The sequence below is a fragment of the Phoenix dactylifera genome, chromosome 11, assembly GCF_051530095.1.
Source record: "Phoenix dactylifera cultivar Ajwa chromosome 11, Ajwa_hap1_PhDact_Kaust_v1.1, whole genome shotgun sequence".
Lineage (NCBI taxonomy): Eukaryota > Viridiplantae > Streptophyta > Magnoliopsida > Arecales > Arecaceae > Phoenix > Phoenix dactylifera.
Window position 1 is genome coordinate 24,843,367 of NC_143200.1, and position 60,656 is coordinate 24,904,022.

At 37.9% G+C, this 60,656-nt stretch overlaps 5 protein-coding genes across 11 annotated transcripts; 3 read left to right on the top strand and 2 right to left on the bottom strand.

Annotated features, from left to right (window-relative positions):
* Positions 1 to 4,593: 4,593 nt before the first annotated feature.
* Positions 4,594 to 9,499, top strand: LOC103707074 (putative protein-S-isoprenylcysteine O-methyltransferase). Its single transcript, XM_008791429.6, has 5 exons — positions 4,594 to 4,950; positions 6,775 to 7,018; positions 8,339 to 8,467; positions 8,689 to 8,793; positions 8,989 to 9,499. The coding sequence occupies exons 1-4, from the start codon at positions 4,773 to 4,775 to the stop codon at positions 8,777 to 8,779; spliced, it is 642 nt and encodes a 213-aa protein (XP_008789651.4). The 5' UTR covers positions 4,594 to 4,772; the 3' UTR covers positions 8,780 to 8,793; positions 8,989 to 9,499.
* Positions 9,500 to 11,208: 1,709 nt separating this feature from the next.
* Positions 11,209 to 23,361, top strand: LOC103707075 (putative glucose-6-phosphate 1-epimerase). Of its 4 annotated transcripts, none has more exons than XM_017842789.5 (9): positions 11,275 to 11,755; positions 16,455 to 16,529; positions 18,011 to 18,067; positions 18,162 to 18,322; positions 18,493 to 18,633; positions 20,504 to 20,615; positions 20,688 to 20,787; positions 20,967 to 21,209; positions 22,951 to 23,361. In XM_017842789.5, exons 1-8 carry the CDS (start codon positions 11,663 to 11,665, stop codon positions 21,176 to 21,178), a joined length of 951 nt encoding a protein of 316 aa, XP_017698278.2. In that variant the 5' UTR covers positions 11,275 to 11,662; the 3' UTR covers positions 21,179 to 21,209; positions 22,951 to 23,361. The 4 variants fall into 4 exon arrangements, with proteins under 4 accessions (XP_008789653.2, XP_017698278.2, XP_088563516.2 ...); XM_088707390.2 differs by having other exon boundaries at positions 20,513 to 20,615; XM_008791431.6 differs by lacking the exon at positions 22,951 to 23,361 and having other exon boundaries at positions 11,209 to 11,755; positions 20,513 to 20,615; positions 20,967 to 21,521.
* A 2,616-nt stretch (positions 23,362 to 25,977) lies between these two features.
* Positions 25,978 to 29,164, top strand: LOC103707073 (uncharacterized). Its single transcript, XM_026804643.4, has one exon. It carries the CDS (start codon positions 27,342 to 27,344, stop codon positions 28,560 to 28,562), a length of 1,221 nt encoding a protein of 406 aa, XP_026660444.4. The 5' UTR covers positions 25,978 to 27,341; the 3' UTR covers positions 28,563 to 29,164.
* Positions 29,165 to 39,615: 10,451 nt separating this feature from the next.
* LOC103707072 (uncharacterized) lies at positions 39,616 to 47,057 on the bottom strand. Of its 4 annotated transcripts, none has more exons than XM_088707392.2 (8): positions 46,559 to 46,739; positions 44,883 to 44,991; positions 43,667 to 43,939; positions 42,148 to 43,303; positions 41,818 to 41,868; positions 41,552 to 41,638; positions 40,859 to 40,993; positions 39,616 to 40,084 (listed from the first exon to the last, which is right to left on the bottom strand). In XM_088707392.2, exons 4-8 carry the CDS (start codon positions 43,285 to 43,287, stop codon positions 39,950 to 39,952), a joined length of 1,548 nt encoding a protein of 515 aa, XP_088563518.2. In that variant the 5' UTR covers positions 43,288 to 43,303; positions 43,667 to 43,939; positions 44,883 to 44,991; positions 46,559 to 46,739; the 3' UTR covers positions 39,616 to 39,949. The 4 variants fall into 4 exon arrangements, with proteins under 4 accessions (XP_088563518.2, XP_017698266.4, XP_038984004.3 ...); XM_017842777.5 differs by lacking the exon at positions 46,559 to 46,739 and adding an exon at positions 45,585 to 45,871; XM_039128076.3 differs by lacking the exon at positions 43,667 to 43,939 and having other exon boundaries at positions 46,559 to 47,057.
* A 4,126-nt stretch (positions 47,058 to 51,183) lies between these two features.
* On the bottom strand, positions 51,184 to 53,830 carry LOC148700725 (uncharacterized). The gene is made up of 2 exons (XM_088707394.2): positions 53,481 to 53,830; positions 51,184 to 51,680 (listed from the first exon to the last, which is right to left on the bottom strand). The coding sequence occupies exons 1-2, from the start codon at positions 53,563 to 53,565 to the stop codon at positions 51,472 to 51,474; spliced, it is 294 nt and encodes a 97-aa protein (XP_088563520.2). The 5' UTR covers positions 53,566 to 53,830; the 3' UTR covers positions 51,184 to 51,471.
* Between the last annotated feature and the right edge of the window lie 6,826 nt (positions 53,831 to 60,656).

Here is a 60,656-nt window from a genome sequence, read left to right on the forward strand (position 1 = left end):
AAGGACATTGCATAGTATTATACAACAGAACATAATAAAACATAACATAAATTAATACATAAATATACGATATAGTATAATATTATTGTAATATAAAATAATATTATGTTAATATAGCATAATAGTAATATAATTATTAGAGTAAATTAATATTTGGTAATATAACATAATATTAAATTATTTAACGTAACATATTAATGTATTATGATATAATGTAATATATATTATATTTATAGTATAATACAATAATAAAAGTATAAATTATTATAATTATTAGTATAAATTAATTTCTCATAATATAACATAATATTAAATTATTTAAAATAACATATTAATGTATTATAATGTAATGTAATATAATACAATATTTATAGTATAATACAATAATAAAGGTATAAAATATTATAATTATTATTATAAATTAATTTTTCATAATATAAAATAATACTAAATTATTTAAAATAACATATTAATGTATTATGATATAATATAATATGATATTATATTTATAGTATAATACAATAATAAAGGTATAAAATATTATAATTATTAGTATAAATTAATTTTCTATAATATAACATAATATTAAATTATTTAACATAACATATTAATGTATTATGATATAATATAATATGATATTATATTTATAGTATAATACAAAAATAAAGGTATAAAATATTATAATTATTAGTATAAATTAATTTTCCATAATATAGCATAATATTAAATTATTTAATATAACATATTAATGTATTATGATATAATATAATATGATATTGTATTTATAGTATAATACAAAAATAAAGGTATAAAATATTATAATTATTAGTATAAAATAATTTTCCATAATAATTTTTCATAATTTTCCATAAAATAATTTTCCGCGGTCCAAGGGCTCTTCTTCGTGGTCCACGCTCGAGGAGGACCTTAGCGTGGGCCGCAAGGTTGATGATAAAAAAAAAACAATAGATTGATTTTGAAAGGTATGGAAAAGGATTAAAATTTTTTTTTCTAAAATGTGGTTCAAGAGATGCATACAAAAATTGAAAAAAAAATACCTTTTTTTATGGAAGGGAGTCTAACGGCTAGGGTTCTTGGCTCCAGCAGATTTTTAGGTTTATAAAGGGACAAACTGTGTAATTATGTTATTTTAATATGAGCATTTTTGTCAAAAATACAGCTTTCCGAAAAAGCTGAAACAGCTTCCTCCCAAAAGCTTCAAATTGGAGCTTTATCCTAAAAGCTGTTTTCAGCTTCCCGCAAAAGCTGAAACAGCTTTTTGAAAAATTTACCAAACACAGTTTTTTATCTAAAAGTATTTTTGGAGGGTCAGAAAGTACTTTCTGGCCCTCTAAAAGCTCCCCCAAACATGGCTTAGGCCCTGTTTGGGGGAGCTGTTGGCAGTAGAGCTGTTGGAAGTAGAGCTGTCTGAAGTAGAGCTGTTATAAAAAGCTGTTTGCTGTTTGGTAACTACATTCGTAAAGTGCTGTGGTACTTTGTTTTGTGTTTGGTAAACAAACTGATAAAGTACTTTTATATGACAAAATTACCATAAAGGACATTGCATAGTATTATACAACACAACATAATAAAACATAACATAAATTAATACATAAATATACGATATAGTATAATATTATTGTAATATAAAATAATATTATGTTAATATAGCATAATAGTAATATAATTATTAGAGTAAATTAATATTTGATAATATAACATAATATTAAATTATTTAACATAACATATTAATGTATTATGATATAATGTAATATATATTATATTTATAATATAATACAATAATAAAAGTATAAAATATTATAATTATTAGTATAAATTAATTTCTCATAATATAACATAATATTAAATTATTTAAAATAACATATTAATGTATTATAATGTAATGTAATATAATACAATATTTATAGTATAATACAATAATAAAGGTATAAAATATTATAATTAATATTATAAATTAATTTTTCATAATATAACATAATATTAAATTATTTAAAATAACATATTAATGTATTATAATGTAATGTAATATAATACAATATTTATAGTATAATACAATAATAAAGGTATAAAATATTATAATTATTAGTATAAATTAATTTTTCATAATATAACATAATATTAAATTATTTAACATACCATATTAATGTATTATGATATAATATAATATGATATTATATTTATAGTATAATACAAAAATAAAGATATAAAATATTATAATTATTAGTATAAAATAATTTTTCATAATAATTTTTCATAATTTTTCATAAAATAATTTTCCGCGGTCCAGGGGCTCTTCTTCATGGTCCACGCTCGAGGAGGACCTCAACGTGGGCCACGAGGTTGATGATAAAAAAAAACAATAAATTGATTTTGGAAGATATAGAAAAGGATTAAATTTTTTTTTTCTAAAATGTGGTTCAAGAGATGCATACAAAAATTGAAAAGAAAAATACCTTTTCTTACGGAAGGGAGTCTGACGGCTTGGGTTCTTGGCTCCAGCAGATTTTTAGGTTTATACAGGGATAAACTATGTAATTATGTTATTTTAATATGGGCATTTTTGTCAAAAATATAGCTTTCCGAAAAAGCTGAAACAGCTTTCTCCCAAAAGCTCCAAATTGGAGCTTCCTCCCAAAAGCTGTTTTCAGCTTCCTGCAAAAGCTGAAACAGCTTTTTGAAAAATTTACCAAACATAGTTTTTCATCTAAAAGTACTTTTGGAGGGCCAAAAGCTTCCCCAAACAGGGCCTTAAGTACTTTTGGGGGAGCTTTTGGAGGGCCAAAAAGCACTTTCTGGCTCTCCAAAAGTACTTTTAGCTAAAAAATGGTGTTTGGTAAATTTTCTGAAAAGCTGTTTCAGCTTTTGCGGGAAGCTGAAAACAGCTTTTGGGGGAAAGCTCCAATTTGGAGCTTTCCGAAAATGCTGTTTTCAGCTTTTTTGGAAAGCTGTATTTTTGACCAAAATACCCCCATTTAAAAAAAAAAATTTCCTCCCAAAAACCTCTCTCTCACATTCTCACGGTCTCTTCCTCTCCCACCCAACCCCATTCCCTCTCCCCCGCCGCCGCACCCTCTCCCTCTGCCCCGCCGTCGCACCCCCTCCCTCTCCCCCGCCCCCATGGTGGGGAGGTGCCGAAGAAGAGGAAGACAGGTAGTCTTCCCCTTCCCGCGGCCGCCGCCGGCGATGATATTCCCGTCACGGAAAGGGACGGTGCCGAAGAAGAAGGAGGTCCCACGGCCCCCCTCCCGCGTCTGCGAGGCCCCGCCGTCGCACCCCCTCCCTCTCCCCCGCCCCCATGGTGGGGAGGTGCCGAAGAAGAGGAAGACAGGTGGTCTTCCCCTTCCCGCGGCCGCCGCCGGCGATGATGTCCCCGTCACGGAAAGGGACGGTGCCGAAGAAGAAGGAGGTCCCACGGCCCCCCTCCCGCGTCTGCGAGGCCCCGCCGTCGCACCCCCTCCCTCTCCCCCTTCCTGCGGCTGCCGGCGGTCACGACCCGCCCCCCTCTCGCGTCCGCCACGGCCCGGCCCGGCGCTGTCGGCCTCGCGGGAGAGCACTTCCCAGGGGGCCCGCCGTGGCCGCCGCCGGCCACGACCCGGCCCCCTCCCGCGGCCGCCGCCGGCCCCGGCCCGGCCCCCTCCCGCGGCCGCGGCGGCCTGGCCCCCTTTCGGCGCCGCCGGCCGCGCGGGAGGAGAAGAAAGGAGAACGGGGGAGAGGAAGGAAGGAGAAGAAGAGAAGAAAAAAAAAAAGAAAAGGAAAAAGAAAAGAAAAGAAAAGAAAATTTAAAAAATAAAATAAATAAATAAATAAATATTTATATAAATGAATGAATGAATAAATAAGATAATAAATAAATATATTTCAACATTATTAATTATTTACATTAATAATTATAATATTTTATACCTTTATTATTGTATTATACTATAAATATTATATTATATTACATTACATTATAATACATTAATATGTTATTTTAAATAATTTAATATTATATTATATTATGAGAAATTAATTTATACTAATAATTATAATATTTTATGTCTTTATTATTGTATTATACTATAAATATAATATATATTACATTATATCATAATACATTAATATGTTATGTTAAATAATTTAATATTATGTTATATTACTAAATATTAATTTACTCTAATAATTATATTACTATTATGCTATATTATAATAATATTATTTTATATTACAAAAATATTATACTATATCGTATATTTATGTATTAATATATGTTATGTTTTATTATATTCTGTTGTATAATACTATGCAATGTCCTTTATGGTAATTTTGTCATACAAAAGTACTTTCCCAGTTTGTTTACCAAACACAAAACAAAGTACCACAGCACTTTACGAATGTAGTTACCAAATAGCAAACAGCTTTTTATAACAGCTCTACTTCAGACAGCTCTATTTCCAACAGCTCTACTGCCAACAGCTCTTCCAAATAGGGCCTTAGTAGCCTCAGCTGCAATTACGTTGGAGTCCGAATCTAGTCCGAGGTGGAGCTCTTGGTGGAGGACGCTGCTTTTCGACTCTACAATGCTTTACTCTCCCTCTCTCGCTCTTTTTTTTTGTTTGGGTTGGTGCTCGCGCGCGTAAAAAGCACCCTCTTTTCTCGACCGCCCCGGTCCATGAGTTGGCGTAATTTTTCCATCAAAAAAATAGAAGAGTTGGCGTAATTTGTCCGGTCGAGCGAGAGCGCCCATAAACCCAAGAAACCCAAGCCCTAGCATGGCATCCGCTACCGCAGGAGAAGGGATTCGAGTTTTCCCGTGGGGTTGGAAGATGGTTCTGGGCTACGCCGCCATCCGGCAGCTCTCCCAGTTCTTTGCCGCCGTCGTCTTCTTCCACGCCTCCGAGTACGCCCTCGCCATCTTCTTCCACGGCCGCTCCAACGTTTCTCTTAGCTGTACGCCTCATCTCTCGCCCTCTCTTCATCTCGTTCCTCTCTGTCTCAGATTATAGAGCTACGTGGTTATATGCATAATGCTATGCAAGAATATCGGGTCATTCGATATTTTTTTTCATCCAAAGATTTGCGATGCCTAACATTATGTTTTTTTTCTTTTTTTCTTTTTCCTCTAAAAATTGCTAGCGAGAGTGAGAATGAAAGAGATTCTATGAAAGGGGAGTCTTTTCCACGTATTTTGCCTTTAACGACTGCATTGGAAAAAAAAGGTGGTTCCTTGTCATCAAATTTAAAAGGAATAAGTCAATAATTAATCAGATATAGTTATGCATGGGGGATCTTTTTGTTAATTTTATCTTCTACAGAAGTCTGGAAGATTTTTCAAGTTGATGCTTTTCTGTAGCCACTGCATCTTTTTTTATATGGTGTTATATGCATGGAGAGATTCCTCCTGATTTCAGCAAATGGTCGATTCATGATTCTAGTTGGTTGTTATGTTGAGTAAAATCCCAAGGCCTTAAGGCTGTGAATATCTTGTCAATCGGCCAACCTATGGTCTAATACCACTCAAGCCAGAGGAAGGAAATAGTTTGGACATTGGAATTTGTGGGTGCTGAATTACTTTTGGTTGGAGGGACTTATCATAACCAATTGTAGATGCAGGGTGGTGAGTATGCCAAGACTCGAAGTGCCTTTGAACCTCATATAGTCATTGGTTGGTTCAAACCAAGCACGAGTGCATATTTTATTGGAAGATTTTAGCACCCCTCACATCCAAGACCCCATGGCATGGCTTATAATTTCAGTATGGGCCAAAATAATGGCAGGGCGATGTTCATTGATGGTAAATCATGATTTTGCGAAGGATTTGTTTAGATACCCGAACAAATTATCCCTTGGCATTTTCTTCTCAAGCATGATAGGTGGTAGAATATGGGCAAGATGATAGAGATATTGAGTGATTGAAGGAGCACATGGCTTCCACTATTCCTATATTTCAGAGATACGGTAAATCACCTATTTGGCACGAATTAGTTGGCCTGATTTTAGGAATTGGGGCTGCTTAAAGCTTCCCATGATTCTTTTTGTTCTTTGACTAGATGCCCTCCTCTATTTGAATCCTTCCTGCATAGCTAGATTATGTGCAGGTAACCAAGTCCGGCAAAATACTGTGATTTTATATGAACATTTTTTTTAAAAAAATTACATGTTCCAAAATGGTGTGAGAAAATAAGTTATCATTTATGGTATATCTATCTTGCCTATTTTTTAAATGAATGCATTATTTTATCATTAGATTATCGAAGTTTAACTTGTCATCTTGGCTGCTGTTAATTCAAAGTACAAACGAAATTGACAATTAAAAAGTAAGAGAAATTCAAAAGCCTGGACATTTCAACTTTCATGTACGTGACAAAATACATGTTGATTTAAATCATTGGCAATTGCTTTTACCTAAAAGTGACCTAGTAGAACTTGGTAGAACATGTAGTAAATAAGTCAATATAAACTATAGGAGGAACAAAGAAAGGTCCTCTCTTTTTTTTCGATAAATGAGAAATGCATCTCATTGATTTTTGAAAAACAAAAGCCTTTTTTATTCAGTTCTATAGTTTCTTAAGGCACTGAAAGTTGAAGATAGAGAAATTTAGTATATATCTCTTATATTTGATCAACATGTTGCATTTAAAGGAGGAGATAGGGAAGTACCCTTCATGCCTGCTTATATATAATTTCTATATGTGCTATTTGAGATCAACATGAATTGTCATAAATTTCTTCCTGTTGGAACGTTGATTAGTAACCAAGGTGTTTATTATGCAGCGCTTCTGATTAGCAAACAGTATATCATTGCAATGAGTTGTGCTTTGCTGGAATACATGATGGAGATTATCCTCTTTCCAGAGTTGAAAGAATATATGTGGATCAGCAACTTTGGTCTTGTAATGGTAATAGTTGGGGAGTTCATACGTAAAGGTGCTGTGCTAATGGCTCGCCATGCCTTTACACACCACATCAGAACTTATCATGAAGACAACCATGAGTTGATTACTCATGGCATTTATCGGTAATTGATTATTGATGTTCCATACTATAATCGACAAGCTTGTTATAATCATAAAAGGCTTGTACTTGATATGATTAGATCATACTTTTAAATACCCTATCTGAATTGACTACATGTGTAATATAGAGGGTCTATTAAACCGTTAATCACTGTGTCCTATAACATTCTCAACATGTTTGTGACTATCCTTGTTGGAATAACTTTTATTGAAAATTTATTTCTCTGTTGTGATCATATCTTCATTCTGTAAAAAAAAAGGTTGTAGATGTAGTATTTTGATTAATTATTCTTGCTTGACTTTAGGCCACTTGATGGCACTAAATGTAGTTAATTTTCTAGATTGCTGTTGCTGGAATTGGAAACAAAAACATCATAGTAAATTTGATGGATAAACTATTTTATATTGAAAGAGGGATGTCAAGTTTTAATCTCAGTAGAAGCTTTAATTATGTCGGCATGAATCGAAAAGCTTCGAAATAGTTACCATTTTTTCTTGCAATTCTTCTTGTATGTCATGCTTCCAATCAAACTTCTTGATCAAGGAATTGCAAAGTGGCGCCCACAACTTCTTTCCCTTCCCAAAGTGTGGACATTGCAGGCTTTAAGAATAATCAGGAACAAAGAAGAACCTTAAACCTTTTTCCCCTGTTGGTGGAAGGCGTTTGTTTGAACTGTACTTGTTCACGTTTATCTTCTGCAGTCTGAAACTGCAAACGTTACAACCGTCCATATAGAAGGTTGTAGTTTAGGAGGGAAAAGTAATAGTTTATTAGAGCAACAAACTTAAATTAGCTTCAATGCATCATTTTCTTGCCATCATGATGTTATTTCCTTGTAGACAATCATGTAGAAAACAAAGGATTCGATTTGGATTCTGCCGTAGTTTTGTACATGTTTTCTTTTTTTTTCCAGAAACACATACTTCAATTGTTGTTTAGAGAATCTAGAGTCCACCTGTGTTCTCAAATGTTTGGATGTCAGGTCACCGTCTCTACGAGATACCTCTTGTGCTGGCTGGAAGTTGCTCCAAGTAGCGAAAAGGGGGGATTAGGAAGCCATCATTCTCCCAGTCCCAATTTTCAGCATACTAGAATCTGTTTATACAGTGATTTTCAGTATTCTGAATATATTGGAATTGCAGGATCTGTGAACTCTTATGATCCTTCCAATTCCTTCAAACCTTCCCACTCATGTAAAGAGATATGACAGGGATAAGCTGGTTGGCCATCCAGGCAGGCCCTAAGTATTTATTGATTGCAATTCAGAAGTTTGTATCACCAAATAAGATTGCTAACTTTTGCAACATTTTAAACTAAACAGTTTCATCCGCCACCCGGGGTATTGTGGCTTTTTCATCTGGGCAACTGGAACCGAAGTCATGCTTTGCAATCCCGCATGCGTAATTGCTTTTGCAGTTGTCACTTGGCAATTCTTCTCTACTCGGATACAGTATCCATTTGGACAAGTATAACGTTTGAAGTCTGATTACTTCATTTGTTGGTTCATTTTGATGGGTGATATGTGTCCCAAATATTTGCCAGTAAGGTTTGAGCTAAAGGTCAACCTTGATGGTGTTGGATATGCTTATCGGCACAAATAATTGAAATAAAGTTTGATTGCTAGTTAGGGTTGCTATTATAGAAAGTTGCCAATCCTTCAATCAGGAACAGATATGAGGAGTTCTTCTTGAGGCAGTTTTTTGGTTCCCGCTATGACGAATATGTTCAGCAAGTTCCATCTGGTCTCCCTTTTGTAAGATGAAGGCCTGCAAAACTGTGAGTAATTTTGAAAGCTTGCATGTATTTTGATAGACCTATTGATTCTGAAGCTGCTGCCTTCCTCTGGATACCTCTTTTCTGGACTATTTCATTGCTAGCCTTGCTTGCATGTTTTCCTGAGTGCAGCAAATGCATGATGAAACTTAGCAGCAATTCATGAATTGATTGTTGTGCTGCAAACTATGAATGCAGGTTGGCTTGCTTTCAAAACAGAAATATCTTTTGGCACCCCAATTATATTTGACCGGTGGTCGGGAGTGTAAGAACATCGGCAAGGCGAGCACAGATCAAATTCGGTAACGAAGATTTCCCAACATACATTAATTTTGGATAAAAAACAGTCACTCATTGGAGAATAGATGAAAAGAACTCCAGCATCCTGTTATTATTTCCTCAACCAGATCAGGAAGCTTCTACTGTGGAGGCAGAGCTAGAAAGGCATTCAGAGTTCATGCCAGTGTTGCCTACGCCTGGAGTTGGATTCTTAAAATTTGATACTTGTATCAGTGCTTATTATTTCTGTCTCTTCTGTTTTTTTTTTTGCTGCAAGCTAAAGCATGGTAGCATTGATGTTGTATTATGTTTTACAATTTTTACCACATAGAAGAAGAGTACACTCAACTGGTGGGAAAATATTCCATTAAGAAAAGTAGAAAACCTTTCTTTGATACCAAGGCTTATAATTGGAATAACCCTTCAAATAGCTTTGATTAGTGGATTATGGTTTGTAGCTTCTAGTAATGATTTATGGTTCTTGAACATCATGTTATTTTGTCTTTTTCTTTTTGGGAAGAACATCATATTATTGATTGCTCTTTATTGGCTTCATCAGGTCAGGTCATCTTAAACTACTACATCAACATCATCATTTACGGAATTTGAACCGGATGCCATCCTTTAAATTGTTCTTTTTTGTGGTGGGGGGATCCCCTTCCTTCCATGATTGTATGTTTAATAGAATGAAGCCAGATGATATATGAGATTAAGCTGGCTCTATATTGGCAACAAATCTTAGTACAGACAAACATTGTGTCTTGTCTTGATCCTAGATTTCTTCATGAATTCATGGAAAATATGGTGTCCAATGTGATGCTTTTTGGTATGCTTTCTCCTTGGAGTTGGTAGTATCCTCATCAAAGTCAGGCACGGCTCCATTTTGCTCATCTTAAACAGCGACGAGCCTTCCCTACTAATTGTGTCGGTCCCACCACTGAGGTAGTGTCCCTTAGGCCACGTCGGCAGTCCACATCAACTACATTGGTAGAGTACAAAGGTCACGGGGCACGGGGCACGGGGCATGGACAGGGTGGCCCACATCATGCACCATTAATTACACGACAAAAAATATCTGGAAAGAAAGTTCTTGCATGAGACGGCATAGCATGGCTGCTCTGGAGGGCTAAGCCATTTCTTATGTTATGGTTGATGGCAATAATCTAGTATCTTGCCAAATAATGGTGCAACACGTAAGCTGACAAATCCTAGAGATGAAACTAGGGTCAAGTCCTGGGGTTGCAAACTATGGTTGGGAAGATCAGTTGCTCATGTAAATTATGATCAAACGGAGGAACACGAAACTAGTTTTAAATTACGACATATCATCCTTTCTTTCATTTTCAGATGGGCCCAACCCAACCGACCAGACCTTCTCCGACCCAAACATCTCGTTGTACAGTTAAAAAGGCATGCGTCTAATCTCAAACTTTCGGCAGAGGGTCCACCGTTGATTAGGCCGAGTCCATGATCATACGGTGGACCCATCATTTCAACCGTCCTTGTCGATGGCCCGACTGCCCAAATCCGTCAAATACAAGAAGCTGGGAGCTGCTAGAACTGACCCTTCGATAGTGATCGAACGATCCTGATTATTCGTAGAAGCGCATGGTTACGATTTGCGGTGCAATCTTGAGAGATTCCGCAACAAATATCTGGATACCGGAGGCGGTTTCTTCTGCAACGCTCGAGCGGCGAATCCACGGATGCGGAAAAGAGACGCAATTATTTGTCCTGGAATGTGGTACACAGTGAGCTCCACGAGTAGGGCTGTCTCCACCGCTCATTTTGTTCTATCCCAATCCAACCGTACAAACTGCTGGCTCAACGGATGAGGGGCGTCCCCCCCTTCTCCCGCACCAGAAAACCCAGGTAAGCATAACATACAGCGATACCGTTGAAAAATGGACGGTTGAGATCTTCTCCTCCACTGATTTGATGCTTTGTCGTGAACGCCATATCATGAATTAGTTTTCCACTTGAGATTTGACTTGAAAATTGGACTCCTGATAACATGAAACGTATACGGCTCCTCGGTCACAAACTCTGTGGGGTCCACCAGGATGGTTTGCTTGGTAGTTCCGATAGATTAAAAAAAAAATTCAAATACACCGACCTATAGGACGCCAGGGCCCAGAAAGCACCCTCTGACGGAATGTGGGCCGGATAGGGTCTTTTGAAGGGTTGATCGTACCGAGACCAAGTGTGTAGAACGCTGCTAGCAGTAAGCCAGTAAGGAACACTCGGTCCTTTTAACACCCGAAACTAAACCCAAACTAGCGAGCGTTGTACCAAGAGAGGCCCCAAGAAATGGTTCATCCGTGGTGTTTCGTCTGAACGGTGCGCGAAATTGTAACCGATTTAAAGTGTGGTGGCGAGCGCCTCGAATACGCCTGTTGGCGGCCTGGTAGAACCATCGCTCGCTCTCTCGTTCCCGATAAATTGTCCAGCGGAGCTCCGATAGAGATTTTGTTCTCCTTTTCTCGTTCCCTGTTCGTCTTCCTCAGTGTCTCGGCGGCCGGGCGGAGAGAGAGAGAGAGAGAGGAGACTGCTGGGAGCTAGGGTTAGGGTTGCTGGTTATGGGATTTGAGCGATGGCGGCGGGGAAGCCATCGGTGAAGCTCTGCAAGGGCATCAACGGCCTCGACAAGGTCTTGCTGAGGGAGGCCAGGGGGAGTTCGGCCGAGGTCTGGTTTCTCCCACTCCCTTCTCTCGAATCTTTCTTCAGAATTCTTATTTCTTTGATTGAGCTTATCCCTTTCTTGGATTCGAGTTGGGAGACATGTCTTGGATAAAGAATTTGGATTCTAGAACGTTTCTTGGAGTTTTGTGGCGGTAGAACTCGATCTGTTCCGGTTTTGCTGGATCTGATGTCTTTTTAGCCGTTTTTGATAGGTCAATTCGTTAATTCTTCTGATTATTTGATAAATCCGTGGATTTCTGCGTTAGCCTATGTGTCTTCTTGCTGCCAGCCGTTGGTTATGGCATGTCAAAAAAACCCATCTGATTCCATTATCTTGATCTTGTGTACAAATAGTTGATGGAGAATACCATGCGGGCGGTTGATCTTTATGAGTTTGTAAAAAAGAAAATAATCTTGATGAAAGTGCCGCGTTGGGTTCTTTTATTCTTTAATATATGGTGAACCTGAAGGTACATATATATAATTTAATGAGTGAGTTAATCTGTCACTGGAATGCCTAGAAAGTGGAGAAGAGTTTGTCAGGCTGTCTTTCTTGAAATCCTTTTGTCTGAACTATTTTTAGACCTTTTGGTTCCTGTTTTCCTTATCTGGTTGCTGGCAACTGTTCTGGCTGCGGCTGCTGCTGTGTTTTGATGCGTTGGTTCTTGGGATAGCTGCTGCTGTTGCTGGGGTTGGAAATGGACAGTTTATAGAATCCAGCCCAAGAATCATAACTGTTTTTTGATAGACACATTTTTTTTCTTTGGCTAGATGCTGCTTTTCTTTTCTAGTGGTGTATATGGTTTTGAGGCCTTTTTCGCTTCTCTCTGACTAAATCTTTTTTTTTTAAAAAAAAAATTGTTGAGTGGAATTCCCTGCTAGCAATAGGAAAACAGGATTGCTAAAGGTTCATGAGATACAGGACTTGGCATGTCACACGTCTTGTGCCCTGGCTTTGTCTTGGACATTGCTCAAGTTGGCTTTGTTTCCCTTGTCCTCTGCAGTTGTCTTAGATTGGGTGATACCTCTCAGTTCTTCTTTAATCATGGCTTTCTTTAGTCTCATGACGAGGTAGAAAGAATGGCAATATTTAGTTCATGCTTCTTATGTCTGGTGAAAGTCTGGAACTTTATCTGGTCTTCACTAATTTTAGTCATTGTGTCCTGTAAATGCACATGTTTTGGCATAGCAACTGTCTTCTGGTATTGTTGTTTAAGTACCATCGACCGTGTCCATGCACTTGGCTTAGTGAAGGTGCACTGCTGAATTGCAGTATTAACCCCTTGAGATGCTTTAGCTGAAATTCTTATCAAGCTTGACATTTGACTATGACATTATTTTTTTCTATAAGATACCTTATTATTATTAGGCTCATGGACATAAGCTTGGTCACTTGTGAGAGATCTAGTTCAGTTGTGATGACCCATCTATTTTGTTTTGCTTTGCAAGTGTTTGGTTTCCTTTTATGTTTTTTTTCCTTTTATTGAAGTTGCTGCAACTTTTATGAGTGCCTAGATTATCATTTCGAAAGTAGTACTACTTTTCCTTGGGTAGTTTCCATATTTAGATCCCTTTTGAAACTTTTATGCCTATTTGTTTTTTTGTGCTATACATATATATCCTACAAATATTTGCGTAATTGATAGGTATGACATAGGGAAGTCATGTCGGACCTCAAAAGTATGATTTTTATCATAGGTTTTATACTGAGCGCCTTTTATCCTGATAACATTTCAGTATTTACAAAAGCATATAGTATTTCTGAGCTAACTTGTTATTGTTGTTAAATTCTGATTATTATTCTTAGTTTCAAAATAGAGTTGCTTTCTGATGAAGTACTCTTAATCAGGGATTACAGATTTAACAAATGTTGGTACAGGAGAAATCTTCAGAACTCCAAAGGTTGCAAGATGCCATAGCTAGGACTAGATGCATTTGCTATAGAAACATTATTGCTTTTAATTGGCTTGAGGTGACCATCTTAAGACTTTTATCAGAAAATTCTGAGAGAAGGCAGATGAGGGAAGGTTAGGGATGGGTGAATAGGTTAAGTATGTTCTTAATGGTTCTAAGTTGTTCCAACCATTTGGCGCTTCAACTAGTCACATCATCGGACAATTGGGACAGATTCATTTTTTTAAGGGCGTTTCTTTTCTGTCCTTTTCTTTTGTAGACTCGTGGTTTTGGAATGCAAATTCTGCGCAACTTTATTGACAATGTTATTTGTTATTATTTTCCATGATTTGAGAGTTCCTAGTTAAAATGTCAAAGAGCATGCTATCATTTGCTAGTAGGTTGCGTCCAAGCAAGCGTACAACAGATGACCAGTCTCTAGAGAAAATACTCCTTCAAATTTAGCACTATCTATTATTATTATGACTGCAGTATATGGCTGAAAAATTTTAAAAGGTCAGAGCAACCTATTGTCTAATATTGGATTGAATCTGAGAAATCATACTCCACGTGGATAATGTTAAGCATGTAAATTTCATTGTTCAATAGACTTGGTCAAATTTCACCGAACTCTGGCCTAGTAATATGTTCCATACAAGAAATCATATCTCTTCCATGTGATATTTAATCCACATAAAAGTACTTCATGTGTTTAAATGTCTAAAATCTGTATGATCTTTATTTTTAATATCACTAATTTTCATAATTTAAATCCTCAAAGAATGTTAATATCTTACTATGCAAGTGCTATTTAATTATAGGTTATTACGATACAAGAAATTATAACAATCTTCCATAGATTTGTTCTACTATAGATTGGACAAACTGGATATGTTGCGAAATAAAGGCCCTCTGCTATTTATTTACTTTTGCTGCTATAGATGCATAAACAATTGTGTTTTATACTTGCCATGATAATATTGGATGTTTCGCCTTGCTACCATCCCTGCTACCTATGATGCAATAAACTAAGGTGAAGCTAACTACAATCATGATGCCTCTAACATTCCCTTCTTTCCTGAGGATACCCCTTATGATTTTTTGTGCTTCAAATATTACTTTATGATTCGAGAACCCATCACCATAACAATTTGAGTTGGCTCCGGTGTTACTACTGGATTTGGTAATCCTTTCTTGCAACCTCCATCCCGTCTGGCTTGTTCTAAGACCCTTTGAAATAATTCAAGCATTCCCCTATACTCGAGCCTCCTCAAAAAAGCTTTGTTGCACGTGCCCAAACTATTTCTTAACTGCTGCAACCTCCTTCTCTCCTCTAATATATTCGTCCTCTTCCTAGTTTTACCATGCATACTCATTATGTTCTCTTAGACCCTCAATATTACCAACATCTTTTTTTATCCCATAAAAGTTGGGCTTTATTATCGTTGTCAGATCCTTCTTTACTAAGTCTTCCTTTAAGTTGCCAAGGAAGGCTTCGATCACATGACATTCCTTGAAGTGTCTCTCCTCTTTATCTGCCTGCCTCTAATTTTACTAGAAATGCTTATATATATGTATATATCTCCATTTTTTTAATCTCAAAACTGATAACTGACTCATAGTATCCTCATTTCCATTTTCGTTTCCAAGTAGCTTTCCATATTTTGTTTTTGCTCAACACTTACAACTGATTCATAAGCCTTTATTTTCGGATCCGTTCCTTCTTAATTACAATTGAGCATTTAACCTTGTTCTATTGTCAGGACTTTATCAATTTGCAGATTGCATAACAGCACATCTTATTGAATTTTAGTGGTAATTTCATTTATGGTTTGTGTAAAGAGGTCATGTCTTAGTGCTGATCCTTCTGGCACAGGCCAACCACATCTTAGAGATCACTTGGCCCAACAAAACTACACTTAGTGCTTTTGATTTCCTTGGTATTTTGTGTCCACAAATATTTTGATGTGTAATGTCTGCATGTCTGTATTTCTTAACACTGATCATACTATCTCTATTGGGGGTTTATTTTGTGAGTTCATGTTAATAAAGAATGGCAAGAAGCAGATCTCAAATATTTCATTGATCGATGGGATCACGTTTATCCATCAAATAATCTCTCTTCAATCAATCATGTGTATTGAATATGTGAATTTCTTGCATATAGAGATGAAAGAATTTGGAAAGATTGAATATACGAGTCGTTATGAATTTGTTTCATATGCATAGTTAATCTTAATCTTATTTTATTATGTACCACGTTAACATACCCATGTTTTTGGTAATGTGCATGCTTCTTGAATGAATTAGTTGGAACATGTTTTAATGGTTTAGAGCTTACATTTACGTGAAAAAGCCCTTGAAATGTGAATATTTATATCCCATAATTTGGTGCTTTATACCTAGCAGTTACTCTGTTGTTGTGCTGCCTATGGTGATATTCTTTTAAATGGAGGCATACTGTGCTTGCTGGTCTCTACCCTGCTTCCATTTGCCTTGTTGAGTATTTTTGACAACTTGGATAACCCCTCTCTGTCATTCTTTTTTCGCTCAAATTTTTCAACTACAGGTTTCTTATTTATGACTAAAGTTGCTTGCATGATTTAGGATATCTGCTCCATGCCATGTCTTTTTTGCTCTATGCTGAAATTTCTTAACTAAGGATTACTTGTTTATATCTAAAGTTACTTGCATGATTTAGATTAATATCAACTTCCTGATAAAATGGAAACTAAAAAGATGCTTATGTTGTTGTTGCGGCTGCAGTAGCCACTCTGATATTGTGTTTATATCCATTCGTCTTTTGGCAGGTGTATTTGTATGGAGGTCAAGTAACATCTTGGAAAAATATCCATGGTGAGGAGATGCTTTTTGTCAGCAGCAAGGTACCAACATTGGTTCTTTTTTTTTTGCCGAGGATTACAAAATAGGTGCATGAAAGTTCTACAAGATGACATATATTCAAATGATCCTTGTTATTTATTGTATCATCAGGAACCTCCATATTTGAATACTATTGCTAATTTGCTATAATAATATAATGCTAGTTGTTACCAGAAAAATAATATAATACTAGTGAAATACTTATGTTTTATTTAGAGGGAGTACATGAGCAGGAAATATGAAAAGATAATGGATGGGTGCTGATGAAAACCCACTGGATACCAGGTCATTCTGTAGACCTTAGGCAGGCTGTCTGAATGCATCCCTACTAGAACCCTTGGTTTGTACTTGAGGTTTTGGGAATTAACCCCCCATCTAGCAGATGTTCATTGCTATCATGCTGCCTAATTGGATGCCTGGGATGACTATGCCTGTTTTAAATACATTCTACTCGAACATTTATTAATTAAGCACTCCTGCTTGCCATCACTTCCTAGCTTCACCACTTGCTGCTTTGGTGCCATCCAAGAGCTGTTTCTATGCTCATTCATGCTTTGTGCAACTAAGGATCAGTTTCTCTAGGGATTGTATTGTATTATTTTTGATGTTATATTTAACTTCTACTATGGAGATGTTATCTCAAGTTTGAGTTGGAGGTTAAAAAATAATAACTAATAGATATTTGTCTATTTCATGGTGAATGTAATGGACCTTTTGGAGGGCTATGTTTCATGAGCATGAGGGGTATCTGTATCACTTTCTTCTATTTCTATATCTCCTTCAAGGCTTTAACCATACGCTTTGAAGTCTTTTTCCTTTTACGTAACCAACTGTTCATTTTTTTCTCTTTTGAACCCTACCCTATGCATATTTTGAATATCTTTGTTTTCATTATAGCTTTTTCCTTGTCTTATTTCTCTCTTTTTTTTCTAATTGCATATATCAGTGTGTTGCATCTTTATCTTGAAAAGTTACTCTTATGCCTTCTTTTTATGTCAATACGATACTCCTATTTAGACTCTTTCTCTTTGTGGCCTACAATTGCATGACACCATCATCCTCTTGTTTGAAGGGTTTGGCCATGAAACAAGAAGGAAAATTCCTCATTGCTTAAACTGCTGTTCAAATGTTTTGTACCCTTCCCAAGGCTTTTTTATGTTTCATTAGCTAATTTGCGGTCATCATGTGAACAAAGTGCATGATTTCATTTTATTTACAGTACCTCATTATGAGGCTAATTAGTTATGGTCATTGGAGTCAGAGATAGATGTAACATCTGTCTCTTAATGTCGGTTTGATGTTGTCCCTTCTTTAGATTGAATTAAGTTCAACATAAGGGTTTCTTCACACAGCATGTGCTTAGGTAGATATACATCAGGGGAGCTGCCCGTCTTATATTTAATGGTTTTGCTAATTCAGACATTTATCTTGCTCTTGATCATCTGATATACATGTCTAACTTCCCCCTTTTTATTATTTATAGGCTTTTTTCAAGCCTCCAAAGGCAATACGTGGGGGCATCCCAATATGCTTTCCTCAAGTATGACTATTTCTTATTATGTATTTATGATCCAATTACACTTCATTTGTACTTTAATCGTCATCACCAGCCAAAAAAACATCTGCACATGCAGTTTGGGAACCATGGAATTCTTGAACAGCATGGCTTTGCCAGGAACAGGGTTTGGAGGATCGACACTAACCCGCCACCTTTTCCAGCAAACAGTGCCAGTAATACTTTCATTGATTTAATCCTCAAACCATCTGAAGAAGACTTCAAGATCTGGCCTCACAGGTTGCTATATTGCTGATGGACTTCAGATTTGTTTTTTTGTTAATAAATTATACACAAGCTATCAGTATCATGTCTGTCTAATTTTCTTTCTATTAAGTTCTTTACTGCACATTATTTTGCATCATTCTATGCTTCGCTGCACCACTACTGTTGATTTTCTATCATGGCAGTTATGAATTTCGTCTAAGAGTTGCTCTGGCACCTGGAGGAGATTTGATGCTGACATCGCGCATAAGAAACACCAATACCGATGGAAAACCATTCTCATTTACATTTGCATATCACACATACTTTTCTGTCTCTGACATCAGGTTTGTCACTTAAATCTTGCTAACTTTCTTGTATGTTTGTGCCTTGTCTTTTATAAATATGTATTCATAAGGAGTTAAGTAGTTGTATGAACATTCACCATTTTGAGCAATACGGAAATTTGTTGCAGCGGAACAAAAAATAGAGGAAAAGGAATGAAGTGTTCTGGGGCTTTTGGACTTGATATATTTAATGTAAGAATAGAGAGTTATATAACAAACTAGACTGTTTTATTATCTAATCTATTGAAGTCAATAAGTAAGCTTGGATTCAATACTGATATATCTTAAAAAGAAGTAAAATAATATTTAACTACAACTTCAAACTTTAGCTCCTATAACTAATGTCAGCCATCCATTTGAATAAGAGTCCTGACCTTATAGGTAATCATGACTACTCATCCTATATCGAACCTCTAGAATGTTGTATGGTCATTTCCAGGGTCCAAACTCGAACACATGGAATAACATGGGCACCTTTTCTGTCTGGATGGTCATTTACACCCTTCTGTCTCTCAGTTAACTAAAGAGCACTGAACATACGTCTAATTGAGTCCTTGCAGAATCAGGTTTTGGCAGCGTTACTATCATAGAATTCATGCTCATGTTGCAGAGCTCACAGCTGATTTGCAAGTGCATATTCCTTGTGTGCATTCATGGTCTGTTAGTGATGCTTCTCATTAGTAGGCTATCCCAAAGAGGCATGGCTTGGCCTTGTAATCTATCCATGCTGGTGTTCTTGAGTTGAAACCTCCTGATTGTGGATCAGGCTGCTTTCAGGTTCAAGTAAAATAGAGGAAAGATGAGAAAGGGGCATTGACATTAATTGCTTGATTAAATGCTTCCTGGGCACACAACCTGCTAGGGTGGTTTTATGAGATTTTGTTTGAGCTTTTCTAGATCCCATGCATAAGGAACTAGATGTGTTTTGGAAGTCATATGTAAATGGGCATCATCTCTTGCTCTAGTTCTCTCTCTCTATCTCTCTTTTTGTGGGTTTGAAAGAATGAGGTCGCAAGCATTAGAGGCGGTTGTTTGGTATAAAGAAATTATCAGGGCAAAGGAAATTATGAACAAAAATACAGTGGCTATATGAGTTTATGCTTGGGTTTATTCAGTGCCCATTAATTTCTTGTAAATAGATATGAATCATTCTTATTCAGTTCACCATCCATATATAGTCATGAATGTGGATATAGCTAATATATCTGATTGACCTACATTGGTTTCACCCATAATTGGATATTGACATATTTATACTTTAGATAAATTCTGGACATGTATGTTTGCGCGTGCGCACACCTGCGCAGCTGAGTACACCAAAGTTCACCAATCAAATATGAGTGTTGACATGGTCATACATTAGATTTTGGATACAAATACAGTATCTGGGCATACACAGAATAGTCATATGTTTCTGAAGACTAACACCATTAAATCTCTATCATATCTAGTTTGCTAAGCATTTTAATGAGCAAGTCATGCCTCTTTTGCCTCTCCTTATCCTCATTCCAATTTAAATATATAAAAGGATAAATTTGTCTTGCCAACTTTTTGCTAATATTTCTTAGATCAATTAGAAATTGTTTGTTCTTCCAAAAAGATCTTTCACCATAAGTTTATATTATTTCATCCACTTATATGCTTGGTAAATTTGTGCTGCTTGTTTAGAAACAAATAGTAACCAAAATTATAACCACCAAGCCTTGTCTAAATTACTTGGGGTTGTCTTTATGAATCCTCATATAGTCAAGCGTTCCTATTTAGCACTACCTCTAATGTTTGTTTTTTTTTTTAAAAAAAGTTTTGGCAATATGCAGTCTCATGATCCTTTTTTTCCTCGCCCACTTTTTTGGACCTAAATTTCAAGTAGATGTTTCAGTGAAGTGCGGGTAGAAGGATTGGAGACAATGGATTACCTTGACAACTTGAAGGAAAGGGAGCGCTTCACAGAACAAGGAGATGCAATTACATTTGAGTCTGAAGTAAGTAAATCAACATGGTCATATAGGCTGTTATAATTTGCCATTTAATATTATCGCTCTTGTTCAAAAAAGGTGCATAAGATATATTTAAGCACGCCAACCAAGATCGCAATTCTGGATCATGAAAAGAAAAGGACATTTGTTTTGCGAAAAGATGGCCTGCCAGATGCAGGTGAGTTATGATATTAGTATCTCTTTTCCTTTTTTTCCCCTATTATCTTCTATCTTCTTTGAACCTCAGAGGATTCCCATCATATTTACTGCTTGCATGAAGAATGGTAGGGAAATAGAAAATTGAAATCATAATCTTATGATGAAGTCCTTGGTGGCATATCTTTTTCCTCCATGCAGTGGTATGGAATCCTTGGGACAGGAAAGCCAAAGCCCTGGCAGATTTTGGGGATGATGAGTACAAATATATGCTATGCGTGGAGGCCGCATCCATCGAGAAGCCCATCACTCTGAAGCCTGGTGAGGAATGGAAAGGAAGGCTAGAGCTCTCTGCTGTTCCTTCCAGTTACTGTAGCGGGCAGTTGGATCCTCAAAAGGTTCTTCAAGGTTGAGCGGCTGCCTCACTGTGTACATCCTATATAGGTAATTGTTCCATATCCCAGTCGTGGAGTACTTTAAAATTATTGTATTTCAAGACTGGTTCATTGGCAGTCCAACTTCCAGTGCACCAAGTCATAAATTGTCAAGATAACAGAACATTTGACAAGTAAAGGATGCCGTTGACTGTGCCATTAGACCAGCGTTTGAGCAGATCTTTTCATGAACCTGCCTGTATCGATTAGGCTTTTGGATTCTAAACCTTACATGTGGACTCACATGTTTTTGTAACTATCACATTGCTGTATGTACTTCTATAAGTGAATAATGAAATGGCTCCATCAATCATAGAACCAATGTGAAAGGGCAGTTTTAATTTTAACATCAATTTATAGTTGTGGTATTTTGGTTTATTATTTTAAGAGAGTAATTTTGAACGAGGTTAGAAATCTTAGTCGGAGATTCAGTTGAGCTGACTAGATTTTGTTTTAGCAGTTTGGATTTCCATTTTGTTTTAGCAGTTTTCAACCAAAAGCCTGAAAAAAAGAGGTTTAAACTAAAATTAGGAAAATACTAATGTAAAAAACTGCTTTAAAAATCATTAGAGCATATTGTGCTTTTTGAGATCTCTGGGTGCATATATATATTTTTTCATTTCTCAAGAAAACTCTATGTACAGTTTTGATCGTGGTACGCCATATTGTACCGAACCAGGCGGTACAGAGTGCACCGTATCGGTTCGATACTAGTATATAGTACGAAAGGCGTACCGACATTCGGTATATTAAACCAGCTTTATACCATACTATATTGACACAACGATAGTGTGGCATCAATACGAAACTTGATACCGAGACGACGTATCTTAATTTTGATTGTTGAGGCTATAATTATCAAAAAATTTAAAAATATATATAATAAAATGTTGACATATATGTTGTACACTAATTTAGAGTGTAATATATTATTTCACTTGATAAATAATTAAATTAAAAAAAAAGAAAAATGGTTAATTTTATATTTTTTACTGAAAAGTGCAAAACTTTCAGTTTAACTCAAGTAGCTCATGATAGATCTATTAGATTAGTACATAAAGACGGTCTATGATTTCGCCCAACAAGAGTTAGCAAAACCTCTTAGGTTTTGAAACTTGATACCCTATATAGGAGATTTGATCTCAAATCTCATGAATCCAAGCTCAAATCTTGTGAATCTAGCTTCACAAAGCTAAATTACACCACAAGCCCATTCTTCTGCACCCTGCTCCCTCACTCTCTCTCCTCGAAAGTCTCTCGTAATTCCTGAAAAATTTCTAAAAACTTTCCAAGATGCATGTACACACATATATACATATATAGATACAATGTTTCCTTTCCAAGATTATATATTTAATTCTTCTTACTATCTAAAGAAGTAAATAAATGATTGAAAACTTATTATTGCTGGCCGTGTATACATTTAATATCAACCTGCAGGTTATTGCAGCTAAATTAAAAATTTACCTCTATTTAGGATTGCTTCCAAGCGAAATGAGAAGTCTTTGCTTCAGTCTCAGAATATTGGGCTGAAATTTAAAATCATGAATTTGATATTATATTGCGATGTTAAACTCCTGAGCTCCATCCCAAGGTTCTAGTTTAAGTGAAATTGTAAAAATGATTTGTTTATTTTTTTCCTTTTTTTAATTATTTGTTCTTATTCAGCAGATGGTTCTTTTGTTTTTTAATCATTTTTTCCCTTTAATTATATTTGTTATCTGCATATTTGTATATCATGTTGTTTGCAGGCACTCTCCTGTTGCATCTTCTGTATCGATGCCCAGAAGTGAGTTCTAGCTGTTTTCTTGCCCATTCCCGTTCTTTTTCTTTTTCCCATCTTATAGACAATGATGTATCCCGAGGCACGGTTTCTGTGCAATAATAACCAACTGTTTTTCATGGTCCACATATATCAATAAGAAAAGGCATTTCGGCCCAAACCGGAGGGTACATGAATTCAAGCATGACCTGTTGCTTGTTTTTCGTAGCATGTCATGTCATGAATCTTTGTTCTTGAGGATGAGAAAGAGGGGCATGTAAAGGTCTAATGGCCCTTTTTGAATGTATTAATCTTGTTAATGGGGCTCGTTGCCTTCTGCTGTAAAACTTGTTTACTCAGGTTCTGAAATTTATACGGCAGTGAGGATCCTTCTATTAAACCTTTTCATTTTGTCTGGTGGATTATCACAGATATTGTACTATCTTAACTGATTTGGAAAGCACCAAACTTTGTATTGTTAGTCCCATTCAGACAAGTTACGGCCAGAAAGGCTGTCCTTCCAAATTTGCCAGCTGATCGCGCAATTCAAGAACTTAATCAATTCTTTTCACCATGTCTTGAAATCTCTGAATCAGTTGGAAATAAATGCTCATTTTAGAGTTATCAAAACTGTTCGAATCTTTGGCTCTACCAAGTGAATCGAATTGTAATTGTTTGGCTCAAGTTTGTTGTTACATTGATCTGTGAGATTTGCTCTGCCAAGTTAATCGAGTTGGAGCTGCTGCCTGTTTGGCTTATAATGTTGTTAATTGCTCTGTGACAGCTCTACAGATAAAGGCATGATCCAAGAAATTACAACTCAATTGCAAGCAGACCATCACTAGCCAAGGAAGCATTAGCTAAGACTGAAGTCTGCTTTAACACACACACTGAAGGGATCATTTGGTTGTGCAAGGAGTATCTCCCATGGCGCAACGAGTTAACTCCCATTGTTGAACAAACCTCAGTTTAGTTTGCACGGCTCCTAATTAGCTGCTTTCGACGCCGCCTAAGACAGTCTTTCAATTGATCTTGCCTAGTGGTTCGATGCCAGCGCTTCATCTGGCCATGGTCTCTCTCTCTTAGTTTATTGAAATGTTGAAATGACCCTTCGATGCACCTTCCCTTCGCAGCGCGGGCAGCAGCACCATCCGCATTATTCTTTACAAAATCAACCAACATAAAGCCCTAAGATTGCGTACATTAACTTTGCACTTACATGATTACGAACCAAAAACAAGCGAAACCTTATTGGTGGGGTCATTCCCACCTTTTTGGAGGGTCTGTTATAAAACTGTCATTCATGTCACCATGTTTAAATATATGCAATCTAAAGAAAAATATTTATTAAATCATGGTTTTTCTTGGTGCCTTCAAGCTTTTTGTTTCTTTCATATTATTAACAATACTAATTGCTATGACAATGTCAAATGATATGCCACATCATCCAGATTAGTTGGCAAGTTACTTCATGCGTCATCATCCTTTTATATGACAGTTGTGAGGGGTGCAATTAACATTGACAAGCACATTAGTCTATTATGCATTGGGTGGACTTGTATAAGTCGTCAAAATGTATTAGAAGGCCATTCTTAATTTTACAATCTACGCTAAATGCAATTCCAACTCCTACCCATGTAAAGTTGCAAATAGGGTGGGTTGACCCAGGATCTGACCCGCTTAGACCCGATTCGACTCATTTTAGAGGACCTGTGAGGCCGGGTCAGATTCTAAAATTGGATCCATTTCATTTTTCGAGCTGAATTTGAGTTTACTAAATTCAGACTCAATCCGGCCCATTTGAATTTTGAGCAATTTTGGGTTCCCAACTCTATAACCCGACTCGAACTGAACTCAGTAAACTATTTGAGCCCGAAAAAGTCCGAACACATGTTGTTCTTTAAGTTATGCCTTATGATTGATGTGCATGTCCTGTATGTGAAGAGTATTTTACATCTTAAGTTTACAGCTTCAATTTAAAATATAGAATAATTCATACAATTTTATTGCTTGGTTTTGAAGGCTTATTAAAGAATAATGAGCATTTGTAGCAACAAAGTAACAAATGGATCTAGAAAAGGCCTAAGTATGAAGACATGGGTTGTTTCCCATATTGCATGTTTTTGCAGGTAGTCAACCTTATCTAGTTTGTGGTTTTTGTCCTTCAATATCCAAAAGGGTAATCATTAAGGCTCCTTTTTGCTTCACAGATACAATCATACTTTTTCAGATTTATTTGGACTCGATCGAAATCCAAATTTTTTGAATTGAGATCGAATTATATATGGACCCGACCTAAACCGATTGACCCATTGGATCAGAAATTTTAGTAATGAACCCAATCTGACCCGATCCGATATTCTATTAGATTGAGTCTGGATCCAACATTAGGACCTGAACAAAAAAACTGGGTTGGGTCGGGGTTGCTCATATTCCAGTCCGACTCGACCCATTTGCACTCCTATATCCATGTTAAGTTCACTTACTAAAAGCTATTAGTTATTTTTGATAACCTCTGCTCGGTCCTCCATTGAGTCCTCAAAGCAATTAAAAGGCTTCCTATATGACTTGAAAAGTGCGACGGAATCAATCAAAAATTAATCCAATGTTGAAGTTATTTGGATTAAGTTTGTATTCAAAAATATGACTTGCTTCGGCATGAATTTGGATAACTAAATTTTCAATCTGAACCTTAACCAAACCCAATCGTGTCCAAATTAGTATAACATATTTTTCAAATCCTCTTCGAATATATGATATAGTTTTCTTCTCCGAGTATAGCTTATTAATAATTTATTTGTTGATTTTTATGAGTTATCAATGAAATCTATTATATATAATGTGTTTTTGAAATGCTGTTTAACATTATTTTGTTACACAGTATGCTTGTGATGTAATTAACAAATTAAATATGCTATTATGATTGGATTTTTGGGCATGATTTAATTAAAAATCCAGTGAAGTAATAAATTACTAGTAAATCTGATCCGACCCAACTCAAAGGAAATTGGATTTTGACTTTTTTAAATATGAATTAAATTGGATTTTTGCCTATCACTAATCCATCTCAATCCCTTGCAGCCTAGCTTCCAATCCTCCTTGGTACATCTTTTGGCAGTTATGATCTACTCCTATGTTAAAGCCTACCTCTCATTCCAATGTACAAAGAAATATATTTGCCATCATGTACGCTCTCACTCAAATTGAGCAAAATGAACTCACGAAGATTGATTTTATTTACTTTTTTCTTCCAACAATAATAACAATATTAATAATAAACAATAATAATACTAATTTGTGATCGTCATCGAAGAAGAAAATTGACTCCAACTTCTTAACCGTCAATGCCAGTAAGCCCAAATCCTCGGCAAACTCGGAAAACAAACATAAAAAGATACAAAACAAAAAAAAAAAAACACGGAAAGGGAAGCATAATTAAAAATTGAAAACAAAGGGCCGATAGGGAGAAGGGGGGAAACGAGAGAGAGAGAGAGAGAGAGAGAGAGAGAGGGGGAGAGAGCGAAAATATTCTTTTTTAGCTCTTTCAGCGATCGAGAGAGCGAGAGCGACAGAAGGAGAGCTCAATCCCATCCTGCAGCCCCTTGCGAGCGAGCAAGAGAGACGTAGTGGTGAAGAGAGACCGAGGAGAGCCCGAAGCAAAGCAGAAGCAAAGACGAGAAGCAGAGATACAGAGAATTCGAGCTCTCTTTCTCTCTCTCTCTCTCCCTCTCTCTCTCTCTGCGCTCGGTGATGCGCTTCGAATCCCCGCCTCCCTCCCCACTTCGAGCTCCCAAAGGTCAGCTTCAGCCTTCCCTCCTTCCCCTCTCTTCCCAAAGATTAGGTCTTTCCCTGCCCTCCTCTTTTTCTTCTTCTCTCCCGCTCTGATTCCTCCAATCCCGCACTCCGACCGTGGGCCCGCTGCGATCCGACGTGTTCGAGTGGATTCCCCGATCGCAGAGCGCGGAGTCGATCTTTGGAAGCTCCCCGACGAGCAATTCTTCTGTAAAGAGATAGCTTTTTCGAGCTCTGGGCCGCCGAATTGGGTGCTTCTCTAGCTAGGTCCCGTTCACGTTAGGGTTGCGATCCACGGGATCGGAATTCAAGTTTCCGGCCAGGGTTTTTGGAGGAGTTCGAGCTGGGGATCTTTGTTCTTGGGCGTGGGCCTCTCTGTCCCGGCTTACCCTAGGGTTTTGTGCCCCAAAGGTGAAATTTTTGTCCGCATTGTTTTGGCCGAGCAGTAGGGAATTGGCTTTGGTTCATGTAGTTTGTAGAAGGTGGAGAAAAACCCTAACTTTGAATTAAGAGAGAGGATAGAGAGAACGAGAGGAGAACCCTAATTCTGTTGATCTGGTGAATTATATGGCTGCCCTGCATTGAGAGATGCCGCCACCGACGATGTCGCCCCCCATCCGGATCAGTCTCGGCGACCTCAAGTCCCAGATAGCCAAGAAGCTCGGCCCTGAGCGAGCCCAGCGGTATTTTGGTTACCTGAATCAGTTGTTGGCCCAGAAGCTGAGCAAGCCAGAGTTCAACAAGTTCTGCCTTTTGATCCTTGGGCGCGAGAACATCCCATTGCACAACCAGCTCATCCGCTCAATCCTTAAGAATGCCTTTCATGCCAAGACCCCACCTCCACTGGTTCATGACAAGGCCGCCCTGAAGCCCATTGGAAGTGCAGGGAAAAAATCCCCTCAAGGAGATGACAGAATTAATCGGGCACCTGCTGCTTCAACTCCATCGCCAACTATTTGGTCCAATGGGGACATCTTGCCACCATCACCTCGCAAAGTCAGGTCTGGCATTCGAGACCGGAGGATCAAGGACCGCCCAAATCCTCTTGGACCAAGCCACCTATCTTTAGTACCCTCTGATGAAGATATTTTCAGGGAGAATTGCATTTTGGGTCCTTGCGATTTGAAGAGACCTGTGCAGCATCATCAAGGTGGGCCTGCAGAGCAGCCGGCAAAGAGATCTCGGATGGAGAATTTGTCACCACATGATCGGGCCTCTGTACATAGCAAGGGTCTGGTTGAAGATGGAGAGGAGGTGGAACAGAGTAATGATTTGAACTCCAAGAGAGGTCATCTTCAGGCTCCACTCGGGATACCATTCTGTCCTGCTAGTGTTGGTGGGGCACGGAGATGTCTGCCATTGGTAACTAGTACTAGCACTGGTAGTTTTAGTAGCAACTATGATGAGGGTGAGCTACGCCGTACTGAGGCTTTGAAGAAATGGATGGAAAAAATAGCAGGGTCACAGGGCTTGGGAGGGGTGACTATGGAATGTGCTAATTTACTGAATAATGGCTTAGATGCTTACTTGAAGAACCTGATTAGGTCATGTGTTGTGCTAGTAGGAGAAAGGTCAGGACACGAATCAATAAAGCAACCTGTAGCTAAGCCTATAAATGGTTTTTGGCCGGGAAAGCACATGCATGTACAGAGTAGTGGTGGGTCTTCAGAGGGTACACATGATCTGAGAAAGTTGTGTTCAATATCTCTACAGGATTTTAGGGTAGCAATGGAGCTAAACCCACTGCAGCTTGGTGAAGACTGGCCATTGCTACTTGAGAAAATATGCCTCCGTTCATTTGAAGAATAAGGCAGATTCATATCAAGCTTTCTAGATCTACGAAATTGTTGCTGGGTGGATCTCTAACAGCCTCAAGGGGTGGCCTTTGGGCAAGTCTGGACAGAACTAAACTCAGATTAATGGCTCTCTTCTCTGGTAGAAAATCATCAGAGTTTAGAGCGAAAAATTTCTGTAAAGGCATGGGCCTTCTTGAAGATCACATTCCTTAAATCAGTCCATCTGAAGGAAAGTTTTTTAAAAGAATTCCCTGTTTGGTGCATTTGCTGTATGTGTCAGCATCCGTGAGGGGGATATCTTCCACCACAACCAGAAATCTCAAGCTTTGACATAATTTACAGCCAATGTGGAGGAAAACAGTTTTGCAGGAATATTGATTAGTAATTTGGTATAGGTTCAATCATGTCTTGTAGGTCTTGCGGGGTCTTGTTGTATGTATTATTAATTGCATAAATTGCTTCGTCGGTTTTAGTAGTGATCTTACCATTTCATGAATTGTTTCAGAAGATTAAATTTGAATTATCTCATCAAGTGATACATAAGAAATCAAGTATGTGAAAGAATGCTGTGTATGTCCTTTGCTACCAATTTTATATAACTGCCTTATTTCTTACATTCTTCTAGGCTCTTAATTGACATATTTCTGTAGTATCAATGTTGAGTTGTTTTGGATGTGTAGCATCTTTAAGCAAATATTGTTTCTTAAATAGAACGACTCACTGTTTCATATTTTGACTTCCTCTTTGCTGATTTCTACTATGCAGTGAGAATCACAACATGCTGATTGGGCTTGTGTTATCATGTTTTTGTGGAGACTTTTATGTTTATCATAAAATTTTCAAATTTTGAGATTATTTAGAGAACATACAATATTGCTCACAGTGGCAACTGAAAGTGCCTTATGAAGAGCAGGCATGTAGAAAGTACATAGTATCATCCATCCTGGTTAGAGGTATTATGTATCATACATGCTCGTGCCACTTCTACATTAACCGCGCCCTACAATTCTGAGTTTGGTTACAGAGACACGGAATGCTATGCAGTGGTGTGGTACTTCAAAGGGACAATGATACAAAAAAGAGAGAGAAGTGGACACTATATTAAATGGCTTAGGCTGCATGTGGATATACTGGAAAATCATGATATTTCGTGGCTTTTGAAATTACTCATCTTGATGTTGTAAGGTGAGGTGTTTGGTTGTGTGATGAAATCTCAAAATGATCTTAAAATCTTGAAATTGAAAATATCTACTTTTCATATTTGTGTTTTTCTCTCTTAGTTGTTTTTTGAACTTCTCTCTCTAACAACCAAATACTTTCCACAAGACCTGAAATTCTAAGATTTAAAAATTATAAATTCATGAAAGAAGTCATTATTTTTAGATTACAACCTCCAAATGCAGACTTAAAAATGATTGCGAAACATGTTTCGAATAGTTAATCTTCTTCTCTGGCTTATCATCCAGAACATGCATGACTGTATTGACGTTAAAATAGATGGTAATTTGAAATACCGCCATGTACTAATTGGACTGCCTAGCTTTAAACATCACTATACAATGTCATATATATCCTTGTATATTATCCAAGTAAGATTGTATGTTTATTAGTTTAGGTTATTGAATTGGTACATATCTGTACAATCAAAACCTAAAAAGATACTCTAACCATAACAGTTTTCGTGATAAAGACTAACAATAACTTTGACTTGATTGGGTGAACAATAATATGCAAGGTGCAGAAAACCTGTTAAAGATACTCTAATCATCAGACTAGGTAGGGTATGCTTTTTCGGTTGTAAAACTCATGTATACTATCTTTCTCCAAAAATCTCATATTTTATATGAACAGTTAAAATAAAATGGAATAATTTATTAATGTTAATGTATATTAGAAAATGTATGAGCTTTAGTTTTATTGAGAATGCATATGCACACAGAAATATGTATGTACATACATACATATACAGATGCATATACACACATATACATATACATGCACACATACATATATATGAACCAAGGTCAGAAGTAAATTTAGTGAATCATATCTTCATTTTTCCCTTTATGTACTATTTATTGGAAATTTTAGTTGTTTTTTAGTCAGGAATAACATTGGTCCATGAACTTTCCATATTGCTATTTTTAGCATATCATATCAAATCATGAAATAATATGGAGCAGTTTTGTGAATCTATGATTCACAGCTTTGGTTTCTTTTGTTTTTTTTTTTATGTAAACCATTTTTTTTCGTGGCAGATTGGTTATGCATCTTATTGTATTAACTATAAATATGTTAGACCTAAACATCTCAGACTGATACTGCTGTATGAGATTTTAATGTTTACACCTCAAATAACAAGCCTTATCCCAGATGCACTGGGTTGCCTCAAGATTGACTTGATCCATTAGAGATCGAGAAAAATTTCGAAACTAGCTTTCAGAAGGAAAAAATGGTGCTAAACTTTTACCAGACATCCTTTGAAAAATGTAGGGCCTGCCATGAAATCTAAAGTGCCTTTAGACAGGCATGCATATTCATCTTTCATCATGTGTAGTTTAAGATGAGGAAATCAAGAGAAAAAATTCTCCACATCTCCTAGACTTGGAAAGAGTCTAAAAGATGGAAGAAGGAAAGTATCAATAGTGGAGCTTACATTCATTAGTAAGTCAAAAATTATTGGCCAAAATTCCAACTTCCCAGTAGGAATGCAGTTTAGGTAATATTAGTGTTTGTGCATACCAAATGCTAGTGGTTTATACGTATTTTATTTATGCATATATATATATATATATATATATATATATATATATATATATAATCTTATGTTATGTTATGTATTTTCATTGATGTATTTGTGTATGTATGTCTGCATGTCTATGTATATATGTGTCTTTCTTTCTATGTATGTTAATATATAAAATTACAAGCAGACAATAAATCATACAAAACATGGGAAGATCGGTAGATGCTGACATATGTATATGTCTATGCATTAATGAGTATTTGATATATTATTTACATTCTATGTTCATGCATGTATGCATCAGAATATATAGGTATGCTTGTATACTTAATGACCTCCATACAGATCTTTTCAACAAACTTAAAAGGTGGCTTCCATGTGCGGGGCATATTTCCAAGCTTAGATGGTTCATGTTTTCAGCAAGGTTAGCAGAGTTAGTTTTAGCTTTGTTTTCCTTCAGACCAAATGAGTTTTGCTTTCAGCGGCTTCAGTGATTTTGGTGGTTTAGGCAGTTTGGCTCCAGTTTTGGTCTTTATATCTGAAAAAAATTAGAAAATGTGAGTAGGCAATTAAAATTAGGAAAAATAGGTAAATAAACAAAGTAATCAACAATAACATTTAAAAGATATTATTTTGTTTGGACATTTGGATGTATCATATCGAGAGTGTTACACTATGAAAATCATTTTTTCCCTGGAAAATACAATGTCAAGACATGTTTGGATGCAACATGTCATTTTCCCAGTTGATGGCTATATAAGAAACGAAATCTCAATGTCTATAATATATGAGCTCTAGATTAGTTGAACCTTTTGAAGTAAAAGAAAATTCTTCAAATGTCTTGAGAGCCTAATATTGCAAGGCTTCCAAATCTTCTAAAAACCTGCAAGTTCAATCTAAAGAAAGTGCTGCCTAATATTCAGAGAAAAAAAGAGGCCACAAAACATTAGCATAAATAGCTTATATATGCAACAGTATGGTTTTACAAGTTAATTCTGAGACTAACCATATTTTTGGATCAAGTCAAGCTGAAATCAAAATATTCTGGTTTCAACTTTGGAGCTTTGTGCGAAACTTTAAATCATACTTTGCTGGGTTTACTTTATTTTTTCATTACATTTAGTTCAATTTATTCTCCTAATTGGTTGTCAAATTGCTATTGATCTATGGCTGAATGAGTTAACAAAGTATGCAAAATCAAGAGTTAAAAGAAGAAAAAAAAACTCGACACAAACGAAGATATCGCTTCATCTTTTAATTTTATTATTTAGTTTGCTACAAACTTCTCCTTCTGTTGGTACTAATCTTCTTAAGTTACTTTGAAGTTCTCACAAGACCAAATTAGTTACAATAAAGTCTATTGTGCAAAAGCTTCACGCAAACTAGGGCAATGTGTTGCAGAGGTTGAAATGTTGTTTATATGGAAAAAATGATGAATCATATGGTAATTATAATAAGTAGTTGTAGAGGCACACTGCTGATACATATAGATACATACATGTGTATTCTCTAAAATTTCTCAGTGAAAGATGGCCTTTATGATGTTATTTGACATTGCCAGTTCTAGTGAAATCTGTAAAAGATTTTAATCCGAACTCAATAAAGTAATTAGATTCAAGTTCATATATGTCTAGTACTCATTTCTCTTTTTATGTTTGATTTGGACTCTAAGCCATTATCAAATACCAAGTGGCCCTTCGATAAATCTTCTAGAATTATTGTGTCCTTTGATCATTTTTTCCCAACATCTTCAATACTTTACTTAAGCCTTACTTTCAAAACTTATGACAAGAGTCTATTTAAATTCATAAATAGGAGGTTCACACCTTCCTTTTGTCCTTATGATTTGATGTAGCTTCAACTGAATAGGATTTCAAACTTTGATTATCATTTATTTAGTGCATTCTATCTTAAATTTAATGCATTATTATGATAATACCTAGTTTATGGGTTACAGATTCAGAACATTCATTAGTACAAAAGTAATGCATACACATACATATACACAGATTATGTAATAGATGCATGTATGTACATATGTACATGTGCACATACTTTCACAACCATATACATGTATATGGCCGGTGAGGAGGAGAGAGAAGGGGGTTGGTAGGGGGGAGAGAGAAAGATCTGCTAGAGTAAATAAAGTTTATGTAAACAAAGCTGTAAAATATAATCTGCTGGAGTTGAAATCATGCCTGAGTTTTGGATGAAGTGAACGAGAAGGGTAATCTTCTGTGAATTCTAATATTGGACTCTCTTTTTTTTCAGAGTGAGAGTAAGGAATAGGTAACGAGGCTTAGATGAGTTGTAATGGAGCTTATGTGAGAAACAAGCTATGAACTTTTGAAAAGAGAGACGGAAGAATCATGTTGGGAGGTCAGAAAAATGTCGTGGATTAGATATCAAGGGATTTGAAGATGTTTAAGTGATTTTCATTAATGTTCTTAAGGGCTTAGACTGAGAAAAAAAAACAAGAGAGTGCAAAAGCTAGAAAAACCCTGACAGAGATAGAAAAAGATGGTCATTTGGCAACATAAAAAGACCCAGTCATTGCACTTTGGCTTGAAGGATTTGCACCCTCAAAGAATGTAACCACCCCATATAGAAGAAGAGGTGAAACCCTCACGTTAGTGCTCAAAATCTGGAGTGCATTATAATGATGGAGTATTTCTTACATCGGCCATCATAGGCTTCTTTTAGCTTTAGAGTGCAACTTACATAACAAGTTTTCCTTTCTTTTGGAGAAACGAATGAGGGCTGACATAAAAAGGAATTAAACTCTCTTATGTAAAAAAACAATTAAGGGCTCCTATGACAAAAAACATTGTTAGCAAGCAGATTTGTAAAAAGACTAACAAAAGAAAAAGAAGGTTTTGGAGAAAGCAAGTTACATAATTTTAGTCACTATAGAGTAAAATGTATATGTTAAATGCGAACAAACTTTTCAAGGAAAAATCCTAATGATTTTAAGGCTTTCCTAACTCAACTTATATCCATAATAGGATTTTTAGACTAATTCTACCTTAATAAGGATTCTTTGACCATAGTATAAACCCATAAGTTAAGAAGTAGAATCATCATAATATGAAAAATAAAATCCTACTATTAGAATATGACTAGAGTATGAAATAGAATCTATGCAGTCAGAACAATGCTTCTTCAGTGGTAGGTAGATATGCAGAAGCTATATCAATATCGTTTCAGAGCTGTTCTCTGGATACCAGTTGAGATAATACCCATGTCGAAACTCAACACAATCAGGAAGCCACATCTGATTATTCTGTTAGGATCAGGTTGCTGGGTGTTATTTAGAGCCCTGATGCTATCAGCTGGATACTGCATAAAGGAAATTTTGTTGCTTTCTGACATATGCATTGGAAAAGTGTACGAGTTTTCAATGAAGACCAGGATATTGATATTAAGTACATAAAAGATTGGCACAGTAGGTTAATGAGCTTGCTGAAAATGGGTCTTGGATGAACAATCATGTTATTCAATATTTACCACCCATTGAATAAATATTCCTATCTGGTGATTTCTACCAGTTGGGGTGCTTTTTTTTATTGCAGCTCTGTTCTTATACTAAAACTCTTTCATTTGTTTTATACAATAGAATTTTTGCTACTAAGTTTTTCATCTCCTGTGGTTTGCTGCTAACTTTTACTTTTAGTTGCAATGTAAAAGCACCCTAAGCTTCCTATCTTATGTGACACATGCTTTGTTTCTGGGAATTGGAACTTAAGGAGGAATGAATGCTTCTGGCGGCTTGCTGATACATATCAAAGACTGTCAATCTTTAGCATAATATATGTGGAAATATGTAATAATTGGTTATGATCATCCATGATGTAGTCTCTCACTTATCTTCTTTTGGACCAGACACGGCAGGACCTGCTTATGATTATGGGAAAAAATTGTAATTAATAAGATAGTGTTCCATTGAAACTGTATATGTATCTTTTCTTTCTAGCTAAAATGTAAGGGACTGGAACCTTGTTCAATGCCTAAGAGAACTTGTATTCAATTCTACTGAAAGACAAAAAGAACTTGTGTTCAATTGAGAGGACTCCTAGCCATATTACGATAGGAAAAGAAATGCAAAGAAAAATTTTCCTATTCAGCTTTGTCGAGTCTGTTCACCTGGATTATTCTTCTATCATCTTTATTTTTCTGTATTTTTTGTCTTCTATTTTCCTATATAGAATTTTTTTTATTTTTATTTTTTTGGCTAGGACGATCTTTAGGGCCACATTTTTCCAATGGCAATTGTTTGCTGTTTTGTATGTTTTGCTCTGCTGGGAAAAGAACAGCTGAACCTTTTCTTCTTTGGAGGCTTTCTTTCTCTTTGATGTTTCTGATTGGGTTCGTTTTCCGAGGATTGCGAGCTTCTATTTGTCCCTGAATTATGACTGATGCCGGGGGCAATGATACCAGACGGTACATATCCACAAGGAAGGATATAATCCGATTTCAGATAATGATCCTAAGTACCGAGGGATCCTGGAAAGTCCAAGATTCCTGCATGATGCACAGCCTCATCAGCCAGATTGGTAATAGTAGAAAAAATAAATTTATTAATAATATTAAAAATAATTTTAATTGATATATGTTTTATAATTTTACTAAAAATATTATTTAACTTAAATAAAATTTTGAAAATTAAATTTTAGTTATGGCTGATAGGAGGTACCGGTTTTTTTTTGGAAGATATTAAGAACTAATAGCTGAATTAATTTAAAAATTACTTTAAAGCTGGACCTTTATCCAAGAAGTATTTAAAGCTGGACCTCTATATATGATTTTTTTATTAATTTTTTATTTGAAATTATCTTTTAATAAAAAATAAAATAAATATCCAAAAATTGAAAAGTTATATCATTGCATAGATCTAACTGGGATTTAAGATGTCACAAATCATGCCAATATATATATATATATATATATATAAATTGACTAGATATAAGCTCTAACTAAAATTTTGGCATGATTTTCTTATATTTTTTATTTTTTATTATTTATGGCATGTAACATAAAAAAAATGGAAGAGGAAAATACCCACCTCAAGCTTCTTCTATGGTTTGCGAAACTTTTTTAACCGTCGATGTGGGATTATGACATTCCCCCCATCCAACCTTGTCATGTATGTTGGCATGACTAATAAGGGTTATGACACACTAGACCTCGCTCTGATACTGCTTGTCATAGGCTCATAGTCCAAAAGCTTAAACTATCGAAAAACAGATTGGTTCATGCTAATAAACCCATATGGCACCTATTTTATTAGTTGATACGGGGCTACAATACAATGCTATATCCATTTTCCACTCAAGCACTAATTTCCTTCACATATTTTTAAAAACGTTGACGTTAGGCTTTGATTTTTCATATGCAACATTCAATCAGTTTGATAAAATCTTGAAACTAAACCTATGAGCAACACTGCAAGTAGAGCTTGGGATTTTCTTGCGAGCGATTTGGAACAGCTGTAACAACATGTCCATCCAAAGCATGGCATCAAATGACAATAAGAAATTGCTGACAAAGTCGTGAACTCTGGCAGCAGATCGTTGGGAGCTTACACAGATATTTCTTAGCTAATTTGATGCCATGATCATATTTTCACTGTTCACACAATTTCACCTGTGGCCTAAGCGCCGGCTTCCCTTTGTGCAACTACGAGCACCTAAAAAGCCTTTCCAATTTGCGGGCATCAAATTAGAAATCCTTGTCAACTAGTAGGTTTCTTTTTTTTTCCTTGTACAACGGCAGCTCAGAAGCAACAGGTGTAAATACGGCCAACAAAGTCAGAAAATAGTAGCTCACTAAAAGGCTCCGGCAGGGACTTTTGGTTTTCCCATATAAGGCCCCTAAAATGGTAGGCAATAAATGATGTAACCCAGTCAGTCGCACAATTTGCCGTCCTGTAAATATGCGTGGCCGTATAGAAGTCACATTTCCCCAGGAGCCTGCAAATGTCGTCAAACAACAGCCGACCCTCTACTACGCCTCCTGAACCCTGGATCCACTCGACCACTGTGGTCGAGTTGCCCTCGAGGAGGAGATGATCTGTATCCAAAATGCGCCTCGTGAAGGTAATGCCCTCTTAAGCAGCTCTGAGCTCGGCATAGACAGCAAACGTGTCAAAAATACGTCGACCCGTGGTCGCCACCAGTTTGGCACTATGGTCTTTGATAACGAAGCTCATACCGCCACAGCTCCGGCTGTCACCGATACTGCCATCAAAGTTTATCTTAAGATAACCAGAGGATGGAGGCACCCAAGAGACAAGTCTAGTCCTGAACGATGCAAGAGCAGAATGTGGGCCCCACATTTCTCCAGCATTCTCAGAATATGAGACCACAATAGTGCCAAGAATCTCCGCCACTTGCTGTAGAGCTCTATTTGCCACTATCCTCGGAGGATTGTTACTACTCTCAAAGACCCGGGCGTTCCTATCTAACCAGCAGTGGTACGCTGGGCAGGCGGCTCGCGTCTCCCTCTCCATGAAGCTAGGTCCCTATAGGGAGGCTGCCAGAAAGTGCAGCAGCTTCTCGATCAACATCCACCTCTGCCGCTAGTCGGGATAAGCTACAACACACTCTCAGATCTGTCTGGCCCGTGGGCACTCTATCAGCACATGGTATATGGATTCCTCTACCTCCAAGCATATCGGGCAAGCTGACGGAATCCTCACTCATCGCTTGCTAGCACCTCTCTAGTAGGTAAACACCCCTAAACCACCTTCCAAATGAATAGTGCTACACAGGGATGGATGTACATCCTTCAGATCCACCTTTCATCAATCTGCCAAGCTGAGGGCTTTCCGACCAACCCAGGCAAGTCTCGGGCCCGCACCGCCGACCTTCCAGTCATACTTCAGACTTGTCTGTCCACTGCCTCGCCTGTAGGGATCGAAAAAGACAAGACCCCGCTCCGCGAGCTACATCCCAAAAACTAGCCTAACAAGAGCCTCATCCCATCTCCGTTCCCCTAGGCAAAAAGATCACATACCCTACATCCTCCAGCTAGCTCTGATCAATTAGGGTGGGCCAATCTCGCAGAGGAATCTCGGATAATTACCTATCCTATAGGATGTCAATAGACCGTCTGTCTCCGATCTCTCATCTGATCATCGGAGATACGACCAGGGCTTTAGCAAATCTCTTGCCATATGAAGGAGCATCCTCGCCTGCTACAAATGACTGATCGGTCAACCGGATCTCCATACTTCGCCCTCATCACAGCACCTTAGAGACTCTTCGGCTCTAGAATATACCTGGCTGCCAGCTTGGTCACCAAGACCTCCCGGCACTCAATCAGAGAATGAACTCCAAGCCCCCCACTGTTGGTCGGCTGACATAAAATCTCCCAAGCCACTAGTAGTTACTGGAAGGCCACAGACCATGAACTACATCGTTTATATACACTTTCACAAGCTTCCCTTAGTAGAAGGGTGTCCATTCCACTGCTCCACCAAAGTTAAAAAACAAAATATCTACTTGTATAGTCCCAACGACTCACAGAATCCGTGGAGAACTTCGAAAAATTACAGGCTCACTTAGTTGATAGCCATTTGTCATAAGGGCTGGGATCCTGCTAATGTGACAGGATATTAAAAAAATCAGGCATTTGGCCCGTAGTCCTATTACAAGGATTAGAGGCATTCAGCCCGTCAAATTGGGGGTGAGGGCATGCAAGTTTTCCCTGGTTCTAGCTTGGTAAAAGGTTGTGAGATCCGACGAGCGGTGGGCGATGGATGGAGTGGAAGGAATAAAGAGAATAGAGACGAGTGAGATGAGTCAAGCAAGAGGCCTGAAGAAGCCTCAAGTCCACTGTGTTCATGACTGAAGACCTCCATTTTAATGGAAGGAGGGCCATGGAGTCTCTCTCTGGTTGAAAGGCAGCTACTTTTGATGGTGACTCAGTTACTTGGATAAGTGTTATCATCCAATCTTGCAAGATATCTGGCACTCTTATCTGTGCTCTGATGCTATGGGTACTCAATAAGTCGATCGTGTTGTGTCTTCTTCCACCGAAAAGAAAAAGAAATCACAATTTCTTAGCAGTTAAAACACAACCTTGAGTCAAAATAAATAAGTAAGAATGCAGGCCCTTTGTTTAGAGAATGGAAAAACAACCAACTGATTCATTGCAATGGAATGTTATCCATGCATAACAGAAACACGAAAGAAAGTCGTTCATGTGCTTGTTTTAATTTTGCTTGAAGTTTTAATTCCAGTGATTGACATGGTTATTCAGGATACATCACTACCCACAAAAGACCTGTCCCTTAGCCAACCATCACAAAATCAGGCAATGACCCTGAAACCACCATTTTATAAGTTTAATGATGGAAAACAAAACAAATCAAATAGGAGCAGGAAGCCCCCATATAAGAAGGTTTCCCATTGACAGCATTTTTCCTTTCTTAAAGAAAATACAGTTTCTCTAGCAAAAAAAAAGAAAAAGAAAAGAAGAAAACACAGTTTTGCTGACAATTGGGGCGGCAAAAAATAATTTGGAAAAGCCCCCATGATCTATACACATTATTCCAAAAGAATGTGAAGGATGATGTTATTCACAAAGATAGGAGAGAGCTGTAAACAGGTAAGTTCAGCTATCCTTGTTGCAGTGGTTAAGCTACGAGGGCTTCAGGAGACTGGACGTGCAGAGGCTTTGCAGATAGGGCACCAGTTCTTCTGCCGAAGCCACTGATGAATGCAGGTTACATGGTAACGATGCTTGCATGCCAACTTGCCCACCTCATCTCGGTCGACATATTCTTCCTGAAAGAGAGAGATTGAAAGAAAACAGAAGACAAAGAAGAAAACATTAGGCACGTCGCCTCACAAACAGAACCATGTCAAACTATCTTAGGAGCAATCAGCCCCCATGTTGCAGCAATATTGGCCACCATGAGCACCTGCTGCAGCAAGTGGCCTTGGAACTGCACATAGGCACATGAGCATCAAACAGAGATCTGATGGTGAGGACTCCATCACCACCATGTCATGCACCATACGCTATTTGCGATGAGATCAAAACCAGATTACCAACCGTCCTCTTCTCTTTTATTTTTTTCGCAATAAAAATCCATGAAGCGGCTTCTTCTTACAGGGTTTTCTATTTTGTATTATCGATCAATTTGGAAAGGAAACTAATAAATTTTCCCCCTTGAATAAACAAACTCAACAAGCACAGGTTTTTGGTCCAACAGCTATAGCCGCTGCACCAGCTAAAGGCTTTGTGGTATGCAAACAAAGAAGCACCACATCTGATAAGTCAAACTAGTACACAGTAATGCAAATATTAGACTTATATATAGCCAACGATGCGTATTGGAAAAGCCAATTCCTGTGTTTATGATAAAGATGACTAGATGAGGCATGATAAATTGGCTGCGAAGAGTAAATGCCTTGCTCGTGGGATACAATGAAATGGAAAAGAACAGTTTGCAGGGTAATTTTCCATGAGGTGTATTCCATGTCAGATGAAGGTACATATTGGAAATGCAAAAATTGGTACGGATTTTATAACAAGTTCTGAGAAGTGTGCATAACCTGGCATATGCTGCATTTGATATCTTCCTCACAGCAAGCAAACACATATATGCTTCTTTCAAGACATTTTGACAATGCTTCTTCTGTGAGGGCTGTACTGACAGTGCCCATTTTCTCCTCCAGGGCTAACAATTCCTGCTCGCGCAAAACATATTTTCTTGGATAAGTTAATGAAATCCTACAAACAATAAATAATCTTAAAGACTCCGAAAGCTGAAGTTTTAATAGATAAATAACCTCCCAAAAAATTATGAAAAAAAAACAGTGACATATTTGAGACGATGGCCATCTTAGTATTGGTTAGAAATATGTTATTGAATTTCAACTTTATAAACTATGGAGAAAGTCACAGTGATCTATGGACAACTGAAGATGGAAAAAAAAAAAAATTAAGGATCGCAACAGAGGGATAGCTTCATAGTTAGCAATCTTTAAAAGGTTGAAGACCATTTCCTACAGTTTGAATCAAAATTACATCTGCAATTAAAACACTGGTCATTTATTAGTTGATATTTCTGGTAGAGCCAGAAGCAGTTCCTATTCTTCTTTAACCAGAAGTATGTTACCTTTATTGTTTTCAACTGCAGGCAATAAAATAAACAAGATGGAGGGCTAAGATAAAAACACTTTATGAAGACAAAACTGCAATCACTCAGTCTATGACAATATAAGCAATTAAATAATAGAATGAACCTCATATGTCATATTATCGATGTCCATCCTCATGTCGCTATGTTGATCGTGGAAGTTCAGGCCATCCAAAACTAGCCCCGATAGTTGCTGCAAGAAATATAGCAATCTTGTTATTGATACTGTGACTTTAAACCCATGCTTCATCCCCACAGTCAGGGATTGACTTTAAAAATTCATTTTTGGCCAATCCCTTACTGGCTTTATGAAATAGTCATCGTCAATAAATAGGTAAATAAAATGGACGGGAGAAAAAAGAGATTAAAAACCTCATAAGTTAATTCCTCATCCTGTTCAATCCTCTCCAGTGGCAACGGAACCTGCACATCAGAAAGCAGCTCTTTCATTTTCAAATGCCTAGTTCAAAGAGCAAGCTCGTTACACAATTAGCATTAGGATATGTTAAAATAAGAAAATAAAATTTTAGTTACAAGAACCGTTAACAGCTTAAATGAAAGAACACGATAGTCGTTACATCACTGATTTCTGATCTCTGTAAATTTCTCTTTTCTTACTGGATTTTAGGCATCAAAATTCGACCAACATATTGGCTAAGTTTTGTGAGAGTTTCCAATTTTGAGAGCAGAAGATATGAGTACCTCTGCAATTCCTTCCATGCTAAAGTGCTGGCAGCCATTTCCATCTCCCATAGGGACATTGAACATTTGTGTGCTGCTATATTCAGGCTCAGGTGCTGAAAGAGGGTGATCTCTTTCTTCTGATAACCTTGTTCTAGTCACCCCACTAGGAGACCGGCGTGTTCTTACCAAGACTGCACCCGTCCTTCTTAAAGCCTGTTGAGGCATCGAGTGCTCTGGAAGAGAGAGGCCATGGATGGAAGAACCTCTGTTTGGAGAACCCGAATTTGCTCCACTTAATGCATTCTTGCTTTGGCCTCTTGCTGACAAACTCCCTCCATTCAAGGATCTCTTTCTTAGTGTGTTAACCCTTCTGTTAACACCAGAATTGGAGGAAGAACAACCTGATGGAAGAATATCTGATGATGTGCACCGAAGATGTTTGAGATCATACTTCTTTGACTCAGCTCCCCCACCTCTTGAAGCATGCCTAGCAGCCCGGCTGGCATTTCTGGATGTAAAAGAATGCCTGGTGGAGGAACTAGACGAGGCTTCCTGATCACCATATCTGCATTGCCGGCTGACTTGCTTACACGCTCTTGAATTCAATCTAGTGCTGCAGCTTCCCGATGCTTCAGCTGCATTTCTGGAAAGCCCTTGAGGATTTACAGGTCCAAAGTCATCACGATCAGAAAATACAGTCTGATTGCATCTAGTTATGTGAATGGATTCAGAATCTTTTGGCCCCTCCTGTCTGCTATGATATCCCAAGTTGTCTACCTCCCATCTTCTGCCTTCACAATCCAAATCTTCAATCTCCCTCTGCCTATTACTGCTCTCTGCAATAGCTCTCCCTTGCAAAGATGTTTGTCTCCGTGGCTCTTGATGAGTCTTTCTAGGGTCACAGGCATGACATGATATAGAAGAGCTTCCAGTAATCGTCCTGCTGTTCATAGAGTGAAAAAAACCCCTCGAATATTTGACCTTTTCTGTATTGCCAGTTTTGATGCCGTTCATGGAGTGCAGCCTAGTGCTGCATGCTAATCGATTACAATGCTTGATGCTTCTGTCCTCAAAGTTCTGTTCTCTAAAAACAAGGATAGAACCTCCTCTAGAAAAAACAAGCCCCACAGCAGTTTTCCTACCCATGTACCCATCCATTTCGGGATGGAAATGTCTGCGACAAAAAACTTAAAGTGAACAATTATGTATATCAGGAATGCAAGCGCTTAAGTACAAGTACAGATGGGAAAAGAAAAGCCTGGCACTCGATATCAGGTGTAAACAAGGATACTGAGAGAGAAAAGTAAATTGTGAGGTGCAGGCCACAGATGTCAAGAAGGCAACACAAAGGTAAATCCTAGAATCAACAAGAAGATCCATGGAAACTTAAATGCAAACATAACAAGACCGCTGGTCAACAGACAAAAGGCACTGAGAAGTGAGGCCTATTTCTGCAGCAGAGATAGATAGATAGATAGATAGATAGATAGAGAGAGAGATTTTGATGAAATGGTTGCTATAGCTGCCATTTTATTACCTTTCATAAATGAGAAATGCAGTAGCTAAAAATGAAGAAATCAGTGCTCTCCTCTGCTCAAATAATTTATGCTAAGCAGGAATATAGCATCAGCCCTGCAATACTGACTCTTCGTTCCATTGCACAGTCTGAGTAACAAGAATGCAGGCCATTTTCACATCTTTTCACCTTTAGAAAAAGCCATGGAGCACCCACCAGATTGCGCAATCTGATGTGATGCTGGTGTGGCAGAGGCAAAATAGGAAATTTACCCCAAAGATGATCACCGACACCCTGTGAAACATACAAATACCCTCGTGCCACATCAGACAGGTAATTGGCAAGCTGCCAGTGTGCACTTTATAGCATTCTCTTAGAACATAAACTGACTAGTAGAATTACTTGCTAGCTAAAGTGAGTTATGTTGTCACTAATCTAAGCATACAGCCAAGAGAGAACACTCAAGAAAAAGTTTACCATTTTAACTACTAACTCAAGTACACACCATTTGCTGACAACTATTATAGATTTGAACATCCCTCAATTCCCTCAATGGATGAAACCATAGGTGACAAAATATACTCCATCTTAAAAGATGCCTGCAACATGAACAAATGTGCTTATCTAATGAAATCGTGAAAGATATCCTTATAGCAAAGAGAGTGAATTCATTTAGAGAAGCTTCTTTCAAAACAGCAATTTCCATGATCTTGTTCGTGCAGAAACGAATGTTTCTGGGTCCATAACAAAGTTTAATCTCAAAGCTTATGAATGGTAGAATATGTCCTCCAAATCAAGGCTGCTACCGTGTCGCAAGATTGATAAGAACAGAGAAAATGAAACGCCCAAAGTAGACAGTAAAAAGTTACCAATGAAGATGAATCAAAGCAGCAGCAAATATAAAGGCCAATTGTCAGAGTTAGCTCACAGAAAATCATATCAAATATACCATCTCTATTAAGCCATTTGCAGAGCAACCATACCAATACACAGATACAGGTGAGCGCATATAATCACCATCACTTACATAACTCAATTCCAACATCAATAACATATCCAGTAATGTGCCACCTATTGTATCAAGCTAGAAATAAGGTGTCATGCTCCGAACACAGCACCCGGGTCCGGCACGCGACACGGCAGCACACTCCCTATGGCATAGCCCTAAAGAATATGCAAGACCTAAAAATATATTATAACTTCAATATTATTGAATAATAATAATCTCAATTCTTACCAAACAACAAAGTTGGCCCAGATAAACTAATCGCCTGCCCACTCCACGATCTACGAACCGGAGTGCGCAGAACCCTGCTCAATGTCCTCTTGTCCAACGAATTGTTTCCCTACAAAATCAAGTCAACATTAAAAATTATTCCGGATATCTGATAATCTAGAATCCTCTATTGATCCTCTAAAGGGTCTACCATCATCTAGCAACCCAGGACTATCCAGCAGTCCTCACAAATAATGATCTCCCCGGACCAAGCTAGAGAGAAAAAATACTAAGAGAAAAAAATAGGAAGAGAAAAAAAAAATAGTGTATAAGATCTTGTTGGGCTTCTTCCTGCCCGAACGCTTTAGCCCTATACAAAACATGAGAGTGAAAGCACCAACGGAAGAGAGAGAAACTTGAGAGAGGAGAGAGAAATCAAGGAAAGAGGAAGAAAGGACCGGGAGGCTCTCTCTCTCTGTGTGTGTTTCTTCCTTCTTCCCGGAGGGAATGCTCGGCGGCAGCTGCCGCCCGTGGGGGGCGACCCCAGGGATCGACGGCCCAAGGCGGTGCCGGCTGCGCGCCATGCTGGGCGATGGCCGGCCAACGGGAGAAAGAAAACAAAAGCAACAGGGGAGGCTTGTCCTCAGTCAATCCGGCCGCTTGCCGGCTGGATTCAGGGGAAACAAAGGCCCGACAACCGGAAAAGGAGGAGAGGTAGCTCACCTTGCCTCCGGCGAGCTCCTCCAGCCGGCTCGACTGCGAACCCACCCAGTTCCCCCCACGGAACGCCCAGCGATCAAGCCTCCAATAGCTGAGCTCTCAAGGTCGATGCCAAAGAGGAGGGGAAGAGGATCCTTTATAGATGGAGATCGGCTCAAACTTGGTAGGGTTTGATCGCCCTAGACTCCTCCTTCCGGTGGACTCGGAGCGAGAGAGTCGGAACAGGGGAGGAAAAAAAGACTCCGATCGGGAGTCTCCCTCCCCCGCCACACGTGTCGGGCTGGTACCGTGGCCAGAGACCGGCCCAGGCCCAAAAATATATGGGCTCTTACACAAGGAGATTAAAAACCACATCAACAAGAAGAGAAGATGAAGAAGAAAATAAAACTGAGCCTCGAAATTAACAGACCTAAGACAGAAAACAGAGCTAGCTTGGTTCTCCTAGCTTCCTAGATTCAGGGAAGGGAAAAAAATACGATTTTGAACAGCAAATACCAAAAACAACCTCCAAAAGGCATGTTATTTCCAGCAAGGGATTGCTAATTACGATGCAGATCAACATTAACTAGCATAAACATAAAACAACACACAATTAATTAAACCTAAAGCCTGAACAGAAAGAAATAGATTGCTCGACCATCAAACACATGTCCAAATCTATTTATGCCACGAAGGAAAAGCTATACCACCCAAGAGGGAACAAGATGGCAAGGAGAAGGAGACTGAGAACTCCTTATTCCAAATCTAGGGGAGCCTGGGAGCTATTCCAACCACTTCCAAAACCACACGGCATGACATGCAAACAAACAGGAATTAAACATCACCATTTGTGGCGGAGAAAACGCTCAAAATCGTTAGAAATTCGACACACCCCCTCAAAAAAGCGGAAGAAAAATCGACATGTCACACTCAAAGACCAGAACTTTCGAATTCCAGAACCAAAAGAGGCGAAAAAAATGATCTTTTTATTCTCTAACCTTAGAAGAGAGGCCGGTCCAAAGGGATCGTTCCACCGGGGGGAGGAGGCGAAAGACTCGAGTTTTCCATACACGATCGGAAAGGAGTCCAACGGCGATACACGGATAGCGGTCAAAACCGAACACCTCGCCTCCGGGACTGGATCCCGGCCATCGGATCCGACGAGAGGTGGGGCCGCTCACGAAGGCAACGAGCCGAGCGTCCAACCAAAAAGGAGACATTTAATTCTCCAAAAAGCCCCTCTAATTCCAGCCGCAGAAAAAATTCCTCTCTCTCTCTCTCTCTGTTCTCCCACTCCTCCTTCGCCTTCTCCTTTTCTTTCCTTCTTCCGTCGATTTCGTCTCTGAAAAAACCCTAAATTGATGGCCCGATTCGAAGCAAAGGTCAAATTTTTAGGTCTCATTTCAGCTCAAAAAAAAAAGCAAAGATTTCTTCTTGAAGGTCGAATGAGTTTTTTTTTTCTTGTGACGATTTCCTCTTCTTCTTCCAATTCCAACCTGGGGAATGGCCAGGGTAGAAAAATAAAAAAGCCAGTTGGTTTCGTCCTTCTTAAGCTTATTAGAAACATATTTCTTTAAAAATTAATCCGAGGGGGAATTTTGTACTTATGTTCGTAACCTGAGTTTTATCCACCAAATTGAAGTTTAGGATGATGGGAAATTCATGGATGAACCATGGTCTTTGTTCTCTAGGTAATGATGTGATGATATATAATTTGAGAACTATTGCAATCATTCCTCCATCTAAGTAATCAACATTAGGAATGAGGGTCCACATGACCGTTAGCGTGCAAGTTTTTCTTTTGGCAAAGTTTAGAATAAAGGTAGTTTATAAAGTTGCCGCTTTTTTTTTTCGTTTCCTTTATCTTTAGTTGAGCCTCCCTTGATGACCTAATTCATACGCATGTTTAACCACTTAACCCATTAAACTTTATTTTATTTATTAAAGATCAAATTAGTTACTTATTTAATAAAATAATCATCTTCAAATCTAAAATTTGAGCTATTTTATAAATAGATCAGATTTGAGTAGGTAAATTTGTGATCTATCATATATCTGACTCGACTCGGACTTGGTCTAACCTGATCTGATTGCCACTTGCCACCCTTAACGATAATGTTATCCATATTATAGTTAAAAGTGTTGATAGTAACATTGTATGTCAAAATTATTTATGTTTTGTATTTATTTTTAAAGTTTTTACAATCTCTGCTTGTGAGAAGCTACAAGCTATTATAGTACTGGGAATTGTACAAAAAAAAAAATTAAAAATTTTTACAACTGTACTTCAGACCTCACAAGCTGGACTATATTGCATTCAAAGCAACCACAGCATATTTCTAGCAAAGTCAAACACCGTCATTTATCACATTTTAAACTTTCTTTGGGCTACTGATGGACAATTTTTATGCATCTCAAAGAGATTTGAGTACTAAAGGAGGAGAGTGTCAATATTTCACCATTAAGTTTTGTTTCCTGCTGTGGCCTGGTCCGAGAGCTTTCCATTAAATTTCTGAAAAAATAACACAGGAAGAAGAAAAGAAGCCTAGAGAATTCAACTAGTTCATGTGCAATCATTGTGAGGGGAGTAATATAACCTTGATTTGGTTAACATCAGGTGTGGTGTGCCATAACAAAGAGTAACGATTAAATTGAGATGATGAGTAGGACTTGACCATTTCTTTACCGACTCTTTGGCTGCAAAACTAATCAGTTTAGGAGCTATAGAATTTGGATTGCTCAAGATCCGTCTGGCATTGCTTCGGTTTTTTCTTTTTGTTTTCAAAAATCCAGGAAGAAAAACAAACTAAAATGAACAATTTGTATGATGAAGGCCATATATTTTTTGAAATTATGCGTAAATTCTTTAAAGATTTCGGAAGTGAAAGTCTCTTCATTTCCTTTCAAAAGAAAGTGCAAGCAAAAGCAAGCAGTAGCAGAAGTCTTGTGCGCATGTTATCTTCAACATCAACCTCCTGTATTATTTTACCAATCCATTGACAAACAAAAACACAGGGACGGAAAGGAGGGCAAACAAGCCCTACTTTACTTTATTCTGAAGTGCAAAATGCCGGCCCACAAGCCACTCTCCTAGTTTCAAGTGTTAAAAAAAGGACTTTGGTTTCGGGCATCGCCTAGTCTCAACCACTCTTACGGTGGACATCTCCTTATTGTCTCCACCCCTCACCTGGCCTTCTATTGTATTCTATTCCAGAATGTCTTCGCCCGAAGTTGACATTCAATTCTCATGGACTTCTCTTTTTCCTTGGGACCATCATCGCTTGAAAGAGTAACATCAGTAGTACTGATGCATCGAGTTTTCCTTTTGCTTGATATTCTGGTTGATGACCCCGTTTGTAAATGCGAAGGAGATCTCCTGGAAGAAGGAAGAGCTGCTTTTAGCATCATCACTTCATAGAGAATATTGGTTTGCTGAAGGTGGGGATACAAATAATTCATCACATATGTGGGGCAATAAAAAATATAGAAAGTAATAGGCTTTTTTTTTTTTTTTTTGAGGAGGTGGAGGCCACTTTCATGCTTTAGAATTCTTTATTTTTTTCCTCTTTTTTCGCCCACTTTCAAGATGGGGGAGCTGGCCACCAACCATTTCGCTGAAAGGATGAAACTATACAAAAGGAAGGAACAAAATGAATCCATGTTTATGGTTCAATTTTCCTCATAATCATATATATATCCACCGGTATGAATATATGACTGAATCCTAAGGTATGTCACATATAGTATGACTAGGCAACTCTTGACATTCCAAGATCTTTCAACTTTATGTTTTCCTTGCCTAGGTTTCGCTATAACATCATAAGTTTGCTCATCTGTCTTGTTCGGTTGAAATGAACTCCTAGTAGAGGACCCTTAATTTTTATGAGCTACAAAACGGAAGTAGCCCTCTCCAATATGCTCAGGCTCTCCAAGAACTGATTTAATGGTCTTCGGTGCAACCACAAGGGCTGCAGGCGGACTGGTGCCTTCTACGGCAGAGCAATCTGATATGAATGCTTGCTGTTTCCTTTTCTGATCTTAATTTCATTCTACTTTCAGGAACTTTCAGGGTGTGGGAGCAAAACTTGCTCGCTGAATTAATTTCTAGGACACCCAATTGGATCTTGGAGTGTTGCAGTATTCTCCAGATGGATTCTCTTGTTCTTTCCCTGGGACTAGAGTTCCTCTCTTGGAGGCTGTTGGGCCACACGTAAAGAATGCCAAAGGCACAACGATGTGACCCTTAGCAGCCGAAGGATTTTGATTCGTCTCCGTGCTTAGAATGGCTTTTGTCTCTTCTTGCCTTCCCGTTAGAAGTAGGGCTTTTGTTGGTGACTTCGTGCCATATTTCTCTCTAGATAAGCAGGATGTCAAATTACTAATCTCCATTTCTTAGTCAAAATGTGGGCAACGATTGACTTAGGTAGATCTGGAATCCACCATCTTATACGACGGCGGCCTCCATTTCCATTCATCTCATTGGCCAAAAGACGTGACCTAAAAAAGTTAGGTTACGGTCAATACTTAACTCTACGAGTGGGAGAAAAGTATATCAGAATTGCATGTTGGAATTTCTCAGAAACATAGGTAGATAAATAAAAATATTTTAGAAAAAGGTGCAACGGGAGGATATTTTCAAAGCATCATCCAATCTAGTGCTATTCTCACCGACACATGCTTAAGGACAAAAATTTGATGGACTCTGGTGCTCTGGAATTCTCATCAAATTAGGACTAGTTTTCTAATTTTAGGCACAACTCTTCTAATTTTAGTTGTATGAATTAGGACTAGTTTAGGCACCTGCCTTGCTCGTTTAATCACTTAATAAAGCAGGCATCACTTTTACAACTGAGATGGATTTGAGGGACCACCTTATCGGCATCAGGAGTGTCCCATTTACCAAGCTTGATGCCACTTAAAGTTGTTGAGCCTACCCATCAATCCATTTGGTCCACTTAAATTATAAATTGGGACAGGTAGCTTGAATTATAAATTAGATAAGATAAGCTAATTCTCATTAGTGACAGAGGCTTGCTAACTTGCTAAATTAGGACTCACTTTCAATGATGCAGATGTATCAACCATCCAACCCTCCTATATACATGTAGTTTTTGGACAAAGACAACTTACAGAATTAACATGATTCTTTGACGCGTTGGTTCCTACTTTCTTGAAGGACATTTGGTAAATGGGAATTCATAAACCAGACTTCAAATAACTGATACAAGACTTGATGGTTGTGGTTATAGTTATTCCAATAAAATTACCGTCTCGAAAGAGCATGAACAACTAAAGCTGTCGAATTACCAAACCATTAGATACAAGATATTGCACTTATTCATGTAACAATACAAGCACGTTATTCTTGACACCAAGGATTCTCTTTATAAGGGCGCTGGGTTGCTGGGTGCAAGCAGAACAACTAGGTTCAGGACCTCAAGACTCTTTTACTTGGTTTAGGTACAGGCGGAGATTAATTAAATAAACCATACTCGGTATTTTGAATTCATTTAGGATCGATAAAGCCAGGTTAAACAACCTTTAAAACTTTAAACAGATTAGACCCTTACAATGTCGTTAGCCATGATGGAACAACCTTCTGCGTGGGAACAAACATGCACTATTGATCTAGAAACGATTGGAACTGCACATAGAAGATTACATCGTGCCAAAATACATCCATGAGTTTTCCAACATTATGTTATGGAAATCAAGGAAACTCACAAATAGGGCTAAAGCTCAAAAAGCCCAAAAGGTAAGTAAAAAAGCCACCCCCCTCTTGATGGAAAGCTTGTCGAATCTATGTACAAGCACACAAGAACAGGAAAACTGCACAAACTTTTTTCGTAGCTCTTGTGATCTTATTGATGTAGAGGAAGGAGTTGGGGTGGCATACTAAATAAGGCCCTGTTCAAGTTCTCGTGCACTGTTTCAATTCCGGCTCCATCGGACCGCACGACGATGTCCGGGCGGACCAGGCTGATAACCTCCAAAAAGGTCGCCTGCGCTGCTTCGGCGCGCGTGATAGCTCCATCTCTGATCTCAGTATCTCCCACATCACTTGCACATCTTGGTATCCACAGGTCTGCACGTCGTCACGGAGTTTAAGGATTCCACCACCTGCTCATATCATTCATAGACGTGGTTACCATCAAGGCTATTCGTAATAACCAAAAGAAACTAATATTAATCAGTTATAGATCTCGCAATTTGATGCAGAATCCATGATCAGAGACTGAGAGACATGACATCAGTGGACCAACTTGATCAGAACATGCACACGTTAACAATGTGGGCAGCAGAGACTGTGATGTAACCAAGAGCCGACTATAAATGTACATTATTTTTTAAATTAGTTATCACTTTTAAGTTTTCTCGGATTAAATAGTATACTATACTTTAGTAGAGTCTACTGTGTTTATAATAGGCATTGTAGAGATTTTTTTTTATAAAAAAATGGAAAGCCAAACTCAATTCGACCACCTCTACCAATTCCTAGAAAAACGCAACTCTCTACTAATAACTACTACTGTCATTTTCATGATAAGAGACAACTTTTCTACCAAACATATGAAAATTCTATAGACGAACACCGTAGAATTCCACAAGCTAGTTTTAGTTTCAACATAGAAGACCCAGCCAAATTTGATAAGTCATCGGCTAAGTAAATTGGTCTCATATAACTATATCCTCTTAAAAAGGAGAGAGATAAGTCATCCCTTCTACCCTCACCCTTATATAAGAAGAAATACGTGACCTAGTATAGATAGAGCTCGCCCAAACGATAAAAGAGGATATTCCTAGAATATTTCCTCTATGACATTAATACAGCCACTCTAAAATGCAATGAAAATCTTAAAAGAACAGAATACTTCGATCAGAATATCTTACATTTATATTTTTGCGCAAATAATATCATATTTTATAAGATATTTACTTTTAAGTGAGCAAATAATACACACACATATATATATAAATAATAGTAAAAAAAATTTGGCTAAAAAATTCATACAATTCTAATATGGATATATCTAAAAAGATCAAAAAAATAATAAATTTTGGAACGCTCTAGGTAGCTCGCTCTTTCCGACCTAAAGAACATCTCTAGAGTATTTGGACATGTACAAAGCCACCCAGTCTACAATTTTATTAGCCTTTTAGACATGCTTGGTCTGAAAGGCCAACTCAAATATCTCGAATCAATGAGTGATACCTATCTATACCGCCGGCCCCTTCGGAATTCAGCCAATAACCATAGCCTAATACTGCCGTAGGTAATCTTAGCTATTTAGTGGATGTGACTCAAGGGAAAAAACGCACCAGGTGGTCCTGAAAAAAAGTGCGGCTAAGATACCCAAGATCGACGGTTAAAATCAAAAGAAGCACAGAGTGCTTCGTCCAACACCGCTCTCTCCCCGTCACTCTCCGTGCCGACCCCTCTCAGTAGAACCTTCTACGCCCGTTCGCAAGGCGATGGACCATTAATTTTTTGTCCCATAAAAATACAGAAATAAAGACCACCATCCACTCATTCAAGCTGGTGTGTAATCCCGTGACCGATTGCAATCACCAAAAAAGATAAAAGAGAGAAAAGAAGAAGCACAAGAAGAAGAGGGGGGACGTTTATAAAGAAGCAATTATTCGCCCTTTTATCTGATAACTTTGAGATTCGTTTCTAGATATTAGCGCGTACAAAGATCACAAGGAAGAGCGTGTCTGCTATTGAAGTGAGCATCTAAAAATCATTTTATTATTATTAAAAAATAAAACCAATTAGAAATCAAACTCCCAAGATCAAAACTTTATTTTAAACAACTTAAAAAAATTAATTATTTCTTTTAGGGAAAGGGAAGGCCGGTGAGGCTGAGAAGTGAGAATTGAGGGAGAGGGAGAGGGAGAGGAGTAGAGCGGTAATCTCACCGTTCTTTCGGGCCTTAACCCGGGCGGAGACAGTGACCCAGGCTCGCTTCACCGGGAACACGACCTTCTTCTGCCACCAGGCCATCACCCGGGCGCCTATCCTCCTACGCCGGATGGCGGCGTACCTCACCGCGAAGGACCCCAACCTTCCTGCCAGACTTGCTCCCCTCCCGCCCGCCTCCACGCTTCCCTCCGGCGATGGAGATGTCTTGTAAATAATTATCCTCCGCGGCGCCACCAACTCCGGCGAGATCTCCAACCGTCTCTCTTTCTCTCACTCCGGCGAGATCTCCAAACGTCTCTCTCTCCCTCTCTGTCTCTCTCCCCCCGCTTCTCCGCTCCTCGCTGCCTTTTTCCCCCTTTTATCCCAATTCTTTCAAAGTGTTTGATATTCTCACCCAGTTATTTTTTTTTAATTGGAGACTGACGAGTGCGAGAACCGGCTCTTAAGATAACTGGCCGTTACATAGCCGTCGTTGGTACCGCGAAATTTGTGCACACCATGACGTAACAGCCGTTATATATACAGTGTTTTCTCCATTAATTTGTTGTTATACTGCCTCCAAGAGTATTTCAAAAGTTCTAAAGATATGTTTGGAGGCTCACAGAATATTCACCTAAGAAGATGGACAGAATTTTCACTTCTTGAATTTTTATTTTTTCCTCTAACCTCTTTTCATTAGTGATATAAAAAGGGCAACATTAATTTTCCATGAGTAACTCTATATATCATTATGTTTTTATCTCTCAATTACATATATGATTTGAAGAATTGGATATTTCTTAAAATACTACTTCAACATAATATCAAATAATTAAATAAATAGTTAAACAATATTACTGCAATTTTTTTTTTTTGGCTTAACGAGATAGGATGGACAGCATTTCTTATTATTATTATACTCTAGCAGCCATGATAATGACTTAATATATTAATAAATTTGAAAATTAGATTGCGACAAGTGCAAGGGTTATATTCTGACGGAGGATTACGAGTAGCGACATCGTTACATTGGGCAAACGGCGTTATAGGGGGAGGGCATAATTAGAAATCAAGCTTGGGGGAGGACGTCAGTACCTCTCCTTGCAGATGTTCACAGCATCCGGTCTCCCGGTTTCTGCAGCGCTCCTGGCATCGCTCGGGGGATGGCGGCAACTGCCACGCGGCTGTACGCATCGTCCACCACGCGCTCTCCAGGAAGAACTCGGAGGACGGGATCTGTGCCCATTTGGTGCCGTGTCGGACGATCTCATCATAGATTCCCTCTCAAACCTGTGGGTCCCGCTTCGTGACCAACTAGAACGAGACGCGTCGCCTCATACGACTGCAGCGCTGTTTGAGACGGCATAGCGAAACGACCTGGCGCGCCCACCGCCTCCCCTAAGCATTGACGGGGACGTCTCTTTGATTCTCGAGTATATACGTGGCACAGGGCCATTGGAATTCTTACCCCCATGCATTGACTGCTGTCTTCCACGTGGCGGCACTTAAGGGACGGTCTTGGATGCCCGTTTCAGCCAGGGGTTCGGTACTGACGTGATGTTAACGGGGTCCACGTCAGCGATGTCGTAGACACATTCTAATCTCCTCGATGGTGAATTGCCGTTGCGATGACGGATGTGGAATCTTCCCCAATGGCACTCCCTTGCTAGCGGACTAATTAATGACAAAAAAAAAAAAGGAATCAATTGAAATATAAGATGATGCATCGGATCAGGAACCTTGTTCCAATTTATTCTGACGGTTTAGGTAGAAGGTCTTGGTTCCACCACTGTCATCAGTCAAATTTGTTTTAGTGATGTGATACTTAATCAGTTATGCGTATTTAACAATCACTAGTGACATGTCAATAGCATGAATATTTGATTAATATCAACCACTAATGTTGCTCTATGATTCGCCGGGACCTACATGTGTACTCTGTTGAGACATCCCATTTTTGCATGATGTATAGATTATCAGTGAAGATTTTGATTTTTGCTTGTGCAGCAAAACAAGGGCATGCTTCTTAACTTAAGAAAGTTCAATAGATGACTATCAATTCGGCAATAAGCCTTTTGATATCTAAATTTTAAATCCGTCGATGAATTGCCCTACTACATGCATAAATGACAAAAGGCACAAAATCGATTTTATTGTAGTAGTTGAGGGCTTTATATTGCAAATCTATATAGTATTTGAAGCATTTAGTATAGTATTGAGTTATAATAATTCGATGATAATTTGTTGTTGACTTTTTAATCGTTAAATCTATTTATCATAAGAACATGTGATAGCTTCGTTTCCAAGTGGGAGGTTTGAAGTTCAAATCCAAATGTTAGTGAACAATCATCATATTCCGAAAAAAAAAATGAAGGTGATATTGCCATCAATGTGATCCCCCCATGGGCCACACTGAACGATAGTGTATATATATCTTTAGGGTCAATTTGGTAATTCATCATTTTTTCTATATTGGACAAAGATAACACATAATTTTCCAATCCTAAAATAAAAATATAATAACATCCAATTTAATTTGAGAAATTTACTCCTTGATGTGTGATGTAGTTCGAGCTTTCTTGCTTAGCTATATTAAACCCAAATTTACTTTATGTTCAACTATTGGATTGGGTTAATGACGCTTGGAGGGTTTATTGAAATTCTTATATGGTAGTTAAAATTGGTGAGTGTAAGAAATAATGACCTAAGAAATACATTTGTAACCATAACTAGGTTGTTTCCACATTTTCCATAAAGCCAAAACTTGTAGCCATAACTATTGACCGTGGTAGGATGCAAGAGGAATATTATAGTTCTAACAAATCAATAAGTCCTTCGATTCTTTTCATTTGGTTTAACTTAATTGGTGTTCATACTATAAAAGCTGATCATGCGCGTAAAACCTAATTAGTTATGGACAAACCATTGTACTTTCTAAAGAAAGAAACAATACTGCTAGTGGTATTGCTATCAGGCCACATTAAAAACCAATGCTTACCTACTTTTTTTTTGACATGTTTGATAATTAGTGTTTTTTTTAATGTCTTAGATAAAGATAGCATACAAATATTTGAAACCGAAAAAGAGAATAATTAGTAACATCCAATTTGATGAGAGAATTTTTCTCTTTGTTCAGAGAATTTTTCATCGACAATTAGAGAGTTTATAATTAGAAAAATGAGAAGGAAAAAAAGAAAAAGGAAAAGGCTTCCCGTAATGGTATAATACAAGGCTATGGGAAATTTCTCGTAGTCACTGTTTATTCCCTCTAAAAAATGGCCTGTGGGAAATAAAGCTATTCAACTGCTAAAAAAATGGTCGAATCAGAGCCATCAGAAGAAAGGCTATGAGAAGATGCGGCGAGGACTAGGCTCGCCGACGGCCGAGGAATCGCCGTGGTAAGATGTGGATGGAGAATCCGAGGTGGATTCCGTCGTCGTGATGCAAGCTGCCTCGGCAATCTTTTTTTTTTTTTTTTTTTTGCTTCTGCGCCGCCTCGGAGCGTTCCGCCGTACATCATGTCACGCTGTCCGACGTGGGACCTTTTTGAGCCGTCCGATCGTTACGAGGACGCACGATGACGTGATTTGAAAATGATTCAGGTCCACGAATACTGGCTTTTCCGAGGTAGGCTCGGACGCATGGCCTTTGGCTTGTCGGCTTCTGGAGTTTGCGGAAAAGCCTCTCCATAGTGATCGTACCCATGTTATGCATGAGCATGGGGCTAATGTGGTACATGGTGATTTGACCTTTCTCATGGACGGGAGTGGCTCCTCTATGCTATGTCGGCATAAAAATTATCAAGTTACAAGAGTACGAATTGGCAATATTAATCTTTATCAATGAGAAAGATTGATTAAAAAGTAAATGCATGAGGATTAGAGTGTTAATTGGGTTTGAATGTGCCAATTGGCTAAGTTATTGGAGATTGTATATAATTAAACTAGTTTTAAATCCTACCTACATCGTAATTCTTGATCTCGATAAATTTCATTTAGCTTTACCCATCTTCTTCTAGTAAAAAAAAAAATAGTCAGATTTTGAAAGAGATGGGTTAAATAGGTTACCTAGGATTGGGGCAAAGGAACCAAATTTGTGTTTCGGAGAGAAGGTTAATTGAATGATTTGGATCGGGAGTCATGGTCAGGGTGATCAACTAGACTTGGATTAATTGGGTTGAGTAAGGCTAACCAAGGTAGATGGCTTGTAATGAGATAACAAGAAAAATAATAGGAGAGGGTGATCGTGATAGATTATTTCAAAAATCATTTAGTTTTAATTTTGGTTTCAGTTTTTTCATTAACCTCGACCGGTTGATATTCTTAGTATTTGACCCATATTAGGACAGATATTGCCGTGCAGAATGCGCTTAAGCATGACTTTTGGAGTACGGACATTTTGATTTCTTAATTAGTTTGGGTATTTCACTCTCAAACTAAGAATGCATCCACCAGACATATTTGAGCCCGAGCTGAATCTGACACCAGACAGAAGTTCATGCATGCATATTAGAAAAGCCTTTCTTGTCTTCCACCACTAAAATCAAAAAAAAAAAATCTAATTTATCAAATAATTAGTTGGATCTGGCTCTAATTCTATGCTCGGAACTGCTTTTGATTGGGCTTACCCACGAGAATTGCGTGCAACTCTCTGACATCACCATCAGGTGGCTCCAGTGCTGTTCCACCCTCTCCATTTAGCCACCAGGGGCTCTTCCCCTTTCTTGGGGCAATTGGAGATCTCGAAGGTTCCAAGTGGAGCGGAAAACAACAACCATAACCCGGCAAGATATACCGTTTGGGGTTACAGTCACTACAAGCCACCAACGGAACGACATCACATACGGAAGTATATATGTTCGATATACCGTACGGAGTTCCTTTTTTTATCGCATAATATTTGTCCAGAGCTGCGGTGGCAACCTGACAAGATATACGGTTTACATCCAATAATTGATAAAACTTAAACTTGCATATAATTAATTTCACTGCACTAATAAAATCGTTGTTCTTTTGTGAAGAGTCAAAATTGCTCGTAGACGAAGAAAAAGATAATATATATTTTCTTAAGTCCTTGAACGATTGTTATATTACTTAAGGTTATCCTTATTATTTTTGAAATTTTTTCTACCATAGCATTTGGATTTTTTTTTATGTTAATAGGTTGACTAACATTCTGTTAAATTATTGGTTAAAATATTAGATAAAGATAAACTTGAAGAAGGTAAGTAGATGTTTTCAAACTATTTAATGTAAATATAATTTATATCTAATCCTAAGAGATTGTTTGTAATTTATTTTAATTTTATTCATTTGCTTCATCATGGAAGCTTATGCCGAAACTTTGCTTTGGTAAAACCTTGCCTTCTATTAGCCATCATAGTCGGGCATTTACACTTAGCCTCTATAGCTCTAGCCACAAACTATACCTAGCATATCTTACCTTTTGTAGCCAGCCAAACTTGACATGCATCTTGATTGTTGCTACTATTTAACACATCTTAACAGCTAAGCTAAATAGACAGGCTTTCGTACAATCATGAGATGGAAAAAAATTAAAAAAAATATTAGTAAAATGAAAGTGCTAGGTTATAGTCTAGCAATTGTTGATCGGGATTGTATCCTTCATGTGAAAGAATGATTCATCTTTCTTCGCACGAATTCACTATTGGATCACCCACTGCATATATCTCAAAGCACTATAATCTTCAACATTCCACTCACTACATATATCTCAAAGCAGATTCGTGCCAAGGAACGTGCCCCCAACCCGGCAGTTGCAACCCCTCTTCCATTTGGAAAAGGCCGGCCTCAGCAAACAAATTCCCTACTGCAAGAAATGAAAAGAAGGTAATAATTAAGACCACCTAATTTCATACTATCACAGTATCAAATAGAAAAATCACAACCTTAAAAATTATTTAAATTAAGTCACATCCAAAAGGAAATAATTCGAACAATTTGCAGCCCTCTATGCGGATTCATGACTTCAAGACAAAGCTAATTCCTTTCTTCTGGAATCACGAGGATGCAAAGCACCTTGGTATCATCATAGAAAAGGGGACCCATGCAACAAAATAAAAAAGAAAATAGGAATTGATAGCTACATTAGGGCATGGTCCACTCTTCCTCACCTGAACACAGAATACAATGACCAGCCAAAAGAGATTCTATGGCGAGCGTGCACCTGACCATCCTAGCTAGATCCCTTTAATTACACTCTCGAAGATAAGCACAAAATTATTCTGACATCGAAATCTCCACTAACCGATCAACATTCAGAAGATGGTTCGAGGAAAGGTATGAAGTTGGAATGCATGGCATCACAATGGCCACAATCCAAATATGGCCTCTTGGATGAGAAGGAAGCCTGCTTGATGACCATGCCCGTCAAAGTTCCGAAAAGACTGCCTACACTTTTTCTTTTTCTTTTTTGCCTCTGGTTGTGCATATCTTTGTCGTGCTTGCATGGCTACCAAATACGACAGCTTTCATTGTCGGAAGTGAAACCGTACTGAATTATTTTTTGGATGGAATGGAAGTGTATGAACATGAAAACCAGCTTGGTAAGCTCAAATTTTCAAATAAGTTTTAGAACTCAAATTTTTGACAACACTACTAAGAAAACCATCTTGTCGAGCTCTTCAAATTCAGTTCAAGCAATTTTCAGATGCAACAAGATATTTATTTTTATTATTTCAAATAAAAGAGATACGTAGATTATGAGTTACACACTATGTATAGCAGGGGAATCCTAGAACTCCAAATCGGAAATCGTTGTTTTCGGTGCAATCAAGAGATTTTAACATCTGCTGATTGATGCTAGAACCTAGAAGAGCGAATAGCATATGCTTTACATATGGATTGATGGTTTAGTGCACAAAAGTATTTTCTCCTCACATGATATAAGGTTGGTGTGAAAATCAGGAAAAAATCTATTTTGCATACCATGCCGCTTGTGTAATGCACCAGCTATACCTCCTACATGTCATCCCCATTATCCATAATAAATAATCATGATATATTTGGAGGGCTGCCGATGGTGCATTAGTTCCACCTGCATGCAGCATCATCTACAAAATAGTATAGCACAAGATGTTAAGAAAGTAAGTTGCCATGCTATTTGTAGATGATATTACAAAAATTACATTGAAAATTAACACTCGGATAAATCTACTATTTGCAAAGCAGTAA

Excerpts from the sequence above, each read along its gene's own strand:
- LOC103707074 (XM_008791429.6), top strand. The coding sequence starts at position 4,773 with ATGGCATCCGCTACCGCAGGAGAAGGGATTCGAGTTTTCCCGTGGGGT. Across the intron at positions 4,951-6,774 it reads CTCCAACGTTTCTCTTAGCT|CGCTTCTGATTAGCAAACAG; the intron begins GTACGCCTCATC and ends TTTATTATGCAG. Across the intron at positions 8,468-8,688 it reads TTCTTCTCTACTCGGATACA|ATATGAGGAGTTCTTCTTGA; the intron begins GTATCCATTTGG and ends AATCAGGAACAG.
- LOC103707075 (XM_017842789.5), top strand. The coding sequence starts at position 11,663 with ATGGCGGCGGGGAAGCCATCGGTGAAGCTCTGCAAGGGCATCAACGGC. Across the intron at positions 11,756-16,454 it reads CCAGGGGGAGTTCGGCCGAG|GTGTATTTGTATGGAGGTCA; the intron begins GTCTGGTTTCTC and ends GTCTTTTGGCAG. Across the intron at positions 20,616-20,687 it reads CAATTACATTTGAGTCTGAA|GTGCATAAGATATATTTAAG; the intron begins GTAAGTAAATCA and ends TGTTCAAAAAAG.
- LOC103707073 (XM_026804643.4), top strand. The coding sequence starts at position 27,342 with ATGCCGCCACCGACGATGTCGCCCCCCATCCGGATCAGTCTCGGCGAC.
- LOC103707072 (XM_039128076.3), bottom strand. The coding sequence starts at position 43,287 with ATGGATGGGTACATGGGTAGGAAAACTGCTGTGGGGCTTGTTTTTTCT. Across the intron at positions 40,994-41,551 it reads TCGATAATATGACATATGAG|GAATTGTTAGCCCTGGAGGA; the intron begins GTTCATTCTATT and ends TTGCGCGAGCAG. Across the intron at positions 40,085-40,858 it reads TCAAATGCAGCATATGCCAG|GAAGAATATGTCGACCGAGA; the intron begins GTTATGCACACT and ends TCTCTCTTTCAG.
- LOC148700725 (XM_088707394.2), bottom strand. The coding sequence starts at position 53,565 with ATGGCCTGGTGGCAGAAGAAGGTCGTGTTCCCGGTGAAGCGAGCCTGG. Across the intron at positions 51,681-53,480 it reads GGTTAAGGCCCGAAAGAACG|GTGGTGGAATCCTTAAACTC; the intron begins GTGAGATTACCG and ends TGATATGAGCAG.